General features: G+C 45.1%; 1 protein-coding gene across 4 annotated transcripts; it reads left to right on the top strand.

Moving 5' to 3' along the window:
- The first annotated feature begins 14,096 nt into the window (after nucleotides 1-14,096).
- On the top strand, nucleotides 14,097-61,481 carry ISA1 (isoamylase 1). Of its 4 annotated transcripts, none has more exons than XR_015186691.1 (19): nucleotides 14,097-14,574; nucleotides 45,471-45,653; nucleotides 45,739-45,828; nucleotides 46,737-46,892; nucleotides 47,032-47,123; nucleotides 47,206-47,347; nucleotides 49,943-50,050; nucleotides 50,701-50,786; nucleotides 58,132-58,203; nucleotides 58,312-58,444; nucleotides 58,551-58,637; nucleotides 58,858-58,950; nucleotides 59,027-59,185; nucleotides 59,335-59,418; nucleotides 59,768-59,848; nucleotides 59,949-60,031; nucleotides 60,224-60,340; nucleotides 60,509-60,548; nucleotides 60,640-60,755. XR_015186691.1 is itself a non-coding variant. In XM_086502247.1 (19 exons), the coding sequence occupies exons 1-19, from the start codon at nucleotides 14,265-14,267 to the stop codon at nucleotides 61,103-61,105; spliced, it is 2,244 nt and encodes a 747-aa protein (XP_086358373.1). In that variant the 5' UTR covers nucleotides 14,114-14,264; the 3' UTR covers nucleotides 61,106-61,481. The 4 variants fall into 4 exon arrangements, 2 of the variants coding, with proteins under 2 accessions (XP_086358372.1, XP_086358373.1); XM_086502247.1 differs by lacking the exons at nucleotides 60,224-60,340; nucleotides 60,509-60,548 and adding an exon at nucleotides 60,845-61,481 and having other exon boundaries at nucleotides 14,114-14,428; nucleotides 14,523-14,574; nucleotides 60,640-60,757; XR_015186690.1 differs by having other exon boundaries at nucleotides 60,224-60,548; nucleotides 60,640-60,757.
- The last annotated feature ends 10,608 nt before the right edge of the window (nucleotides 61,482-72,089 follow it).

The raw sequence follows: 72,089 nt of genomic DNA, 5'->3' as shown, positions 1-72,089 counted from the left end.
AGCTCGTAACTTGGTTTTAGCTCAAATTTCTTTCATTCACTTCCGCAACATGATGCTTGACGTTCTCGAAGAGCTTAAAGAAGATGAATCTGGAACTTTTCTGACATCCTATGGCAACTACAAAGGATTGAAGACTCTTCTTAGTCTGCTTAAACCTAATACGGAAGAAGAATCTAACCCATCCCTAAAAGGACCTATTTCTTTAACTAACACTCCTAATTCGCTTACTTCTTTTTTGACTCCCTCTATTACTTATAGTTCTAACTTTGGCAGAGGTAAAACTAAAAGTTATTCCAATAGAGGTAGAGCCAAAAATATTCATGTAAAAAATATTCTTGATATGTGATTGTAATGTTTTCAGGTTACTACCAATATGGAGGGCAAGAAGATCTTGAATAAAAAGAAGGAGGCTCAAAACCAAATTTCTTTGCATTGTCTTTTTGTTAACAAAATATTAGAATTATACCCACCTAAGTCCATTTTTATGGAAATATTTCATCAACACTTTGTTAATACTTCTCTACTTAATTCAGTTTTGTTATGATTGAAATACACATATCCACTAAACAATTGGTTTTACAATACTGACTTTTTAAGAATAGACAACACCCCTACCTGTAATTGTGCCGATTATATAGAGTTTAGATCATAATTGATAAATTTGGCTCACATATCTGTACTTCAAACTTACACATTTGCAAGGATCATGAGATTTGCGCACTACTGAACAAAGGATTGAATCATATTCCCCTACCACCACTCAACCCTCACTTAGCTTTTGCTGCCCTTCTTAACTGCTTAACCGACTTGGTTAATAAACTCCAGCTAGAGTCAGAGATAACCCACACCCTTACTCAACTACTTATTCGTAACTTTTCAAACAAAGTAGGTAACCTGAACCCACAATGGCTTAGTACGGACACTACTTGGTTTACTCTTGATTGTTTATTGTGGGACTAGACAAGGTTGGTAACACAACGTCAATTATTTATAAACAACTAGTGCATTTAGCTACACTTGAAAGATTGAATGGTGATGAATTCTCCATCTCTGCCCTTAACCCAGTTGATATCGGGAATTTACTTACATCTCAACTTCAAGAAATTGGTTACAATATGGATAACAAAAAACTACCTGTACTTTTTCCCACTTACAAAGCACATAAACATAAGTTTAGATTGATCTCAGATGCCTCCAATAAAATCTATACATAAATTACGGACTGCCTGACCAAATGCCTCAATTTAATCCTAATTGAACTAGAACTCCACTACGCAACTAAACAAAAAACCACTCGCGAGTTTTTGGGGATCAGTTACAATCCATTCTGGATTATTAAGAATAGTACCGAACTATTTCTATATCTCCCGGAACATATTGCTCATGTCTATACGGCAAACATTACACAATACTACAAAAACATTCCCAATTTTGGACCTTGCGGTTTACTCTTCGTCTTAGAAGAGCTAATTGATCTTGCCTTTAGAAATAGAGCAAAAAACCATTATTTTGATATCTCCCTCATCAAAGAACCAAAATGGGTTTAAAAATGTACGCACACTACCCCTCTTCATTTTAACCAAATTAGTTTGATAGTTCACCTTCATTGGCTACTCAACAATGGTTTTATCCAACTTGGAACAAACTATTTTAAACAACAAAAAGGGATTCCTATGAGATTCTTCTGTTCACCAGTACTTTGTAATCTTTATTTAGCTCACTTTAAATACAAATTGTATATCAAAAAATTACATAACTCTAAGACAAAAAAAAACTCACACAATTTATACATATTACAAGATATATGGACGATATTCTCATTTTAAACAATTTTTTAAAAAAAGAGTAGCTTATTAACATCTACCACTTAGATGTGCTTAAAATAGAAGATACTTGTGACACCAATATATCATTAGAGGGAGAACCCTTTACAACTAGTACAACTTATCTTATAATAAAAATCGCGTTACTTGAACCATTTACAGGGGACTTTACAAGAAGATATAGTTGTTGGGTCTCCAAGCCCTTTTTCTATGCCTCATAATGCTGCATATACACTTTATTCTTCTTTTAGAAGTTTGCATGGCAAGATTACTTTTATATTGTAAGGCTTTACAATCAATAAAAAATAACATGCTTTTTCTTTCTTACTATGTCGAATCTCTCTCTTTCTCTCGTTACCTTCTCCTTGCCTTGCACTTGCACGCCATGGCTCCTCATAGGAGGCATCCTCCATAGACGTTGCACCCAACACTGGTATCAAAGCCTGGGAAGGTGTAGCTTAACTGCATCTCAACACGCTGTTAAAAATTGGTAGAGGGTATAGTCGCCTGCGTGCATCTCAAGACGCTGCCGGTTTGGTAGGCACTGCAGGCGTGGACTGCATCTTAAAACGCCATCAAGGCAGTGCAGTTTTTGGCCACGGTGGTGTAGACGAGCATTTCAAAATGCTGCAAAAATTGGATGTCAATGGAGTTGTTTACTGCAGCATTTCAAAACATTATCCTCCCCTTGGTCTTGACAGAGACCTCGCATAGTAAAGCATCTCAAAAGGCGAGCAATGGAGAAACATTTATTTGGCAGTTTTTGTAGCATCTCAGAAAGTTGCCAATCCTCACCTATGCAGAGCTTCTCAAAGAGCTCACTAGAAAGAAAAAGCATATTAAAAGTTACTTATTTAGGCAGTTTTGACAGTTTTGGGAAGGAGCGGTTTTATGGCCTTACAATTTTTGCTAGCATTTCAAAAAACTAATGCAAATTGACAGATCTGCAAGATTGTCTTGCACACCTACAAAGGTGGTTGATAAACCTCCAAAGAAGTGGTATAATCCTGATAATAAGAATATTGATTGATGCTCACTTCGATCAAGTGGTCAACACACTGGCTTTGGATGGTGATGCTAAATAAAGCAAATGAGGACTCCTTCAATGGTTTGCTTCAAGCCCTTGGTACATCAACAAAAAGTACAAAAATTGTTTTTCCTTGTCAGATACATAGATTTGTTATGTTTTGTCCTTTGTCAACACAATCATGTTTTTCAATCAAAGCCTCTTTTACCTTATCTGTTGTCAATCATTCCATGATACACATGTGTACATGTTAGACACTACCACGCATACAAAAGTGGTAAGACCTCCCAAAAATACAAGTTTTTGTTCAAGTCCTATTTTGTTTTACTTTTCATGAGGTTATCGGGTACACCTTAAACCCAAGGTTTGGCAGTGAACCAAAAACTCCCTTTCACGGTAGCCTAACAGAAGCACCATGTTATGGATACACCAAAATCCTTGGTTGTGAGAGAACCTAAAACTCACGGTTGTCGAGTACACCAAAAACTCAAGGTATCATGAGAGTGATGTAGTTCAGGCTTGAGGGGGATTGGGGGGGGGGTGTTGGGTCTCCAAGCCCTTTTTTTGGTACCTGTGGGAAACGCCTTGTAAGGCCAGCAAATACACTTCTTTTAAAAGTTTGCATGGCAAGATTACTTTTATTTTGTAAGGCTTTACAAGCAATAACAATAGTGTGCTTTTTCTTTCTTACTGTGTCGAATCTCTCTCTTTCTCTCGTTACCTTCTCCTTGCCTTGCACCTGCACACCATGGCTCCTCACCAGAGGCATCCTCCACAGCCGTTGCACCCAATAATAGATGGAAAAGAGATAAATTTCAATTTACTACTATTGAATTCATCAAAGAAAAAAGTAATCGCCCATATAAAAAACGTTGTAGAGGGAGAATGGGGGGACACGCCCGGCACAAACAAAAGGGCCTGTCTATAGCTCAGGGCACACACAGCACCCCAATCCACTTAGTGAGCACCTTCGACTCACAGAATTCACACTATCGCACACGCGATCAAACACAACTTGACGCACCGCAGCGCACACGCACTCAAATAGACCATCAATCAACCCTCACTCACAAAACGGCTGCAATCATCGCCTACCCTTGCACACATACCACTCTCTCTCTCTCTCTCTCTCTCTCTCTCTCTCTCTCTCTCTCTCTCTCTCTCTCTCTCTCTCTCTCTTTGCACACACACTCATCGGGGGGGCGCACACTCATCGGGGGACCGCACATCCTCCAATGCGGTCAAGTGAGCACAGACCCGGTCCCTCGGAAAATCTTCAACTGGCCATATCTTGCTATCTAGAGCTCCCATTCGCATTCCGAGAAGATAGGCATGCTCCACCACTCGAGCACTACACGCGTATACATTGACATCAGCCCAGGCCACCTGTTCCCAGCTGCCCTGTCCGTCGGGGATCTGCTACACAGCCTTCCTTTAAACTGCAATATCTTGCACACCGGGGCTCCGTTTGACGAGCCGTCTGGACTGGCTTCTAGAGCACACTGATCACTACATTATAGGACGTAAAACCCACATCTCGGGCACAGTAGGCCACCAACCTGCTTGGCTCTTTGCAGCACACCTTTGGCCTAAAAAACCACTTGGAGCATACACCTCCGCTATCCTTTAGCTGCCTAGGGCTTTGGTACCTGCCCTAGCCTTTTGCAATGCACTCACATGATGTCTCTGCCTGGCATTGACCACCTCCTAGCTTGGACCAACTTTGGCTGCACCATCATTGCCCACCCCCTCGTTGAACATTTATGTTCAACCACACATGGCCTTATTGCACTAAAAAAGTGCACACCACAAACAAACTCTCTGTACAATACAAAAACACCCACCATATGTACAAAAACTGGTCTCTGCTACCCGCTGTCTTTGGTCATGCGGGTTGCCCAACCCCCTGCTTTACCTGCAATCACCCTCCTGGGTCGAACACTTTGCATTGGTCTCTTCCATCCACTTGAAATAACTTTGCATAGTGCCACACCAAGGCACACACCCAACTGCATAACCAAATTTCCACCCACATGCTTCTACCACTCCAAGCATTCCTTAGCAAACTGGCCACTCACAACAAAGCACCTTCAAGAACACCAAATAGAGCACCTTCGTGCTCACCATCCTGCTCAATCAATACTTGCGACATACCTGACACATCTAACCCGCCCTCCCATCCATGTAAAGCTAGATCTTCATCTAGCAAATCCTGTACCTTCTCAACAGCACACTGCACAGCTACTTTGATCACCATTCCTTTCAACCACCACTCACAGACCTCTTTACAAAGCTTGGACACCACCTCAGAATCCGCATCACCTGTCCTAGAGGGCATTGACTGCATAGGAAGCACCTCTAACTTTGACTCCGCTTTGCCCTTCTCACCTGCCATGAACTCAATTCCAGCATCGTCGAGCTCCTCTTCATCAACTGGCCCTTCAAGGTCAATAAGCACTGCTTGCTTGTCGGGTTCAACCACCTGCTCTTCTACTGCTGCATCATCAATCTCTGCCAAGGAAGAGAGAAACTCGTTCTCTATCACATCCTCCTCATTCTCTTCCATAGGTACAACTGCTTCACACCTTTTAGCACAACTTTGCACCTGCTGTACCACTATGGCGTACTCTACTGCTATCTTCATCAACATAGCCATTAGCATGGCACTGCACACCAGCTTTACCTGTTCTTCACCACCTATAGGGCTAGACTGCTCCACTCGGTCTTCACTAAGCACCTCCGCTTGCACTTCATGCTGCTCCTCGCACATATTCATTGCCTCTCCACTCACATGTAAGAGGTCGAACTCATCATACCTGGATTGAGATGACTCGGTCTCCCAACTCGTATCTGCGTCCATAGAGCTACTGTTACTCGACCCCGTCTCCACTTCGGTTTCAAGCTTAGGAACTTCCTCTAGCTTCACCGTTTCAACCTCGTCTGCAAACCGTACTCCTTGCTCTTTACTGCACTTCAATGGAGCTTCAACAGCTTCACTCAAATTTGGCAGCACTTCCTTTGCCCACTATGGAACCACCTACACTTCCTCCATAATTTGAACCGCTCTAGCCGGCATCTTCGGCATAGGAACCATTCTGTCTCTCTGTAGCCAAAGAACTCTTGGTTCTTCTCGCACTAGCACTTCTTTTTGCACCACCTTTGGCTCGGCTTACCACCTCACATTGCTTTGGCATCACTGCACTTGGCCAACACCGCCTAGCCTCGCGCTTCTTCAAAATCTTCTTGGTTCGCCCTCTCGCTAGAGCTACCGCCTCTTCATACGACATTGGACCATCTATTTCCACCTTATCTCGCACCTCCTCATGCAGGCAATCCATGAACTTACACAATTTTTAAAAACTGGCATTTTCTGCAGCAGTTACCTTGATTAACTTTCCCCAAAGGGCTTCGAACTCCCACGGAATGCTTGAAAATCTCCCTCCAAGCTTTGCTTCAAACCATCCAGCTTCCGCTTTACTTCATTCAGCTGCGCATCCGCTACGAATCTGCTTCGAAAAGCCGCCTCCAGGGCTTCGCAATCTGCTTTTTCTTCTTCACCAAGGCTATCGAACCATAGCTTTGCCTTACCATGAACCAGAAGCGGGAACACCTGTACCGCACCATCCTCTCTTGATAAACCGCTTTCCAACACGAACAAACCGTAGTCTTGAAGCCAAGTTTCCGCATCTTCAACCCCAGTGAAAATGGGAAATCCCGCCCAAGCCATCACTAGCAGCACCTGCTCTTCAAAGGCCGCACCTTTGGCACCACAAAAATCACCGCTTCGACATCAACTAGGAGCACCAACATACTCCTCCGTGGGGGCACCAGAAGATGGAGAGGGGGAATGGGGGGACATGCCCGCCACAAACAAAAGGTCCTCTCTATAGCTCAGGGCACACACAGCACCCCAATCCACTTAGTGAGCACCTTCGACTCACAGAATTCACACTATCGCACATGCAAGCAAACACAACTTGACGCACCACAGCGCACACACACTCAAATAGACCATCAATCAACCCTCACCCACAAAACGACTGCAATCATTGCCTACCCTTGCACACATACCTCTCTCTCTCTCTCTCTCTCTCTCTCTCTCTCTCTCTCTCTCTCTCTCTCTCTCTCTCTCTCTCTCTCTCTCTCTCTCTTTGCACACACACTCATCGGGGGGGCGCACACGCCATCACACACCCAGCATCACATGCAATAGAACAGACCAGGAGAAAGGGGGGGGAAAGGAAGTAGCACGACAAGAGACGCCCATTTTCAATGGGGAAACTCACTCCCTGCTCAAAAAAACACTCTAGCCGCACTCGGCTTCACAAAATACATAGGGGGAGGCGCCCTCTCGACCCTCTGCAGACAAAAAACACCCTTGGCTCTTTTCCCTGTGGCTCCCAAGCCTCACGAGGCAACCAAAAGCCCCCAAAAATGATAAAAAAGACTCCTTTATAGAGGGGGAGCACCCATTTTTAGCATGTTTGGCCTATTTCCGACACATGGCGGGCTCTTTTAGACACTTTTGCATGATTATTTATCTCATTCTCTCACTCTGACTCGCTTTCCCTGCTGCTTGTGGGAGTTTTTCCTTACACGAGGGAGGGGGGGGGGGGGGGGGGGGGGGGGGGTGGCAATAGCGATGTCGCTATTGCTCCCCTTCCTCTCCTTCTCAAAATTTCGGGGCCTCACGGGCCGTGGGAACCACCGCTGTCGAGAAAGCGCCACGTCATCACTGCCACCACCGGACTCCGCCGCCACTCCTGGCGTGCACCATCGCGTCGCCGCTCCTCGCCGCCAAAAACTGCCTCAATTTCCGCCACGCAGCGCCCTGGCGCCCACGCCATAGCCCACGCTCCAAGAGCTCTCCACACCTTGTGATACACCATATGGTCTTCACGCCTTGCCCTTTATACCCCGCCGATCCGGCCTCCGCCATCGCATGTGGGCTCATACCTCTGCCAGGTGGCGGCCACCGGTGTCAAGGGCATAAGCTCCACAAAAAATCTCCAAACACATTTATATAAAAAAACCTCTTTCCTGGCCTTCTTCTCCCAAGCTCCCTTTCACTGCTCCAAAGTCCTACTCCGAGCTGCAAAGCTTGGCCAAATCTTCAGTGTATCGGGTCCGTACCACATAAACGTGCCCTCCCTCTGACTTCTCTAATTCCGCCGTCCGAGGCCGCCAAAAAACCAAAAACGTATTTGCATGCACTCAACCGCCCAATGCTCCCTTTTTTGTCCATATTGCAACTCGATGCTCAGGCCTCGAAATCACGAGCCGCGACTTCCTGCTGACTCCACACAGCACAACTTATCACCGAGAACCTTGGCGAGGCCGCAAAACTGCCAAATGGCACATCCTCCAATGCGGTCAAGTGAGCACAGACCCGGTCCCCCGAAAAATCTTCAACTGGCCATATCTTGCTATCTAGAGCTCCGATTCACATTCCGAGAAGACAGGCATGCTCCACCACTCGAGCACTACACGCGTATACACTGACATCAGCCCAGGCCACCTGTTCCCAGCTGCCCTGTCCGTCGAGGATCTGCTACATAGCCTTCCTTTAAACTGCAATATTTTGCACACCGGGGCTTTGTTTGACGAGCCGTCTGGACTGGCTTCTAGAGCACACTGATCACTACATTATAGGACATAAAACCCACATCTCAGGCTCAGTAGGCCACCAACCTGCTTGGCTCTTTGCAGCACACCTTTGGCCTAAAAAACCACTTGGAGCATACACCTCCGCTATCCTTTGGCTGCCTAGGGCTTTGGTACCTGCCCTAGCCTTTTGCACTGCACTCACATGCTGTCTCTGCCTGGCATTGACCACCTCCTTGCTTGGACCAACTTTGGCTGCACCAACGTGATAAATACTTGCTTAGGAATTCTATACCTTATTATGTACTCTTCTAGTGATTCCTTCATTGCATTTGAAGAAATTTCTAAACTAGTAAACAAATATATGCACAATGGGTTTCTAAAGCATAAAATACTGAATACCATTATTCAATCTCTTAATAAAAATGAATGGCCTGGAACTAAGGCCAATATAAATAGTATCATCAATTTGATGAGGTAGTAGGCCGCACAGTATGGGTCTACTGCCTCATAGAGTGAGTGTGCCTGGGTTTGGGCGAGAACACACACACACACACACACACACACACACACACACACACACACACACACACACACACACATATTAGTCCTTGAGGAAATATTTGGCTCCTACTACCATACATTGCTTTAAAGTTTTAGCCTAAGAGCTAAAAATACGACATTTCCTAGTAAGTCACATACATACACACGAGGAAGGTCATTGGAGCCTCAGAATTGTCGAAGCTGTGCAAAACGGACCTTGTTCTCTCTCTCTCTCTCTCTCTCTCTCTCTCTCTCTCTCTCTCTCTCTCTCATAGCTTACTCACAAAATCATCTGCTACATAGAGCACACTACATAGCAAAAATCCGCTATAGTTACTATAATGCATAGCCCTTTACTTACTTTTTTCGTGCGACAGTAGACTACAACAAAAATATTGTTTTACATTAAAAGCCTAGATTTTTTTACTAGAAACCAGAAGACTTCCACTATGCTCCTACCTTTCGCTAGGTGCTAAACCTGCTTGGTACGTACACTAGCCAATGTCCCATACAGACGATCGAGTAAGATTAAGGCATATGAACAATACTCTCTATGGAGGGAGATTTCGTCTCATTTTTAAGAAAATTGTCTATTAAACTCCAGCTACGCACTAAGGAGCCAGTTTGGCGTCTTTGCATCCAACACATGTGCTCTAAGAAGAGATGCTCTGATGAAGGTAGAGATACCAGAAAGAAACGCACTTTGGCAAATCCATACAGGCCAATACACACATTTTTTTATACGCTTTTTTCTCATACCTACGTTCGCCATTTCTCTCTCTCTCTCTCTCTCTCTCTCTCTCTCTCTCTAAAAACACACACTTGTTGCATACTATTTAAAGCGCTCCCTGCGCTTCTAAATCATGCACACTTTCGCCCATACCATCAAACCTCCCCTTAGCTGCTTACATTGTCTGCAGATATTGATCACTGATAAGTGATTTCAATGATTGGGACCTTCCCTCTTTCGCTCGTCAATTTCTTTTGCAGCTAGTCACACTCAATTTCCCTTGCCTCAATTTGCTCATTTGATAAATGGCAATCCATATAACTATTTGCGTACAATTCACAAGTGATTGTCTCTCCATTCATTAGCAATAAGTTCAAACTACCTCGGTCATACTACTACACACAATCTAGAAAGCCGATACATAAAAAACACAGGCCAAAATTATCATAAGAACACAAGTTCTTAGTGCGAGTCGTCTTCAAGACTCACGGTATGACTTCACTCATGGCAAACAAACAAACCACAACTAAAATCATCGGTGCATCCTCGTCTCAGGTGGAAGGTTTCTATAATTTGTTTTTTCCTTCCTTATAAAACTCGTATTTTCCTTTAAGGTTTCTTCACATTAAATTTTTTTTTAGATACCTTTTTTGACATAGAAAACCAATGTCTACACTCAGTACGATCTCTAACATGCATAAATTTAGCATTTTTAGAGATTTTTTGCAAGTAATTAGCAAAAGTGACTTTCAATTTAGAATTTTTGTTATTACTTGAAAATAATGAGTGAAGTCAACTTTGAATAGATTGTGGACTATTGTAGTTGTAACAATTTTTCGGTTATTCATAAGCTAATCAAGCTGGCGTATAACTGTATAAAGCTATGATTAAAGAGTTAGAATTAATGCTTCTAGTCCCATTGTATGGTTCAATAGTTTGTGAAATCAAACTATTGTTAGAAAAAACACACACACACACACACACACACACACACACACACGTGTTGATAGTGGCCTATTTACAATCCCAAAAGGCAATTCACACAAGGTAATGTGCTCCTACCATATCTTGTAGTGGATTTCCCACGAGCCTCCTCTCTTTGCCAACTCTCTCTCTCTCTCTCTCTCTCTCTCTCTCTCTCTCTCCATGGCAACATACTTGAGCTACATCTAGAGCTAGTTCATAGATGTTCCAATTTTGTCGTAAGCAGACAAGTCCCTGTCTCTTTGTAGAAACATACTATATGTTTGAGTTTTTGTTGGTGTCTCTATCATGTGCATGCACGTACGTACATACATTCACTACAAGAATTGGTGAAGGGAGAGGAAGGGCAGTAGCGGAGGTGCCTAACATTCAATAATTCTGCAAGCACTTTAAGAAAGAGTGTAGAAGTGTCTCTTTATGGTTGTTTTCTTACACAAGCGGATGTGCTCCTACCATTTTTTGTAGTGGACTGCCCACAGAAGACGTCACTTTGCCAACTCCCCCCCCGCCCACGACATACTTGAGCTACATCTAAAGCTAGTTCATGGATGGCCTAGTTTTGTCGTAAGCAAGCAAGCCCCCGTCTCTTTGTAGAAACATACTAGATGTTTTGAGTTTTTTTAGTGTCTCTATCGTGTGCGTGCATGCACGTACATACATTCACTATAGTAGCCAGTGAACTAAGAGAGGAAGGGCAGTAGGGGAGGTGCCTAACATTCAACAATTTTGCAATCACTTTAAGAAAGAGTATAGGAGTGTCTCTTTATGGTCATTTTTAGAAAATACATACATAAACCTTGCACAAATTTCTAAAAAATATCAATATTAGTCTCAAAAAAAGCCCCTTGAAAAGACAAAGGCCAAATATATCTACAAAAATAAGGCTTTCATTATATAAGAAACTCTCCATTTCATTTTCTACAATGTTACCCTTCACTTTTTCATTTTAATTAGCTTTTTAAAAGAAGCCTTAGAGGAGAGTCGAATTGGGCATACTTTCAGGCATACTTTCAATGTTTTCAGTGTGACGATTGAGACTTACCTTAAATGTTATTCCGGTTTTAAAATATTAAATGGATCTTTTTATTTCACCTTTAGTTTCACATGGAGACATGTCTTTACTTTTTTTGCATTCTATTGTTTTAAAATGCTAAAGTGAAGCTTCATCTTGCATAATTCTAGTAAATACTATACACACACACACACACACACACACATAGTCATACACACATATATATTAATGACTTCTCTTTCTATCACCTGTCATTTCACAACCTCACATGGTTTGACTTTTCTTGCATTCTATATTAATTCCAGTCACTGTTCGGAATATCTAATTTCTTAAGCGACTAACAATGTTTGGTAAAGTCATTTTTCCTAAGCAGCCAAGTCTCATGCATGTAAAGATGCAAACCAGAACTACTAGTAGAAATTTTCAAATTTGGAAGATTTTGAACCATTTTCTTATATATTTGACCGTTTCCCCCCCTTTACCATTGCTTGTAACCGACTAATCTCAATTTTCAGCCCGGCTCAAGGCTTAGCTGAGGCACACCTTTCTCGAACATTGGCAGCCAAGTTTCCTGCTTGCAAAGACGCAAACCATAAGTACTAACAAATTTTTCGAAATTTGCAAGATTTTTGAACTATTTTCTCACATATTTCATCGGTTTTTCTTCCCTTTACCATGGTTTGCAATTGGCTAGTCTCAATTTTCAACTGGCTCAAGGCTAAGCTGAGGCAATCCTTTTTTGAACATTCATTCCAGTTAAACTCAACCCAATGATTGTATCACTTTCTTATTGTTTTAGAAAGCCACCGTGACCCTTTCACTTGTTTTTTTAAAAAAAACAAAACCCCCATTTGAGCTTGATTTGTATTAATTCAAAATAATACATGTAAACCCTGGCATATCCTTTGCAGAAGGCAACCAACATTTACAAAAGAGACAGCTCAATGGGCACAAAGCCCTCTAAGGTGTTTGAGACCATTAACCCGAAACGTAACCTTAATCCAAGTTCCAAAATTTCCATTTGCTGTGCTATGTTTGCGTCAAGGACATATCTTCTTCTTCTCGGCAAGCCGCTTCCTCCGCTTGACAGAAGCCATCCACAAGTGTCCAACACTAACTCTGCATGCAACACTCTGTTCTTTCTTTGGACCAGTTGTAAATTCCTAGAAACCAAGATGGCTTTTAGAACTATAGCTCTAACAATACAAATTTCCGTCCTCAGAGCTCCATCATCCAAGCACCTGGAGCCGAGCATTATGTCTCGTCTCTAAAGAAAGGGGTGCCTAGCTGGAAAAACACCCATCTGCATACGCTTTTGGTGAAGCTCTTCATTGTCGAGAGTATCCCCAAATGAGGTGGGATATGGTCTCAGTGTGCTCGTGGCATCTGATGCAGGTTCCATCTCCAAGACCCCTCCCCTGAGCCTTGTCCTCGGTCGGTAGAAAACCAAAAAGCATTTTCCACAAGAAAACTTTTTGCTCATCGTCGTAGTCAGAGTGCCATATGTTCTCCAACACTTGGCTCCATTTGATCATGCTCCATGTTTTGGACCAAGTTTTGTTGAGATGCCCAACCCACTACTCAGAGAAAGCTGGCTTCTCATAAACACTCTTTGTCGAGGGAGAAAGAAACGACTTTCCCCCTGACCACTTCCACGCATTCCATTCGACTGCCGTAGAACAGGGTGGGAGGTAGGTATGGGAAAGGAGATCCAGGAGTCTACCAACTAGGACCTCTTCCTGAAGGGGCAGGCTATTGACAACTTTCAATTGTTATAGAGACTGCCATCCTCCATCACGATGATTCCACAGAGAGGCCAGGGTGCCAAAACCTTTGTTGTGGATGAGTATTGCAATCTCGGTCCAATGCAGAGAAAAGCCTTGCAAAATGGGACCCTAAGGAGACCAATGTAGAGCAGAGTTTTTCTAGTATATTGTCTCCTCACCCCATATGAGTGTGGAGGCGGCTTTGCAACATTTGCTTATGAATTTACTAGTGAAAGCCTCCAATGTAAAATGTACTCCTTTGGGGGGCGAAAGTTTGTTTTGCAAAGTAAGATTCAACCACTTGCCTCCTCTAGACGTCAAAGTTGCATTCATCACCATTTTCCTAGCCATACATGCCTTTTAAATCTTCACACTTCACTTTTACATTTTAGATTAGTTTTGTAAGGGTTTCTTTGAAATCAACCAATGTGTGACAAGTGGATAGTCTCTCCTTCCTTAAAGATTTAAGCTTCATTATATATAGTATAAATATAAATTATATATAGTAAAGTATAAAATTTGGCAAAATCATTTACATTTTGACACAAAATAATATCAATTGTATCCTTTTTCTCACTGTTGGAAACAATGACTCATTATTACCTACGTGGAGCTGCAGTGCCAAATTCCAATGAGCTGCTCTCGTGTTCGTACCAAAAAGTTCATGAGCGTTCGCACGGGTGCCGCGCTCTGTGCAAGGAGAAGCGAGCTGCTGTGGGGAAGCCATGGAGTTGAGCCTTTTGCCCACCATTGACGCAAGGGGCAGCTGCCCGAGATGGTCAAGATCAACCCGTTTTGGCCATCAGCAGATGCATATATCTCGCCTCTGTGTTCAACAGAGGATGAGGAGCAGAGATGGTGCTGTTACTTTCCAGCATGTAGCCTCATCGCCAAGGGCCGTGGCACCAGAGAAGGCTACAATAGCAGGAGAGGTCACAGGTCATGACCTATTCGGAGCACCTTCCAGAGGTTCGCCACTTCCATTTGGTGCCACCCTTATCGATAATGGTGTAAATTTTTCCATCCATTCCAGTGCTGCAACCTCCGTGACCCTCTGCTTCTTCACTCTTTCCGACCTCCAGCAGGTACGCTTCATGGATGATAGACGAACATTTTTGTGGCCCAAATGAAAGCTCTTGAATGCAACATGTGTACAAGCGCGAAGTTGTGAAGGAGACCCCGCAGACTATTAACGAAGAAAGACTTTGCATGTAAACATTCTACAAGTCGGGACCTATATGATGGGAATACCGAGTATCATTGACTTGTTGTTGTTGTGATCATTAGTAAAAGCCGATACCGTCAGGGAATGCAAAACATCTTTTAGTGAATCTAATTCACAATTTTTGTGTTTGTATGATTTTATGGAGAATAAATTGAGTGAGGAACCTGGAAGTTCCACACTCAAATTCCAAGCACCAAGTGCAATGTAATTATACTGCGCCTTACTAATGGCAGACTCAAAGTAGCTCGTAATGATGAGCAGAAAGAGGCTTTGCTCATCTATCATTTACGGGCTCATCAAATTCCACATTGATTTGTAAAAACCAGGCGCATATTTGCAGCATGTTCATCATACTAAGAGCTCATGGCCAGGTCAGAGTGGTCATTTGGTTGCACGTATGCACCTACCTACTTCAGAGAAAGGTCTCCTCTCTTTCAACCAGAAAAGGACCATTCTTGCCAGATCACAGGAAAGAAGGCATGACAAGCTGAGAAAGAAGCATAGAAGAAGAGTTCCAAAATTTTACGCAGAGATGCAGCAGCTTCTCTTTTTGCCTGGAACACAGAGAAAAACTGAAAATTGTATGTTCTCTGAAAAGACCTCAAGAAAAGATTCTCCAAGAGCGGAATGCTCAAGCTCACCAAGAAAAGGTGGTTACCTCAAATCCTTCTTCACCTCTTCCAAAAGGCCAGGAATTTTTTTTTCTATCCTCTCCATCTTACTGTCAATATCCAAGAAGCACAAGTCTCACCATAGGTATCATTCCGTTAGGCGTGGCCGATAACAATAGAATTTAGATATCAAACTGTCCAAACACCCCTTCTTGGTGGTCGAGTTCTCTAATTTTTTGCTTGGTGAATGTTCCTTGACCTTGTTACCAAGATAGAAAGAAAGAAAGGATAATAACGTTGTCTAGAGGCTGAGATTGGCCTATGAGGTAGCTCATTGTACACGAGTGTGCCCTTTGCTATCAGGAAAAATGATAGAAGGGTACAAAGTAATAGTGCTATAAGGTAAGCTGGAAAGTGGAAGTAATACATGAGTGTGTGAACGATGGAGCAAAGGATCTTTAAGCTCAAGGGTAAGAAGCTATATGCCAAGGGAGTACAACCATGTTTGGGTCCCAACCAACCCTCGTAAGGGCCCCTGCTATGTTACCAAAGTGGCATTCGCTTTTGAATTGCGCAAACAAAGTGTACCTTGATGTTCATGCAACGATGATGATACATCATACCTTTGATGCACGTACTATTCAATGACGACTTGGCATTAGCTGTCCAATTTTGTTGAGACTCAGTTGCTCAAAAGGATTTCTCCAAGTCACTCCTTGAGTGAGGCATCTCATGGAGCCACTAAGAGATGTGTCACGTGCACATCTAACCCTATGTGCATGTGGACAAGCTACTTCAGGTCCAGGGTTCAGGTGAGCTTAGAAAGTGTTTTGGCACTTTTGTGAGCCTGTGAGCAAGTCGTGCATGTCCAGGCACTTAGAGTGGTTGCATATCCTCTGGTTGCACACAGCATGATCATCAGCATTACAGTCAGTACCCATCATGAGCATTTTACAGTGCACAGAACCCATTTTCCCTATTTTATCCATTTGTCACTTATTATTAATAAGTGACTTTGTTGGGAAGCTGGGTAGGGCAACTTTACTAAGCAGGTATAAATAAAAACCTAGCGCTAGCACTTTCTAGCAGAAGAGGCAGCAGAAGTTCACCAACTTACAATGCACCTTCTCAGCAAGACTGGCAGGTGACCTAGCGTTTCCAGCCAACAACAGATCAAAACCAGCGTTTTGGCAGCAGATTATCTTATCGTTTTTCATCAGCAGTACTAGATCAGCCCTGGCATTTTGCAGATCCCAGATCCAGCCTGGCGTTTTTGCACCTTGCTGATAGAATCAGCGTTTTGTAGATTCCTGACGACAGATCAGCCCCTAGCATCAGCGTTTTCAGTTTTCAACACTTAGACGTTGCAAGATCAGCCCCTAGCCTCGCAGACCTCACCTACCCGCAACAGATCCTCACCGCACGGTCAGATCAACCAGCATTATTAGTTTCAACCTGCTGTCCGTAGATTTCCGCATCTGCGTTTTCAGCGCATCGCCATCGCCGTCCTCACCGACAGTGTCAGAATTCAACAATTAGCAGATTTGCAGATTTCAGCCTCTAGCGTTTCAGATTTCAGCTCGTCTCGCCGTCGTCATCATTGTCGTCGACATCGTCAGCAATTCCATTGCATCTAGACCATTGTACTAGATTTGTGTAATCAATAGCATAGACCTCTCTCGCCATAGAGAGGGGGGCCCTTGGAGGAGGGTTTGACAACCGTCTGGTGTCGTATTCTTCTCTCTCTCTCTCTCTCTCTCTCTCTCAGCACCTTCATTCACAGTGTCATTCACTTTGTTTGTGATCATTTGCACTCTCTCACTAAAGGAACGGAAGGCTCTCCCTTCCGTAAGTAAAAGGAACCCTTGAGCACAGTTCGAAGCACTCATCTTGAGCAAAGTTCAACATTCACTTCGGCTACACCTTACATTGGTATCAAAGCTTTGGCAGTGTTCTGTATCACTCAAGGAAAGAACCACATAATTTTTTTTGCTCGTTGTGGATGCACGTAACCCAAGTCCACTTGGGCGTGTCGATTCCTAATCGTGTTTTTGAAGAGTGACAACTAACCCAAGAAAGAAGGGCTTGTCCTGCCTCCCCTTTTCACTCATTGAGAGTGGACCGTGCACTTAGCGGCCGGCCAATCGACGTGAGGTGGGAAAAAGCAACTTTGGTGTGAGTGCAAGGCCGCCAAGGGGTGCGTTCGCAGGGAAGAGTCGAGCTCGGGTAAGAGAAAAGCCTTCTCTAACATAGAGTGCAAGCTAAAGGAAGAACTCAAGAACCTCAAGAACCACAAGAACCTAAGTTCCTCGTGAACTTAAGTACCCAAGATCTCAATGTATGGTCATCACCAGAAGCGGAATGGATATTTTGCGTGGAGGTGGCGAAGAAGAATTTTTCCCACTAGGAGGTTTTTCCGACCCTCCCCCTTTCCGATCTACGCCAAGGGTTGCACCAAATCCTATGGAGGCTTTGGTCAAGACGATGATGGACATGATGCTACAAGAGGCGCAACGCGCCACCTTGGATTGCAAGCGTGATCAAGCGTGCTTGGCGGCCTAGGAAAGAAAGGAAACCTTGGATTGTGAGCGTGATCAATCGGGCTTGGCGGTCGAGGAAAGAAAGGCAATCTTGGATCGTGAGTGCGAAGAAAGAAAGGCAAAATTGGATCGCGAGCGCGAAGTAAGACGGTTAGCCTTGGAGCGTGAGTGCGAGCAAGCGCGCTTGGCGGCCGAAGACAGAAGGGTAGCCTTGGAGCGTGAGCAAGCGCGCTTGGCGGTCGAAGAAAGACGAGCGGCCTTGGAGTTAGAGCGTGAGGCGCAGAGAGACGAACGCATGCAAGAGTTGGTCCTACAGGTACTCACGTCGAAGCCCGAGCCGATCAAAGATGTTGGTAGTTTATCAAGTAGCACAAGCAGAGATTCGGACTCCAACAACTCCACTGAGAAGTTGACATTCAATAAGTATGACGGTAAGATGGATGCTACTTTAATGCTTACTTTGCGACAACTAAGAAGACGCAAAAGGAATTATAGGAGGATACATAACGGTAGAAGAACAAGTCATTTATGCTAAGGAAGGTAAATGTTATCAATGTCACGTCAAGGGTCACATCAAGGCGGCTTGTCCCAAGACAGTCCCACCTAAAGAACCCAAAGCACCAACAATTACCACAAGTACTTTAATGAACCAATCTGAGTCTCCACATGTTTCTGACACACATTGATGAGTCTCTCTTTAAATGTTATGGTCAGCGTTTTGTCATATTGTTTGATTCAGGCAGTATGCATAATGTGATTGGTGCCTCTTGTAGAGAGAGCCCGCCTAGAGGTTAGCCAGACAACTCCTCTCGAGGTGTCGGGCTTTGCTCCTGGTATAGACTCTCTCATCACGCAAGAGTGCCTTGATGTGTTATTCAGTGTTCCACAAGTTGCCTTCCGTAGAAAATTTGTCGTGTCTCCTCTCTCAAGATGTGATATGATTTTGCGCATTAGATGGTTTTGTGAGCATAACCCTCTCATTGATTGGGCGGACAATACTCTCACTCTAAATGCCAAAAGTGACTCTCCCATGATCATTCGTGGTGAGGAGAGTCTGCATTCTTTGCCTCTCATTTCTCATGTGCAGGCAAAGCGTGAATTACGAAGAGAAGCACAAGCGGCATTCATCTATGCCTCTCCAGTCACCCAGAGCATTCAGGCTCCAGACAGGCATTCAACGTTATTTACCACGTTTAAGCATCTCTTTTTGCAGGATGATCTTCCACCCCGTCTCCCTCCCGAGCGGTCGGAGGACCATCGCATCGTACCCACGGAGGGGACACAGCTAGTCAGTAAGGCTCCTTACCGTTTGAACAAGACTCAGGAAGAAGAGTTAGAGCGGCAACTTACGGAGGTCGTGGCCAGAGGATTCATACGTCCTAGTGTAAGTCCTTTTGCTACTCCTATTTTGTTTGTCCACAAGAAGGATGGTTTGTCTCGTTTGTGTGTTGATTATAAGACATTGAACAAGATGACCGTCAAGAACAAGTTTCCGATGCCTCGCATTGAGTATATCCTCGATAGGCTCAATGGAGCAAAGGTTTTCAGTAAGGTCGATCTCAAAAGTGGATACCATCAGGTAAGAATATTCAAAGGCGACATCTACAAGACCGCTTTTTGCACAGAGCGAGGGCAATGGGAGTATGTGGTCATGCCTTTTTGATTGGCAGGTGCCGTGGGTACATTTAACCGTCTCATGGTAGGTTGTTTTGGCGATATGGTTGGTATATGTGTGTTCATCTTTCTTGATGATATTCTCATTATCTTTCTTGATGATATTCTCATTTTTTCTGTATCGTGGGAACAACATGAAAAGGATGTAGAGAGGATATTAACCCGTTTGGATGAGTATCAGCTGTACATTGCAGCTAAGAAATTTGAGTTTTTTCTCACTGAAGTTACTTATCTGGGTTATATCATTTCTGCAGAAGACGTCAAGCTAGATCTTGTGAAGGTGGAACAAGTACGTAATTGGTATTTTTCCAAAACTGCATATGATGTGCGTCCTTTTTTTGGTTCATGTCAAGCATATAGTTCGCACATAGAGAATTTTGTATGCATTGCCGCACCGGTAAAGAATCACGGACAGCGCGTGGATTTGCTCGAGGCAGCCATTGAGGCTTTCGTAGCTCTCAAGGTTGCGGTGACAAAAGTGCCGTGTCTTATCCTTGCCTCTTGGGATGACCCCTTTGAGGTATGGACGGATGCGAGCAATTGCGCTATAGGCGCTGTGCTTCAACAACATGGCCGTCCAGTTGCATTCCTTAGTTGGAAGCTTAGAAGTGCAGTAGTGCAGAAAAGAACTATTAACTTTTTGATAAAGAACTTTTGTCTGTCATTCACTCTCTTAAGCATTGGATGCATTTTCTATATGGTAGAGAGTTTATAGTTCGCTCAGATCACCAAGCTCTCAAGTGGCTCCAATCTATGCCTAGTGCACATTGGAGTGATCGCCAAGTAGGTGGTTACAATTTTTTGAGCAGTTTGGAGGTTTGATTGAGTGTGCGCCTAGAAAATCTAACCCTGTTGCAGATGTGTTAAGTCACAAAGGACAGATCCTGGCTCTTGAGTCAAGATCCACAGTTTCTCTTCCGGGTGTGTCTTTCGACAACATGAAGAACCAGTACGCAGATTCCGAGTTTGGTAAGCAATGGTTGTAGGCTCTTGCTTCCCAAGGGCCTAGCAACTATCTCATTCGTGATGGTTTATTGTATTTTCGTCACCGTCTATGTGTGTTGCCTTCTCTTAGGACAATCGTATTGCACGATGCACATGACTCTCACGGGTGGGCACATGGGAATGAACACCACTTTGGAGAAAATAGAAAGATTCTTTTATTGGCCTAAAATGCAAAAGGATGTGTTTCGTTATGTCACACAGTGCACTATTTGTCAAAATGTAAAAGCTCCTCGGGGTAAGCAACAAGGCCTCTTGCTTCCGCTGCCTATTCCCGATGGACCTTTTCAGGATATTTCCATGGATTTTGTGACTAACCTTCCACCTAGTTTGCGTTTAAGGAACACTCAATGTTTGACAATTGTTGATTGTTTCAACAAGTTTTGCATGTTGATTCCTTGTAAGGCCATAGTCACCGCACAAGATGCAGCATGGTTGTTTTCCTTAGCTTGAGAAGCCAACATTAGATACCTATGATGGTCTGATCTAGTTATCCACACACTTTCTTGGATCATTTTAGGACTATTGGCAACAATGGCAAGTCACTGACAAGGCTGTGAAACAGACAAACACGCTGAATTGAAACAATAAGTACTGGAACTTAAAGAGAACAAAAAAATTGGAGACGAGACACAGTGGGATAGAGTTCCCCACTCAGATGCTGTGGCCCCTTAGGTGGGTGCCCCTTTTGGTACTTCTTTATTCATTGATCTTGGACATATATAATTGTTGGGAGTCGCTTTGTAGAATTGTAGCCAAGCACTAGGAAAGTCAATGCTTTCATGGGTGCCGTGACGATTGGAGGAAGGTGAATCGTCAGCCGAATGAGAGAGAGAGAGAGAGAGAGAGAGAGAGAGAGAGAGAGAGAGAGAGAGATTCTAGCCTAGAGCCTAATGTGGAGAAATAATGAGTGCCCGCGTAAACACACTCTCTATGTGTTCGTCCTCTAGCACACGACCAGAGCATAGGTGCATGTGATCTCAATACTCTAGAAGCGTTGGTAAGTGCCCGTGAAGACCTCTCACCTAGTTTTTTAGGTGTTTACAACTCAATTTTTTTGTTATTTTTGGTTCTTTTTTCTAACCAAGCCACGGAATACGGCGTGTGATAGCTCAAAACGAGCGTCTTGGCTAGAGGGATGTGCTGTGCTTTATAGTCCCCGATTCGGTTACGTAAAGCCCTCGGAATCCTAAAAACAGTCTAGAATTAGTAAGTCCAAAGAGTGAGTGTGAATGGGATGGTGGACAACTTGAGGAACTTGTCCCACATGCCCTCTCTTCACTTGAGGTCCTAGTCTTTATAAATATAGTAGTGTGTATACTATATCATAAGAGTGAGGATTGAGGCCTGGGCTCAGGCTCAGGCTTGGGCTCGGGGAATAATCCCGATTTCGATCCTTTCTTTTAAAATAATTTTTTTTTAATTTTCTTTTTGTTTTTGAATTTTCTTTTTGATCTCAGATATTCGGAGCTTTTTTTTAATACTTTAATTTTAATTTAAAAAAAAAAACAACTTTTTGAAAAAACAACTTTTTGAAAAAACAACTTTTTAGTGGATAATGCTGCGCATAGGCGTCGAGCTCACGGGCGCACACAACTACCCCTGGCAGCTCTGTCTAACCTGCTTACAGCTAACAGTGCTAATTAACGCTAATTAACACTACACAAACACTAACACAACAAACTACACACTGTCTACACTTCCTAACATAGCGAACTGCTCACTCACAGACTACTCAATCTACTCACTGTCTACTGCACATTACAGATTTACACTAACTAACATATCTGCTAACACCTGCACATTACAGAACTTAGCAAATCTAACAAAAACATGTACACTGCAGCACTCATATCAGAGCTTACAAATCAAACTAAAACCTGCACATTACAGCCATTTAACAGATCCTAATCCCAACTAAAAAAACACCATAACAGATGAAAGAATAGCTTCAAGAGGTAGCACTGAGTGCTCCTCAAGCTTAGTGCAAGGCAATCCCCGGCAGCGGCGCCAAAAATGTGCCCTTTGCCGTACGTGTTGGAGGTTAGGAACTTGCCAAAACACTGTGTGCGAGCCACGAATGGCTGCAAGTACACAACTAAACATTCCTAGCAAGCTCAAAGGGGCAATGGTGTGTCACTCACCGCTCAATGCTTCCGTCGTGAAGGATCCTATGGCGTGAAGGAGCCGCGCCGTCGCCGCGCTCAACCGCCTCGCCACCGTCGATGTTGCCGCAATGCTCGATCACACACATTCTCTCTCTCTCTCTCTCTCTCTCTCTCTCTCTCTCAAGGATACACATGAGCACACGAAGGAGGAGAAGACAGAGGTAGAGCAAGAGCACTTCTTAGTTCGCACCTCAAAGAATAAGGATTTTAGGTTAAAATAGACCACAGTGACCGGTTGTTGCAAAAATACTGTAAAATAAGATAAGTGGTGCTCCTCTCATCGGCGATCACCTACATACCTATTGGACTGACAAGCCCGGTCCATGACTCAATCAAATAAATAATAAGGCGTCCGTCGAAGGTGATAGGGTGTTCGTGAGGGATAACAGTACGCCAGAAGACTTCATGTTTGATATATGCGTGGTAACTAGGTCGGTGGGATTGCAAATCGTCCAATGCTACATTTCTGAAAGCATCTATATCATTGACTCCCATCATAGAATATAAGCATGTATTATTGACATGCAAGCGAGGTCGCTTGCAGTATTTCAAGGGCGACTTATGTCACCAAGAGGTGTATTTTTCTCTTGCCTTCTCTAAGTATTTATTACATATTTTTATTTATTTTAGTTTTGCTTGTTTTCCCCGGAACCCTTGAAAAGGTGCAAGTGAACATTGCATGGCTAGTGTGAAATGGGTGCAACCAAATGGGTTTCTCATGGATTCTAGGTTAGTCAGTTGGTGACTGATTGGACCAGTTAGCATTGTATTCTGATAAGTATGGAAGCACGTGGCACCTAAATAGAATTTGGGCCGCTCGGCAAGTCATTGACAACTTTATAAGTTGGAAGGGGTTAGGAAACTGAACCATAAGGGACATAGTGGACACATGTCAATAGAGTTACTTGCTGGTCAACACACACCTCCAGAAGGTCTCTTCCAAGCTGGAGGCGCCCAAATATGAGAGTGGAGGCTGATTTTTATTTTGTGAGTGAATTTAGGTTCTGCAGCTTTAATGGAAAGCTTATCTTCTCCCTTGTCTCATGTAGAGCGATGATTCTGCTCTCGTGCATCTCTCTCCCCCTTATACATATGGTAATGCCCCACTAGTTGGGCTCCTTAGATGACTGTGTATAATCTTGTGGGTTTTATGCGCGTTTGCCAAGGCAAGAGCCTTCTGAATAGGAACCCGATTAGCTAATTGCTAATCCCCCACATGTACACATAGTTCCATTGCAACAAATTGCGAAATAGGAGAGTTTTCTTGAGTGAAAACTCGTCCAAATCAAAAGGGGAAGTGCCCCATTGCCTGCGGGACCACTTGAAATACTCATAGAAGTGAAAACTCGTCCAAATCAAAAGGGTCCCCTTGCATGCGGGAGCACTTGAAATTCTCATAGACTTGTTTTCTCTGCTCAAACCGATCCAAAATAGGGAATTATAGCTTGCTATGTTTATTTGTAGGCTTAGGGTTTCGCACCTAAGTCACAAAGTGATGACGTGGCGTGCCCAACTCGAAAGAACTGGCCAAGGGGACACGAGGAACTGAACCCCAAAAGAAGTGGCCGAGAGGCCTAAAGGGTCAGGATTTAAAAACTTATACCCCCTGACAACTTAAAGAACTCATGAGCACCGATCGAGGGGCCTAAAACCTAGAATATCAAAATCTTGAACTCTGGGCTGATTTTCGTAAATTGCGCTAATAGTGATGATGTGGTAGGCTATTTGGACTTGGGCGTTTTGCACTGGCAGATTTCAGCAGAGAGGGTGCGTAAGCTTTTGAGAGTAGAGCTTTGGGTGCAATGCTTTTGAATTGAAGCTATTTAAGGCTCTACTTTTGGGAATCCCTTGTAAGTTTATAACGACCCTTGGGGCCACTCTTTCGTAGAGCATCTGGATGCAAACTCTCAGAGAGAGTTGGACCCTCGGGAGTTGTACTTTGCGAAGCATAATAATAAAGAAATACCGAAAGGGGCACCAATCTTTGGGGCCAGCACGTCTTGGCTCCGAACTCCGCCGTGCTGTTTCAACCTCTCTCTCTCTCTCTCTCTCTCTCATGAGATATGAGCGCATGAGATGGGCAACGAGCAACGAGTGAGATGGGCAACGAGCAGCTTGTGAACAAGGCAGCGTGTATGTACTCTCTCTCTCTCTCTAGAAATGCGTTGTCAGACCATGTAGGGGCTACTGTGCACGCAGGAAAGCAGATGCGCAGGGTTGTGGAGACGCAGGGGGAGCAGGTCGATCTCTCTTACACACACTATGCCACACACACCCTCTCTCTCTCTCTACTGCACATCTTGTATCATCCTTTGTATCAACTCTCACCCATTATATTCCCACACGCACACCCACATTGTGTTGGATTAGCCCCTAGTCCCCCCCCCCCCCCCCCCCCCCCCCCCCCCAATATCCTACACAATTCCAGCTAGCTGCTTAGTTCACATCTAGCAGTTGAGATTTTAGTTTTTTTACTTTACTTCATTTTTTTTTGTACCCAGACATGGTATTAGATCCACCAAGATTGTATCATTTTGGTCTCATAGGTGATTTTGGCCTTTTGAAGACGTTTAATATAACATTTCATTTCATTTTTCATTTTTCATTTCTCTCCCGCTGAAGACTCTTCTATCGCGAGCAGCCGTGTCTTCTATCGTTAAAGAAGTCTATTATCGCTATAGAAGTCTTCTATCGTTAAGAAGTTTTCTATCGCTAGAGAGCGTTCACGCTAAAAAGTCTTCTATTGTTGAAGAGTCCTCTATCGCGAGTAGCCTTGTCTTCTATCATGAACTTCTATCGCAGTAGCAAGAGTCCTCTCTCTCTCTCTCTCTCTCTCTCTCGTTCTCTCTCATTTGCATTCAACCTTTGATCAACGCCTGCAGTTGGCTGTGTATCTTGTTCCCTTGTTCCCTTGATGAGGGCCGACATTGGTATACGAGAAGTAGTAACACAACAGTAGCAAGGATTCTTGCAGGTTTCATCGAGCAAGGGTTTGGTCCGTGCTGGTCGGCGGGGGGGATGGACCAATCAGCCGACCTCGGAGATGACGATATCTATGAAACCTGGCCTAAATCAAAAGCAACATTTAGGCAGAGGTTTCGAGAGAGCACACTATTGCCAAGTTCTATGAGAGTAGAGAAACTTTCTAGAGTCAAAGATGACTTAATTTTTGAGAAGGTTTAGGTGATGATTAAGGCGGAGCTGAGCCTTTTGAGGGATGACATCGAAAAAGAGATGTATGCAAATGCGAAGACTTACAAAAAAGCTACGTATGCAGATACGAGGAAAGAATTGGACAAGAAGATGCTTAGTAAGCGAGACGAGATGTACACATCATTGAAGGCCGCAATACAGACAATTGCGAGGGAAAAAGTGAATGTAATGGAATGTATGATGTAAAAAAGATTACAGGATGCACTTGCTGCGTTTGAATCCTAGAAATAAAAAATGGAAGAACGCATGAATGAAAAGGATGCGTTGATGGAAGCACTTAAGGGAGACCTCGCAGATTGCAAAAATACCCCCGCAAAAGAGGGAGAAAATCACCCCTCAATGATAAAAGGAGCTCGAAAGCATTATGAAAACTCTTTGGGAAGAGGAAGAGCAGAAGGTGCGAACTTCTTCTTCATGGGCGGAACACCTATTCAAAACACAAGAGAATGTTGATAAAGCCTGAAAAGTGGTTTGAGGACGCAAAGAAAGGGAAAGATAAGATGCCTAAAACCACATCGACATCCACTATCATCAACATGACAATTGAGGAGGGGAAAAAAAGAGAGACTAGAGCCCTTCACGTGCGTGTTACAGGTTTGAAAGACACTAAAAAAGTAGAAGAAGAGGTGCAAGAGTTCTTGAAGTGCATGGGTATTTTTGAACCCACACACACTGAACCCACACACACAAGTGCTTGGAGAGTTGGCAAGAAGGGAGGTGATGAGAAAGGAAGGCCCAAGGAAAGAGCACTCATTATACGTTTCCTTAAGCTGGAAGCTAGGAAGGAATTCTTGAAGAAGAGACCAACACTCAAGCAAACTGGGATATTTTTGGGTGATGACCTCACTCTCACAAAGGTAGCACACATGCAAGAGCTGATGCCAGAGATCAAGACGGCGAGGGAGAAGGGGAAAATTGCTTTCTATAGGGGAGGGAAAGTAGTGGTGTTAGACAAATGCACCGCATGACGGTGTGTGAGACCTGTGGGACCAACCTTAAAATGGCAGCAAGATGTAGGCGCATTTGAGGATAGCTTTTGGGAAGAGACATTATTTTTTACTTGGAAACGCATCAGACTCCTGGCGGCACATTACCTAGAGTGACAGGATACCATTGCGAGACTACATGCAGGTAGGATGTGAGATCAACGCATAGAGGACGAGGGTCAGGAGGTGTGGCAGTCCTATTCAGGGAGGAGCTTCAACCCTCATGTAAGGTGCAGCGGAATGAAAGTTGAACTTTGCTCAAGATGAGTGCGCCGAATTGTGCTCAAGGTTCCTTTTGTTCTTATGGAAGGGAGAGCCTTCCGTTCTTAATGAGAGAGTGCAATGGACACAAACAAAGTGAATGGACACTGTGCGTGAAAGTATGTGAGACTGAGAGATAGAGAAGAGAATACGACACCAGAGACGTTGTAAAACCCTCCTCCGAAGGCCCCACTCTCTATGGCGAGAGCGGTCTACTTATGATTGCACAAATCTCTACAATGCTTGGACTTGCCGATGATGTCGACGACGATGAGGACGACGACGAGACGAGCTGAAATCTGAGAATGCTAAGGGTTGAAATCTGCAAATCTTTATCTACTGAATTCTGACTCTGTGTCGGTGACGATGTTGATGGCGACGACGACGTGCTGAAAACGCAGATGCTGAAATCTGCGTTTTCCGGGCTGAAACTGCGAACTTCGATGAATCCCACCGTGCGGCGAGGAACTGCTGCGGGAAGGTGAGATCTGCGAGGTTCGGAACTTGTTTTGCGAGTGCTAAAGGCTGAAAACTGAAAACGCTGGTCCTATGGCTGATTCTGTCGCGATGATCTGCAAAAACACTGAGGTTGATCTGCAAACCAAAAACACTAGGGCTGAAAACTGACCTTGCGAGGAAATCTTCTAATGCTAGGAAGTCTACTGTGTTGCTGTGGGAATCTGCTAACACTAGGGCTGATCTGCTGTCTACTGTCACCGGGAATCTGCAAGTGCAAAAACGTTGGCTGATCTGGTGCAAAAACGCTAGGCCTTCTGTTGAGAGAAAACGCCAGAGTTGTCGCGAGGGTCGGTCTTGCTGAGAAGTTGCCTGTTGAGCAAGGTGCTCCTGCTGCCTCTTCTGCCAGAAAGTGCTAGCTCTGGTTTGCTTATATACAAACTTAGCAAAATTGCCCTACCTACTTTCCAACAAAAGTCACTTAAAAATAATAAGTGAAAAATGTCAAAAATAGGGAAAATAGGCCCATGCATTGTAAAAATGCTACTGATGGGATCTGATGGTAATGCTGTGTGCAACAAGAGGATATGCATCTAATCTAAGTGTCTGGACATGCACGGTCTGCGAACAGACTCACAAAAGTGCCAGATCACTTCCTATTCTAGACTGACTTGATTGAATTGAACCCTTGTCATGCTGTAGCTTGTCCACGGACACATAGGGTTGGATGTGTCACGTGACATCCCCTCCTTTTCAAAGTGAGGTACGGGTACCGAACTGTATGGCGTCGAGGGAGATCACCAATAGCATCCGAAATCCTTGACGGGACTCTTCGCTGGCCACTCTGATGTGTGGATCGTGCGGTACTTGAACTTCATAAAGGTCTGCAATGCTTGCTTCTTGGGCCGCGCCGAAAGCGAGACAAAGTCTTCTTCAATGCTTCAACTTCGTCTAGAGTCCTGCTTCCTCCGTCTTCAAGAATCTCCACGGCTGAAAATTCCTGAAACCACTTCCAACACAAAAACATGAACATACCCATTCCATGTAAAGTGAGTGGAAAAAATCTTGTCTTCCTAAAAGACTGTGCATGCAATGTAGATGAACCAATAGACGGAGTGCCAAACCGTTCACCACACACACGCAAACAATGAAATCGAATCTTTCTCTTTTGATCTAAAGCAATCAACTGTGGCAATTCACAACGGAAATGCCCATGCTTAGTGCTCATACTTTCATGTGCTCTTTCTACAATTGTGTCGTGCCAAGGAAGAGACATGGAATGTGACTTCCTTACATACATACTTTTCAGCTTTTCATGAAAATCCGCATACATTTGTGCTCATTCATGAGTGAAACGTGCTCAACGTACAATATGTCATGCCTAGGAAAAGGGATCACATAAAGACGCTGACGAAAATACAAGAAACGATCACGAATGAAACACTTGAACAATGCGTGCTGACTAGTCATTCGAACACATAGTACTTCCTGTGAGGGTTCTTTGGACCTAGGCTTGAGAGCCAAGATCGGTTCTTCTTGAGGGGGTTCTTTGGACCTAGGCTCGAGAGCCGAGATCGGTTCTTCGTGTTTGATCGAATCTTCTTGTGGGGGTTCTGTGGACCTTGACTTGAGAGCCAAGATCCATTCTTCGTGATTGATCGAAGCTGCAACGAGGTTAGCTTCGCTAGAAAAAGCATCAACTAAACCATCATCCTGGTGAACAATCACATCATCGTCATGTAAATCATCATGCTTGTGAGAAATCACATCTTGATCATCATGCTTGTCATGATCATGCAATTTATCATGCTTATCATTGTCATCCAAATCATCATGCTTATCATTATCATTCAAATCATCATGCTTATCATCATGCAAATCCTGTGTGTCATGCTTTGGAGAAGAAGAGACTGAGAGAGTCTCCTTTTCCCGAATCTCTTGCATCTGTGCCTCCACTTGAGAAAAGAGTCGCAACAACTCTTGCATGTGTCGCGCTTGCTCATGCTCACACTCTATGGCTGCCTTTCTTTCTGCTTTTCTTTCTGCGTGTCTGCGATCCATTTCTGCCATTCTTTCTACTCTTCTTATTTCGCGTTCTAACTTCCTGTCCATAAATATCTACTCCAACTCCTCCATAGGAGTTAGTGCAATCCTTGGCGTAGATGGGGAAAGGGGAGGGTCGGAAAAACCTCCTGGTGGGGAAAATTCTTCTTCGCCTCTCTCAAGCTCACCACTTCCAAGCGAAGTATCCATTCCGCTTCGAGTGATGACCATCCACTGAAGTCTTGGGTTCTTGTGGGTTCTTGTGTCTTGGGTTCTTAAGTTCACGAGGAACTTGGGTTCTTGGGGGTCTTGGTGTTCTTGAGGTCTTGAGGGTCTTGAGTTCTTGAGGTTCTTGGGGTCTTCTTTTGCTTGCAATCCGTGTTAGAGAAGGATCTTCTCTTCACCCGAGTTCTACTCTTTTCCGCGGGCGCACCCCTTGGCGGCCTTGCGCTCACACCAAGGTTTCTTTTTCCCACCTCACGTTGATTGGCCGGCCGCTAAGTGCACGGTCCGCTCCCGATGAGTGAAAAGAGGCACAAGGGGAGGCTGGACAAGCCCTTCTTTCTTGGGTTTCCTGTCACTCTTCAAAAACACGATTAGGAATCGACACGCCCAAGTGAACTTGGGTTCGTGCGACCTCAACAAGCAAAAAAATTTTCTGTGGTTCTTGTGGTTCTTTCCTTGAGTTATATAGAACACTGCCAAAGCTCTGATACCAATGTAAGGTGCAGCGGAATGAATGTTGAACTTTGCTCAAGATGAGTGCTCCGAACTGTGCTCAAGGTTCCTTTTGTTCTTATGAAAGGGAGAGCCTTCTGTTCTTAATGAGAGAGTGCAATGGACACAAACAAAGTGAATGGACACTGTGCGTGAAAGTATGTGAGACTGAGAGATAGAGAAGAGAATACGACACCAAAGACGTTGTAAAACCCTCCTCCGAAGGCCCCACTCTCTATGGCGAGAGCGGTCTACTTATGATTGTACAAATCTCTACAATGCTTGGACTTGCCGACGATGTCGACGATGACGATGAGAACGACGACGAGACGAGCTGAAATCTGAGAATGCTAAGGGCTGAAATCTGCAAATCTTTATCTGCTGAATTCTGACTCTGTGTCGGTGACGATGTCGATGGCGACGATACGACGACGACGCGCTGAAAACGCAGATGCTGAAATCTGCGTTTTCCGGGCTGAAACTGCGAACTTCGATGGATCCCACCGTGCGGCGAGGAACTGCTACGGGAAGGTGAGATATGCAAGGTTCGGAACTTGTTCTGTGAGTGCTAAAGGCTGAAAACTGAAAACGCTGGTCCTATGGCTGATTTTGTCGCGATGATCTGCAAAAATGCTGAGGTTGATCTGCAAACCAAAAACACTAGGGCTGAAAACTGACCTTGCGGGAAAATTTGCTAACGCTAGGAAGTCTACTGTGTTGTTGTGGGAATCTGCTAACACTAGGGCTGATCTGTTGTCTACTGTCACCGGGAATCTGCAAGTGCAAAAACGCTGGCTGATTTGGTGCAAAAACGCTAGGCCTTCTGTTGAGAGAAAACGCCAGAGTTGTCGCGGGGGTTGGTCTTGCTGAGAAGTTGCCTGTTGAGCAAGGTGCTCCTACTGCCTCTTCTGCCAGGAAGTGCTAGCTCTGGTTTGCTTATATACAAACTTAGCTAAATTGCCCTACCTACTTTCCAACAAAAGTCGCTTAAAAATAATAAGTGAAAAATGTCAAAAATAGGAAAAATAGGCCTATGCACTGTAAAAATGCTACTGATGGGATCTGATGGTCATGCTGTGTGCAACAAGAGGATATCATCTAATCTAAGTGTTTGGACATGCACGGTCTCCGGAACAGACTCACAAAAGTGCCAGATCACTTCATATTCTAGACTGACTTGACTGAACTGAACCCTTGTCATGCTCTAGCTTGTCCACGGACACATAGGGTTGGATGTGTCACGTGACACCTCATTCGTATTGTCCGAAGGGATGAGCAAGCAAGATATATGTGGGTTAGAGTGAGAACGGAGACAGGGAGGCCACTCTACATTGCAATATGCTATTTTGCCCCCAACACATCTCACTATGCATCACCCAAGGGACAATCACCCTACATGATCTTGGATGAGGACATATGGGAGTTCTCTAGAGATGGAGATGTCATTCTTCTCGGAGAGTTTAATGCCAGGGCGGACCAATCTCTGATAGCTTTCTACGATACCTCAGAGGAAATGTTGAGAGAGTTGGATGTATGTGATATGGGATTGGCCAGTTGTTCACAAAAATAAAGAGCATATTGGATATGGGGGATACCTTAGAGGAAATTTTGAGAGAATTGGATGTATGTGATATGGGATTGGCCAGGTGTTTGCAGGATAAAGAGCATACTGGATATGGGGGATATGTGACAAATTTGGGGACTGCACATGGATTGGCCATCTTGAATGGCCTCCAGAGATTCCCAACGTCGAGTGGATTCACTTGTTTTACTCATAGACATGGGGCTAGCACAATTGATTATGTTTTGGCCCAGTCCAGTTTCATACCCTCTATCCAGGACTTTATGATCGGGCCAAGGCCTATAAGGGTAGCAATAGATCATACCCTCCTCATGTTTACCGTCTCAATCTAGTTCAGCACAGCTTGGCTGACACAAACATCTATGCCTACACGATACACTTTTACTTCGGAGATTGATTCTGTCTACATACATGGTATCTACAAACGCTTATGTACAGAGGATCCAAGGAGACCTCTAGGGGAGCTCACATCTATATTGATAGAGACAATACAGGATGCAGAAGCAGAGGCATACCCACACACTAAGCGTGCGCAGCGATGACGTTTTGGGAGCATACCCCAGAATAGCTGGTATGATGAGGAGTGCAGAGAGACTAAAGCCCGACTTCAGAGAGAGGTACTTCTAGGAGTCATTACTCATAGGGAGTCATGGATTGCTTCTCGCGTTTTGGTACTACGGAAGAAGAGGGCGTTTCTAGCTCAACTAGAACAGGATTTATATAAGTTGTTTTTGAGCTAGGATTCAGGCAAGGCATGGAGACTCTTCCATGAGCACTCTTCCCCACGAGTCATCACTTCTATAGAGGTACGGGGTCAGTATGCATCATCCCTCTACATAGTCTAGGGGTAGCCACCTCTTCCAGATCCTCCGGAGCCATGCCAACTTACATGTGCTTTCTTTACCGCCGAGATGGTAAAGAAAGCCATTGACAGAATGAAGACTAGGTGAGAGCATATGATCACGATGGCCTAGTAGCAAAGCATTTTATACATGCCAAAGATCTGCTTGCAAAGCTTCTAGCAGTGATGTTCAACCGGCCATGTATGAGGGCCTACCTGATACTTGTAGTTTGTCCACTATCGTACCTATCTTCAAGTCAGGGGACCCTATGGAGCTTGGGAATTACCGCACTATCATGATTGGACACACATTGGCACGGTTGTACGCTTCCATCCTTGAGCAGCAGTTGAGTAGATGGGCAGAGAGAGAAGGTGTACGGGCAGCAGAACATGCGGGTTTCAGAAGAGGTTCTCTACTCGGTCATATTCTCACACTCAGAGCCATTATTGAGGAGGGGAGATCACGTGTGAGACGGCTGTATTGTTGCTTTGTGGATTTCCGCAAAGCCTTTGATACGGTGCCCAGAGCTAGATCGATGCGTAGACTGCAGGAGATGGGGGTACCCAAAGAGTTGGTTTGGGGGATTATGGCTCTATACAAGTCAATAGTGGAGCATGTACGCACTTTAGAGGGGATTTCTGATTTGGTTCACTCCACTATTGGGGTGAAACAGGGCTGTCCGCTATCTCCTACACTATTTGGCATGTATGTGGATGAGGTTGTTGACTACATTGAGAGGGATGGTGATAGAGGAGCATAGTTGGCAGGGACATGGATCCCATTATTGCTATATGCTGATGATATTGTGTTGATTTCTGACACTCTGGAGGGGATGCATCATGCAGCGTCATTTAGATGCTTTGTACACATTTGCCCACGATAGTGGATTGTCTGTTAACCTGGGGAAAACCAAGGTTATGGTGTTTAACACCACACGACAATGGGTCAGGAGGTCAGCACCCACTTTTACAGATGACCAGGAGACGGTAGAGTATACAAATGCATGCACCTACCTTGGGGTAGTCTTCAGTGAACCGGTGTTTTCATTGAGGAGAGCAGCAGAGACTAGATTGACGAGAGCTTATGCAGCCTTGGGAGATTGGAGAAGATGTGTTCGTATCAGTTTCCTTCATGCATAATTTATGGGACCTCCCCAGAGACAGATATGCTCGGCTAGCCCTTGAGCCATCCCGACAACAGGTAGCGCTACAGGGGACACAACATACTGGTATGGGCAGATGACATCATGGTTTCAGTCACATGGCTTTAGCATGGATAGATTGCCCCCATTCCAGTACTCCTTGGATGCACCCTCCCTTTCTCTCACATAGATAGAGATCACTAGACTTATACGTCAGTATTTGATTCAACTAGATATCAGAAGCACATGGATACAATCGGTATGAGAGTTGGGCACGAAGATGGCTTTCTATAGAGAGCATCTTCTCCAACTAATAGAGGATGGATATGTGATTAGACCCACCTATATGGACACTCATTTATCCTATGGGATACGATGTGCTATTGGTTAGATGGGCACATCATCGCAGCAGCGAGAGATTGAGAGTGACAGATTTAAGAGAGTACCAACAGAAGCGAGGATATGCAAGCTGTGTCATATAGAGCTAGAGACAGAGTTACATCACATTTGTCATTGCCGGTATACTATGAGATACGAGACCGCTTTCACTGTCTATTCAGAGAAGGCTTTGGACCGTTGGCTAGAGTCGTGAGATATCAGGATCAGAGATGCCTCAAGTTGTTTTTGCTAGAGCTGCGTAGACACAGGGAAAGTCTCTTGAGGAGACCAAGCACTGGGAGACATTCACAGAGGGGGATCACTGACTTGTCTAGAGCAGGGACTGAACAGCCAGATGAGCATGCTTTGGAGTAGTCTTCAGAGCCCACTTATACGAGAGGTATACTAGTGGACAGGGCCATTGAGCTCGAGAGAGCTGGACGCCCATGTCTAACGAGGGTGACCATGACAGCGACGGAGGCTCATCAGAGGATCAGGACTATTCTAGCACGATATGGGAGACGCCGAGCGGCGAGTACGACTATCTACAGAGGCGGACATTGACGAAGCTCTTCAGCGACGGATGCAATACTTTCTTGGACAACGCCCAATGCCGGATATCTTTGGGCATTGATGATGATGCTGATGATTGGAGTCCAACGATTTTAGTCTTTTAGTTTTTCTAGTTTAGTCTTTCACTTTACTTCATTTTATGTTTGTACCCGGACATTGGACTAGATCCACAAGGATTGTATCAATTTGGTCTCATAGGTCATTTTGGCCTTTTGAAGACGTTTAATATAACATTTGATTTGATTTCATTTCTCTCTTTCGTCAAGTTTAGTGATTTTGCAGTTTTTGTCCGTCTGTTGCTATTGGTTTCTCGCTTGGAGTGTCCAAGCTTGTAACACCTAAACTGCAAGATAACACTAGGGAAGCCTTGGGGTGGTTATACAAGAGTTTGGGCACCTGTTAGTAGTGACCAAAACAGAGAATTACAACATGCTGAAATTTACTTACAACTCACCCGGAAGCTTCTTAAATGACCTACAATTTCTGCCCTTGACAGGTTTGGACAGTGTTACATGCTTGGACATTCCAAGTGAGAAATCAATAGCAACATACGAACAGAAATTGCAAAATCACTGAACTTGGCTAGAGAGAGAGAGAGAGAGAGAGAGAGAGAGAGAGAGAGAGAGAGAGAGAGAGAGAGAGAGAGAGAGAGAACCTGCAGCCAGCCGCGAGCATCACTACATGCGCTCTTGCTGCTGCCGCGTAACCCCATCCCTGCAGCCTGCACCCACGGCGTCTCCTGGCTGCAGCCCGTCACCTCGCGTTCCTCCTCGCGCTCTGCTGCCTGCTGCCCCACGCGTCTCAGCCTCAGAGAACCCTAATCCCTGAAAACCCTAATTTCTCGAAACCCTAATCCCTGAAAACCCTAATTTCCTGAAATCCTAATTCCCTGAAGAACCCTAATTCTCCGAAACCCTAACAATCCGCCAACCCCACCTGTTTCAAACCTTCACCGTGTGCATCGTTCTACTACTTGCAAGGGAAGGAGAGAAAGAGAGAGAGCGTGAAAGAGTTCAAGCTTCACTTTGGGTCTTACTTTTCCCGTTTGCCAGTCTCGCCCATTCTTCATGGCGGCTTTGCCGGTCTTGAGTGCCACACATGGCGCTCCATCACCACTTGCCTGTCGTGTGGATTGTACTGGTGACCTGTTGACACGCATTGACTCCAAAATTCAACACTTGGCACAGCATGCCTTGGTTGGCCGGATGATTGGATAGTCTCCACCTCGCTCTTCTATACGTGATTGGTGTCAGACTGCACTGGGCACCACTCAGGGACGGGTCTCGGAACTTACATTACTTGGCAGAGGCATATTCATGGTACGTCTTTCAGATCCCACCACTGCCTCAGCTCTCCTGGCTCGCTCTCCGATACTCTCTGATCGCAGAATGATATACTTGATGAGGTGGTATCCAGAGTTCACTACTGAGGAGTTTGACAGCCGGCATCTTATTCCCAGATTCCCTTTGATGCTTTCCTTCCCGGATATGCCTCTCCATTTTATTGATGAGCATCCCCTTCAGATGATTGCTGCTCATTTTGGCACAGTAGTTCCAGGATCCTGCATCTTCTCATCCGGTCCACCTCGCATTCAGGTCCTTGTGTTTGGAGATACTTCATTACCAGATACAGTTACTGTGGCCGTGCGTGATCGAGACTACTCTTGCCGAATGGTAGTCACTGGCCGCCCAGGACAGTGTTTACGTTGTCACGAGATGGGACACTTGGCACGCGATTGTCCCACTCAGCCACGCCATCGGCGACAACAACAGCCAACTCGTGGCACCCACACTCAGCCACGTGGTCAGCATCCACAGTCGGTTCCTACTACTACTACTACTCGAGCACCTCAGCAGCCTAAGGGCGCTCCCAGAGCTTCAACCCCCCATGTTCCTCCCTCTGCTTCAGTTCCTACTGAGACTGCATGGCAGACAGTAGGTCGTAACCATTCCTTCCGTCCTCGTCATCAACCCACCCCGCAAGCAACCCCCAATGTTAACTCTCCTGCTCCCTCTCAAGTTTCCGCCACTCCCTTACCCCCACCTTCTCCTCGCCATTCTTCTTCTTCAGCCTAGGATCACTTACCTCTGCTACCAGCTCCTCCTTCACTTGCCATTCCCCTGCGTGCTCCTTCCCCTATTCCCGAGGACCCTATTCCCATGTAGATGGATCATTCACCGTTGCTACCTCTCCCTTTTCCTCCTCTCCCTCTCGCCCTTACTCCCCCCCCCTCCACCTTCTGGTCCACCCCCTCCCTCAGCCGCTCATACTTACGTCCCACGCAGTTTTCTCAGCTCTTGCCCTCTTTCATGGGGCACCCATCGAGCTGAAATGTGCGGTGACTCAGAAGGACCATTGCGGGTGCAACTCTACCTTATGCACCACAAGCCAGGTTGTGTTCCCTCTTTAATAGGCAGTCGCTCTCAGCCTACCCATTCCTTTTTCCTTCCGTTCCATGCAGCTCAGGAATGGTCCGAGGATCAGGTTCTGCATTTTGTGCATGCACAAACTATGGCTCAGCTTAATTTATGGTTGTCTACTTCCGCTCCAGATGTATTGTCTCCACACTTCCCTTCCTGTATTGGTGCAATGGAATGGAGTGATGTTTATGCTTGCTATTCATTGCCTATGATCATTCATGTATCCTCAGATGTGGTGCTTCCTATGTCTATGCGCATTTGGGGTGTCAAAGCTGCAGCATCGGTCATGCAATGTAAACAAGCTGAGGTCCGCAGTTGGTGCAATGAGACGCCATATTTTAGAGAGGGCTTGCGGGTTGCTTTCCTCCTGCCAGAAGCTCATCCTTTGGATGGCCCAGCTGCCTCCAAGAAGATGCGCAGTTAGTCAGATGCTTTACCACTTCCTCCATGCAGACTATGGATTTACATGTAGTTTCTTGGAATACTAATGGTTTACAGACTTCTCGGGTAAGAGGTTCACGTAAGCTTTTACTTCGCAGAGATTTACATGCTCATGTAGTAGGCACTGTGGATATATTACTAGTACAGGAGCATAAGATTGCCACTCCCTTTGGTAATCTCATGCCCTCGGGCGCTCACACTTTTTGGGAGCCTGCTCTAGGCATTCATGGACAGAGTTGCGGTGTATGCATTTCAGTGGGGCCACGATACTTGACATCAGTTCAGCAGCATGGCACACTTGTCGCTGGCAGAGCAGTTTATGTTTCTATCCGGATTCGGGACTCTACCATTGGCTTTATGTCAGTATATGCACCCACTACTCCTCGGGAGAGAGCTACTTTTTGGTCCTCCTTGGTTGCTACTCTACCTACTGTGGACTCTTGGGTTGTTGGAGGCGACTTCAACAACATCGAGAGCGACTCTGATTGGCGATCACTCACTCCTCCAGTTCTATCATCCATTTCTCCAGATGAGCAGCCAGCTTGGGATCGATTTCTTCTAGCTATTCAAGGTGTTGACGCCTGGCACATACCCTCTTTTGGTCACCACCCTGCTACACTTCATTACTCGTGGGGGTTTTAGAGACAGCAGGGAAGACTATTAGAGCGACTTGATTGTTTTTACATTGGCCCTTGGGCAGCAGCTCTAGGTGGATTTACTACTATTTGGCGAGGGACCAGCCTCTCAGATCATTTTCCCATCTCATTGTTTATCTCTTTCACTAGATCCGCTGCACAGAGACGAGGCTGCCGCATCCTTGACAGTGTTCTAACCACTGAAGTTTTGCAGCAGCAGATTCGTGACTTGTGGTCCACGGGTGATTCTTATTGTGGTCCCCCTGGAGAGTTCCTTGCCCATTGCATTACTCAGTCTAGTATTTACTGCCGTGATCAGACTGCTAGTATTCATCGTCAGTTGAGAGTACGTGAGTCTGACCTCCACATTCCTCTTGGTTCCACACAGCGCTTGCTTGAGGAGTGGCCTCAGGATGCTTATCTCGCTGCTAGACAAACAGAGCTCACACAGGAAATTCGTCGTGTACAGGAGGCTAGGTCTGAGTTCACTCATCATGCTTCAGTATCTCATTGGACAGCTAAAGCTGATCGAATGAATAAGGACTTCTTCACTGCGGATAAAGAGCGCCCTCCTGGCACCACCCTCAGGACTTTGTGCGATGCTCAAGGAACACTTCATATGCATCTTGATGTTATTCTTGATATGTCTGCAGATTATTTTGAGGCATTGTTCACTGCTGATGTATGCACTACTGAGGTTTTACTTGCCCGTGAGCAGATCTGACATCACACCCGACGTCGTTGTACAGACACTATGGCAGAGATCTTGTTGGCCCCATTCACACTTGCAGAGCTTCATGCTGCTATCGAGAGTCTAGATCCATCTTCCTGTCCAGGCGAGGATGGCCTCACTAGAGCTTTCTTTTTGACCTATTGGGATGTATTGCATATACCACTGCTTCGTGGTTGTCAGGATATCTTTGCATCAGGCTATATGCATCCGGATCTTTGTTCAGGTCTCATATCTCTTATTCCGAAAGGGGGTGACACCACTCAGCTTCGCCAGTGGAGACCTATTACCCTACTCCCTTCGGTCTATAAGATATTAGCGTTACTGATCGGCCATCGCTTGCGACCGTTCTTACCAGATATTATTCACACTTCTCAGACGGGCTTTGTCATGGATCGATGCATACTGGATAATACCTTCACTTTTTATGAGGCAGTAGAGTGGGCAAGATCATCTTCTGAACCTCTCGCTTTCTTCATCCTTGACTTCGAGAAAGCATACGATCGTGTTGAGTGGGAGTTTCTCGAAGGATCATTAGCCAGGATGGGTTTCCCTTCGAGATGGATCTCAGGCATTTCCGCTCTCTTCAGGACTGCCAGCAGTGCTATTACTATTGGTGGTCGTGTCAGTCGCAGTTTTGAGCTCTCTCGATCTGTCCGTTAGGGATGCCCTTTGGCAGCATATCTGTATCTGTTTGTGGGAGAGACTATGTCCGACTTTCTTCATGCTCAGAGTCATGCATTTCGTGGCTTGACCATGCCAATACCTTTAGCTCCGGACCTTATCGATCAGGAGTTTGCTGATGACACTATGTTGATGTTGCGCTATTTGCTAGCAGCTCTTGATGCCATGCGGGGAGCCCTGGAGGTTTTTTGCATTGCCAGTGGTGCACGCATTAACTGGCATAAATCCTATGGGTTATCGGTTGGTAGTGATGACATACCTACTTGGGGGGTAACTGATGGTTTCACATGGCTACAGCCAGGTCAGACATGCAGATATTTGGGCTTTCAGGTTGGATTTGACGTTTCCTCACAGCAGCAGTTTGCACCCGTATTGCAGTCTATTTGCAGGAAGCTTTGTCATTGGTCTTCACGTCATCTGTCGTTGGCTGGCCGTGCATTGGTCGCCAACCATGTCATTCTGGCTACAGTATGGTATACGGCCTCCTGTTGGATGCTACATTCTGGAGTGATAGCTCAGCTCCGCAGACTCGTGCGGAACTTTTTATGGAGTGGCACAGATGGGACTACTAATACTCGTGCTCGAGTTCGCTGGTCCACGATTATTCGTCCTAGATCAGAGGGTGGCCTTGGCATTATTGAACCAGAATTACAGAGCCGTCCCCTTCTTACCAAGCTTATTGGGGGGGTTCTTTTTCCCGGGCAAGAACCTTGGAAGATGCTTCTTCAGGCTGCTCTTTCCACAGCGACTCCGCGCCACGGCACTAGAGATGGCCATACTTGGCAAACAGGGTATCGTTTTCTCTTTACGGATGCCCCCTTGTGTACCAGCACTCTCTCACCCTTCATCCGATCGCTCCTTCAGATTTGGGTATCCATGCGACGAGCTATCAAACGCTCACCTCCCTCATGCCGTGAGGAGATTGAGCGCCAGCCTCTCATTTGGAATGATGCAGTTCTTGATTCTTCGGTTAATCCACCCCGTCAGCTTGGAGAGAGGACTCACATTGATTGGGCTGCTTGGGACACTGGCCCTGCTGCCTCCATGGGACTATTTCATGAGACACGTATGCTGGATGCAGATTTTGTGGCAGAACATTATGACATTGGTCGCGGGGTAACAGACAGACTGCTTGAGATTGGCTCTGCCATTCCTTCACTCTGGGACGCAGTCATGCGAGGCACAGTTCAGATGCCTCCACATTGTGGCTGGGAAGGCCTCTTTACTGAGAGCACTCTCTTATTAGTTCATTTCGACACCATGCTGTTCACAGTTGATACTGACTACTCTTCAGGGATGCATGCTAGGCTGACATATGCTACTACCTCTTCGCGCCTCTATGGGGCTATTTCATGAGACACGTATGCTGGATGCAGATTTTGTGGCAGAACATTATGACATTGGTCGCGGGGTAACAGACAGACTGCTTGAGATTGGCTTTGCCATTCCTTCACTCTGGGACGCAGTCATGCGAGGCACAGTTTAGATGCCTCCACATTGTGGCTGGGAAGGCCTCTTTACGCAGAGCACTCTCTTATTAGTTCGTTTCGACACCATGCTGTTCACAGTTGATACTGACTACTCTTCGGGGATGCATGCTAGGCTGACATATGCTACTACCTCTCCGCGCCTTGTCTACCCCGGCGCTCGATGGGAGGCCATACGAGTAGTTGGCTCCAGCGGGAAGCGTCGTGTTGACCCCCGTTTCGCTTCCGCTGATGCTGCACTTTGGAGGCTTTGGGTGTGGGAGGGTCGTGCCCTATCTCAGCTCTATTGGGACCCAAGAGAGTGGCATTGGCCTCACTCTAACCCCACCGGCGCACATGTATCATTCTTTGAGTACACAGTCAAAATTGGAAGATTCGCATTGATGAGACAGCACCCAGAGAAGCCCACTCGTATGCGTTTCTGGTTACATTCAGGTCTCTCCCATGCCTATCTACAGCAGTTTTGGTCAGCCATCTGGGATTTACATGTGGCTCGTCGTATTTCCTTTTTTCGTGTGGATGACTGCACATGCCGGACTTCCAGTTGGGATTTGGTTAGCTTCTATGGGTCATGATCCGTTATGTACTCGCTGTTCTTTGCTCCTACCAGAGTCACCTGCACACTGCCTTTGGTCATGCTCGTCTTCTCATGCAGTATGGCTAGCAGTTTGCTTTTTACTTAGCAAAGCTGGTGTTCAGCATGGATTTCTCACTTGGGGATCTGTCTCCTGGTTGATGCCGATGCCCGGACCGCATCTTTTCTACGAGGGCTCAGACACAGATCCAGCTCTTATGCTTACCATGACTGGTTACCGGCGAGGGACTTTGGCTATGTTACCACAGATTGCTTGGCAAGGGGATCCTCAGACACGTGATGAAATCTTCTCAGTCATCACTAGCATTGCACTCTGGAATGTTTGGAGAGCTCGTTGTCTTCATATTCTCAGTGCGGCTCCCCAGCTCCTTCCAGATACCCTCACTGCCATTTGGCTAGACATCATTCACACCCTCATTTGGCAGTGGGATTCTTCCTCAGGAACATCTAGAGCAGCCGAGGCTCGTCGATTTGACTTCCTTCGGCGTTGGGCCCGATCTCCACTCTTCTTCACACTTACAGGTGGACAGATTACATGGCATTATGCACCTCCTCAGTGGTTTCTCCTCCACTCATCATACAGACCACCATGAGATTGTTCTAGTCGAGTTGTCACTATTGTGGCTCTCAACCTTACATTCAGCTTGTACACCCCACGTGATAGGCTATTTTGGCATCTGCTGGGGATTATCTTGTACTTAGTAATATACAGCCGTGATTTTTCCAAAAAAAAGAAAAAAAAAAGAAGAGAGAGAGAGAGAGAGAGAGAGAGAGAGAGAGAGAGAGAGAGAGAGAGAGAGAGAGAGAGAGAGAGAGAGAGAGAGAGAGAGAGAGAGAGAGACACGGCATGATGGAGTTCCGAGCCAAGACACACTGGCTTCAAAAGAATGGCGCCCCTTCCGGTATTTCATTATCATTATGCTCGCAAAGTACAACTCCCGAGGGTCCAACTCTCTCCGAGACTCTGCGTCCAGATGCTCTCTGAAGAGTGATCCCAAGGCACTTATAAAGAAAACAGGGGATCCCCAAAAGCAGAGCCCCAAAAGCACTTGATCCAAAAGCACTGCACCCCAAAAACATTTTCCAGCAAAAGCTCACGTAAAGCTACCAAAATATGCAAGTAGCGCAAAACGCGGAAATCTATATAGCCTGCCACATCAACACCTGCAGTGCAAAATCGAGAAATCCATCCAACGTGTCATGTGTCATGTCAACGCGATGTACGGACAACTGAGCCAAAGATCAAGCTTTTGAATTTTCGGGTTTTAGGCCCCTCTGTCGTTGCTCCATAAGTTGGGTAAGTTGGTGGTTTAGGTTTTAAAAATCCTAACCTCCTTTTTAGGCCCCTCGGCCCCAACTTCTTTAAGGTTCTTCTAGATTCATTCTCTTGGCCATTCGGCCATTTCTCTTCCAATTGTGCATGCCACGCCATCACATGGTGACATTCCTCCCTCTTGAAAAAATTGTAATGGCCCTCGATTACACCTGCAAAACAGCCAAAGAACATAAACTTTCTTTAGATCAGACATTGACTCTGTGTAGTTGTGCACAAGACTCCACCAACCCAATACTTTTACAAAGACATCAATCACTGATTGATCACATTTCTGTCGAGGGTCTCAAATACAAACCTTGATCATTGTAACCATTTAGCAATCACATCCAGACCACGCTGATCTTTTCACGGATGTGTTGATCTACTAAATCTTGTTACTAGCAGTTCACAAAATCACACACTTAGTTCCCAATGAACACCGTGTTTCAATCATTCAATCTAGCCATCTCATTCCGTCCAGAACTCTTGATGCACCTAGATCATTGTGTAGCCATCTCATCCTTGCGGAACTCTTGATGCACTCACAACAATATCTAGTCATCTTATCCAAATAGACATCTTGATGCACAAGAATCTCATTCAATTCACATTTAGTCCTCATTCACTTAACCATCGCATCCATATCTCTCTGATCTCTACAAATGTCTAGATGCACTAAGTTCAAATCATTCATAAGACAAAATGTTGCAGACATGTCATCTTTCTCTACATGTCTCTAACAATACACACATGGAAGATGACATGTTTCAGTTCAATCAAGGAAATTGCCAATTCAGTGTACATATATTCATAAAGTCATTCGGCAAAATATTGTCAGCCCGTTAGTATCCCTAAAATCTCAGAGAGAAATCTTTATTTAGTCTAGGCAATCTGTGACAAAGGAGTGGAGTGGCTCCCCTCCTGTGCAGTCCGCACCGCACCAGGTTCAACCTGTTCCAAAGTCCTCCTATTGTTGCATTTCACCAAAAACAGCAAATTCTTTAGGTCAATCCCATACTAAGGACCTCAAAGAATTTTCTAGACCACCAGCCTATTTTTCCTACAAACAGTAATAAGTTTCTCATCTGAATTTATGGTTGTTGAAGCCCCATAAGTTTTATTCTAGACATAGAATTTGGTGCAAAAATATCATATTTTCCTCATTCTGATGACATATCATCGATTCTTTTATGGATACACTTATTATTTCCACTAAGCAGAGCTGCCTACAACTTATCCATGATGTGGAGTCATAGTTACCGGGGAACGCGTTCCGTAGGCCCTGGAATGCCGGAACGCCGTTCCCTACCCCTCTGCCAAGCCGGAACGTCCCGGAACGTTTTGCCGTTCCGGGTGACCACTTGATACCGGAACGGCCTTGGAACGGCCCGGAACGGCCAACTCTCAAAAATGGGGAGAAATAGGTAGTTTTTTGCAAATTTGTAGAGAACATTAGGTGTTTTTTCAAGTGTGCAAGGACTCAAAAATTAAAATGCACCCCCTCACACCCATTCCCTTCTCAAGCATTATTTAGGTGTTTTTTATGCCTCCCGTTCCGTGCCGTTCCCGTTCCGGACCCCTGGCTGTTCCCCCGTTCCGCGAGGGTCCCCGTCGCCGTTCCCGTTTTGCGTTCCGGGTAACTCTGTGTGGAGTGCTAAGGGGGCCTTTTCTCAGCAAAGAATACCTTCACATGCCAGAGTCCTCCACACCAACTGGTAGGACAATGCAAAGCATGGGTTGACAGCACCCCTTGGTGGGAGAAGATGGATTCTCTCGTGCAATGCACCATAGTTCACACCTATTGCACATTGTCAATGCCATGCACTGGCAAAGTCTTATGAGGCAATGGGTTGGATGATTAAGAAACTCGAGAAGTTTGTGCGATTTTGTTAATATGTTGGATGATTAAGAAACTCAAGAAGTTTGTGTGATTTTTTTGATATGACTCATTATTTTTGTCTGTTAGGTGTAATTTGTGCTTACAATGTAGTCCTCTCTATGTGGCTATGTTAATTTTTTAAACAGCTGTTTTTGCTCTTTTTTGCATCAAACCTATTCCCTGTTCCGTGTTAATGTTACTATACATATTGATCCTTTTCAAAAGCTAGATGTTTTCTCCTTTTAGTCAGCTTACTACTTATGCCGTTTTTGAGCTCTTTTGATGGTGATTTGGGTTTAATTCATTTCTTCATTTGTGCCTTGCTCAAGACACAATCAAGTACATCCCATACACTAATCACTAATGGAGCTCATTACTCGCAGGGTCAGGTCACCAAAGAGGTATCACTGCATCCCAAGCTGAATAGAACTGGTGATGTTTGGCATATATATCTTCCAAATATTGCTAAGGGATTGCTTTACGGTTATAGAATAGATGGACCCTTTACTCCAGAAAATGGTCATCGCTTCAATCCTGCATGTGTCTTGATTGATCCATATGCAAAGGTTTAAAACAAGCTGTTCAGTTTTAGAAAGCTTTTATCTTTTGTACTCAGCTATCTGATACATAATTATTTTGTATTCATGGAAGGCCATTGTTAGTAGGGAAGAGTATGGTGTTCCTGGTGCCTATGGAAACTGCTGGCCCCAAATGGGGGGCATGGTTCCTTTTGATGCAGAGGTATTGTACTATTTGAATAGGTGGTTGTTGAATTGCACCATTGGCTTTCAGTACTTGCATTTGCACAGATTAATTGAAACGGCTCAAGCATTCACCTTGAATCAAAACTCGCATTTCTTGTTTAGGATAGGCTTGGTCGAAATGGTATTGCAATGCACCTTTCACATTTTTTTCCCTCATGCTCTTAGTTTCAATATTGGAAAATTTCTTTGCCGTTAATTGTAGTATACTTATGCGTAATTAAGGATGCCTGTGCAAATGGTTTTTGAAAGCAGTTTATGGTAGGGCTTAGATTTTAGATGTTTTACAGAAGCTTATTTGCATAAGCTCCACCTAGTTATCACGGAGCAATAGCTTAGTCGGTAAGGTCGGCTCGAGGCTAAATAGCTTAAATAGATATTTTTCTTATCATATGCACTTTTGACCAGTTTTTTGAAACATCATACCTTTTAACTCCACCAATTGTAGATCTAGGAGGAATGTGACAATGTCTGAAAGCAATTTCAGTGGAGTGCGATCTAGAAGGTCTTTGATGATTGTATTTTACGCTTCATTTATAATTAAATACATTTATTGTAAGAGCTTATAGGAATTATAGCTTTGGAGGTATTGATAGTATCAGAAAAATGAACTGCTGGGTTTTACTACAGTATCCACCTAGGACCTCATGCATTGCTTTATCTCGAGACATATTGGCTAGCAAGTATGTTTAGTAACCCAAGTCCTATTGTGGGGAATTAAAAGCTAGGACTGGGTGTTGCAAAAGAATATAACCTCTGCTTGGGCAATTGACCTCTTAAAGAGTTCCTGGTCATTTACAAAAAATAAATAAATCATTTGTTTCCCTCAAAGAGTAGAATAGCAGCTGCTGATATTTTTATCCTTACATTTTTCTGGCTCGAGCACAGCCTTTTGATTGGGAAGGAGATGTGCGTCCACGCCTTCAGCAAAAAGATCTTATTGTCTATGAGATGCACGTAAGGGGTTTTACGCGTCACAAATCGAGCAATGTGAAGCACCCAGGGACTTATGATGGACTAGTAGAGAAGCTCAACCATCTGAAGGTTAGAGGGTCTGTTAGTAACGAGACTTCTTCAGTAGTTTTTCTTATTGCATCAGAGGGTGCATTTTGATCACCTTACTAACAGTGTTTTTGAAGTTCTGAACCACCAGTTTGTGCTAATCTTGGGTTTCCTCTTGCAGGAGCTGGGCATTAATGCTATAGAGTTGATGCCATGCAATGAATTCAACGAGCTTGAGTATTATGCGTACAATTCAGTAATGGGTGACTACAAGTATACTGACCCGTTCTTTTATGCTTACTTTATGCGAGCTTCTCAAGTTGATTCTATCATTCCTTCAAACAAATATTGGCAGGATGAACTTCTGGGGGTACTCCACTTTGAATTTCTTCTCACCCATGATAAGATATGCAAAATCTGGAAACCAGGGTTGCGGTTTGGATGCCATCACTGAGTTCAAGACACTTGTAAGGGATGCTCACAAATGTGGAATTGAGGTATTAGGCCTAACTTTCCATCTTTTTTGCCTTGCCTTGGTAAGTGAAAACAGGGTTGACTCTTCTTTGGGAACAAAATGTCGCTTCAGTTATAGTGTCGGTTATAGCTCAAGACGAAGACGGGGTTAAAGCTTAAATTCTGTGCGAGCCATGTTGAACAGGAATTTTTCCTGTCTGATTTCTTTGCGGTCAAGGTCTGACCAACGACACTCCTTCAACTTTCAGAATAAACTGATGTTAAACAATCAAGCCACTCGAGTAAGTGAGGGAGCACAAGAGGTAGTCGGAAGAGAGCCTCGAAGGAACTGGCAGGTAACCCATGCCCAAAAGATGCATGAGAGAAGCATTGGAGACTCTAAATTTGCAGCAGACTCTTTGTAGCTAAGAAGTCTGTACAAGGTGCTCAGTGCGTGATATGGGTGAACTCCGAGCAGTATGCTTATGTCACACACAGATAACGACAGTATATTGAACTAGAAAGAAATGTATTATTACAGCTAGATCGTATAAAAATAGAAACCGATCTCAGCAGACAGAGTGCACACAATGTGCTACAAAACCCTAGCTCAATACACTGCAATGGACCAAGTACGAAGGAACTGGCTAGCAGCACACTCAGCTCCAGTCCATGATCAGTCACCCCGATACAAAGGTAGTGCCGAGGCTAGATAGTGCAGGGTAGATGCCACAAATGGGAGTGCATAACAATATCGATAGACTATGACGAATAGACTTTATCACTCAGGGAGAACCAAACGAAGAAGAAAAAGAATGAAAGAAAGAAAGATCTTTTTACGTCTATTAGAGGCCGAAGCTAGCCTATGAGACAAATCAGATGTACATGGTTGTATGCCATTCATCTATCAGGAAAGGACAAAGGGTTCCAGAACTACACAACTACATAAAGTAGTCGTCTAGTGGTGGAGATCATATGTCACATGGTGCAATGGTAATGCATCTGGCTGAGCTTTATGGTACGTGAGAGGGACATGGAGCTTTATCTGGAGGGGTGTAAATGTAGCTATATGCTCAGGGCAGTACTATCATGAAGATGCATTAGACTATCTAGTTCCATTCAATGCTAAATTGGGGGTGTATATTGTTATACATGAGTGGCTCTGGGGTGAGGGCAGCCCGAATAAATGCTGCTGGGTCTACCATTATCTGGGCTCGTCTCTCTTGGACAGCCTGGTAGTGTCCAGACTAGATCTCTTGGATCTGTTTGTGATGGAGTCTGGGGGACTCTGTATCTTGGAGCTCGTGGTCGTCTCCTGGCTATGATCCTCTCAGCCTGCTCTAGGGTGACCTCTGGGATTGTTGTTAGTACCTCTCTGTGTCTGTGTATCTCTATTAGGAACTGGTCAAACTGACGTTGATCTTTGGACTCCATGATCTGTTGTAAGGTAGGCTGGCTTGTGGCAGATCCTTTCGGCTCCAAGGATATGATCATACCGTTGCAGCATACATCAGAGCTGGGGTGACCAATGTGTTGAAGAGCCACCCCATAGTGTGGGGTTCCTGAAAATGTGCCTAGTGGCATCTTTGCTCAAGCATGGCCAAAGATGCATGTCCTCTAGTAAGTCTATCCGTAGCCGCTTTGCCATGGTGAAACGCCTTGGTGGGCTGACAAAGGTGACTCCCAGGTACACATAAGACTCCACCACCTCTTCTTGTTTGCCTGTTGCCATTGCAGGTCGCCCGACGGCTTTGGAAGTGTGGAAGATCATGATCTTGGTCTTCCCAAGGTTCACTGTCAGCCCTCTATGGATATAGAACTCATTAAGAGCCTCAAGGTGGCACTGGAAACCCTCGTGTGACTCACAGATCAAAACAATGTCGTTAGCATAAAGCATGAGATGTACTGGAGTATCTGCGAGGTCTGCATCCTCTCCACTAGCTCATAAGATTTAGTCAGAGGTATCATCAATATACAAGCCAAAGAGAGTCGGGGAGAGTCGGCATCCTCGTTTCACACCAATGGTGCTAGCAATAGAGTTTGATTAACCTCTGGAGCAGTGTACTCTTCTTGTCATCTGCTCCTATAGGGTATATATGGTCCCAATCATCTGTATGGGTTGTGACAAGTCAATGACGTGGCATCACTAAGTTCCAACCAATGGAACAGATCCCGACGGAGGGGCCGAAAACCCTAGAAGAAGAAGAAGAAGATCTACCAACTTACGGAAGACCGGCCGAGAGGCCTAAGAGACAAGTGGGTTAGGATAAAAATCCTAACCCAACCAACTTACACAACCTTGGCCGAGGGGCCTAAACCATAAATAAAGCAGATGCTTTTGGTATTTAGTGCTTTTCGACTTGAGAGGGCTGTGCTTTTGGCATCTCTTGTACTATTTATAAGTGTCCTGAGGGCTACTCTTCAGAGAGCATCTGGACAAGAGTCTAAGAGTGCCCTAGTTTTTTCCAATCACTAAGCCTTACTCATCTGACAAGTTTTCTTGTGAATCTTTGTCATTCTCACCTTTTAAAGGTGTCACTTTTGAAAGTTCTCTTTTTCCATCATCTTGTGAAACTGATGTCAGTTGTCGTGAGTTTTAAGAGTTGAAGCTCAATTTGATGATTCTAGTTGCCTTGCAGGTGTTTATGGATGTTGTCTTCAATCACACTGCAGAAGGAAATGAAATGGGGCCTACAATATCTTTTAGAGGTGTTGATAATGCAGTATTTTATATGCTTGCACCAAAGGTGAGAATAATGCTGAGAAAGTATGCTTTGTGATACCTGAAGTTGTCTTGTCAAGATAGCCAAACCTTGAGACTAGAAATTGCAAGAAGACTCAAATTTTATAGCTAGATGACATCAGTTAATTTGGTTTCTTTCCTTTCACTGTGCATACAATTTACAGTTGAATAGGGCCAAATGGGCATCAGAGGGGAAATTAAATGGTCAAGCCAAAAAACTGGAACGACTGTTTAGTTTTCGTCCTTTTTTTTAAAGGCAGAATTACTGGGAATGCTACTCGACCCCATATTCAAGCTAGAGTGAGTTTTGTAGAGACTTATCCCTGTGCTGCCTCATATTATACAGCCTACTTTGATTTAATTTGCATTGTTTTGATTGTTCTGTAAAACTTAATGAGGTCTTTACAATTGAAGTAACTAGCTCCATCTTTACTGAAGACTTGGGTGTAAAATGTATGGGCATGAATTTAGAAAGATAGAGAGAAAGAAAGATTATGGCGTCTTATGGAGGCCAAAGTTGACCTGTAGGACAGATCAGATACATCTTTGTTACAATCCACTCTGCGTACCCATGTCATAAAGGCATAAAAAGCAAAATCTAAATAACAATGCTTTTGAGAGAGGGAATCAACTAAAATGTGATTTTTTTCTCAGGGTGAGTTTTACAATTATTCTGGCTGTGGCAATACCTTTAATTGCAATCATCCGATTGTTCGCCGCTTCATAGTCCAGTGTCTCAGGTGATGTAAGTGGTATGGAGCATTAATCTGTTTTGAATGACGATGAGCTACTTCTTAAGTAATAGTACCTACAAAATTTAGCTAGTTAGGTGGGGTTGTTGTGCATGTAGAATAAGGACTTATTGAAAATTTTATGTTAGAAGTTCAGGGTCCAAATCAAGTGTTGTAAACTTGGAGCACAAATTTATAGATTTTCCTTGCAAACTGGCATTTTCATAACATTTTCGTTTTCAGATCTGGAGAATTGATTGGAGGCACACTTTAGAAACCTCTGAACTTTATAAGCACCTTAGAGACATATTTTTTGATGTAGGAGGAGCTTTCAGCCCTAGGGTGCAGTGTGCAGGGAAACTTACACGTTACATCCTCCGTAAATAAGGTGTCATCTGCCACATGATCTGCCCTTGCTAGACATGCCAATTTTCATATTCTGAGTACATCTCCCAACACCTCGAGCTTCCATGACCATCCTGTGGAGACCTGTGTCAATTGGCTGCTTTAGTACCACATATCATGTGGTCTGCAGACTTTTGTTTTCTTGTACTGTTTGTCCTCATGCCACCTAGCTGACATAAAAATGCGTCGTGTCCATCTGCCATATCGTGGTGCCATATCACCAAGTCACATGGCAGCCACTAATGGTGCTAGCAATACTATCTGGTGGTCCTCCAAGGCAGGGTAGCCTACCAGTGACTCTCTGATACAAAGCATATATTCCCCATATCGTCTCTGTGAGGACCCCACAGGTGCGAGTTGTTGGAATTGTCTCTCCTGAGGATAGTTCAAAGGCTTTGTGGAAGATCACAAAGCAACTGTAAATGCGCTTCCCTTTGCCACTGGCCTGCTATATAAGGCACCTGAATGTAAAAATGTGATCTACTGTAAAGAAGTTGCATCTAAAGCTGAGGTCCTCAAACTCTGCCTACATGCTTGACCGAGACTCTGAAACTGCCCCATAGATCTTGGTCAACATATGGCCAATCATGAAATCATGTGGTTGCCAGGGTCCATGTGGTCCCTTGCTTTGTAAAGCACTATAGCATGCACAATTCAAGAGTGAGGAAAACCCTTAGCTAGAACCCTGTTGAAGATATGAACAATGAAAGGTGACAGGGTCCTTGCTCCGGAAATAAATGAGAGTCTCATCTCTTTGCAGGTCTAGCGCTCTCTGATCTGCTCTAATGCACGCTGTGGGCAGATTCGTCTGTAAAACTCTTTGCACTCATCATCATACCCCCCGTTCTTGGGCATAGTCCCAGGTGGTTCAATACCTCCTGCGTGAATGTGGTAGAATGGCTGGGGTATGAAGTATGGAGGAGAGCTGGCCGTGGAGGGCGTCCAAAGGAGCTGAGTGGTCCAAATGGTAGATGCCCTCTTAAGCATGATGAGCACATACACGTAGGGCTGCAACACACAATAGCTGAGAGGCATGCAGGTAACCAGCAACAGTGCTTAGGGCTGAGTAAGGCGCAGTTGTTGCTGCAGATGCCGAGCAGTGCGTAGCTGTTGTAACAAGTTCTGAGCAGCATGCAAGTGATGCAGCAGATGTGGAGCAGTGCACAGGGCTGAAAACGTCAAACAAGGCTGGGAAATCTGCATGTGCCAGTCTCGAGGCAGTGCTTTGGCTGACACAACCAGGTGCGTAGCCTTCAGTAAGGTGGCAAAGTAGATCGCAGAGCAGTTGAGTAGGTCTCTCTCTCTCTCTCTCTCTCTCTCTCTCTCTCTCTCTCTCTCTCTCTCTCAGGAAGTGAAACAAATAGGCAAGAAAGATGGCGGCGCACTACATGGTCACAAGCAAGAGGATGACAGCCATTGAAAGAGAGTTGAAAGAATGCAAAGCTCACATAGATGAGTGGAAGAAAGAGAAGAATTCACTTCTTGAATGGAAAAAGAGGGAGGAACAGGGGAGGGAACTAGAGCGCAAGGAGTTCCGGGCTGAAATTCAAGCTCTAAAAGGTAGCATCTCAGCCCTTCGGAAGGAACTCACAAAACTAAAGAGAGAGGACGCCTTGAAGATGGAGAAATTCAGCCATCAATGATAGATGAGCTGAATAGTATACGAGCACAAGTCAAAGAAATAAAGGAGGAAGGAGAAAAGAAGACCTCATGGGTGGAGGTTCTCTCCAAAACCCAAAAGGTGGAAGAGGTTGAAAAGTGGATTGAAGTTGTCAAGAAGGGGAAGGGCAAGGACATTCCGACTACACCTGACATCATCGACAAGACACTTGAAGAGGAACAATGAAGAAGGGTACGCGCTCTACACGTGAGAGTGACCGGCCTAAAAGATTCAAATAAGGTGGACCAAGAGGCGAAGAGCCTCATGTCAATGATGGGGGTGGAGAAGCCCTCGCACACACAAGCTTGGAGAGTGGGCAAGAAAATGAAGGTAATGGGGAGAGTTCAAAAGAACGGGCTCTCATTTTGCGCTTTGCCTCCATGGAAGAAAAGAAAGACTTTTTAAAGAAGAGGCCAACCCTCAAGAAAACAGGTATCTTTTTAGGAGACGACCTTACTCTCTCACAGCTTGCACATATGAGAGAGGTCATGCCAAAGATTATAGCAGCAAGGGAGAAGGGAAAGTTAGCCTTCTACAGAAGTGGACGAGTAGTGATTACAGAGCACCGCTCTACATGACGGTGCGAGACCTATGGGACCACTCTCAGGATGGAAGTTTGGAAATGTAATGGTTCGTATAGACTTGATCTGGGGGCCTTTGAGGACAGCTTCAGAGACAGAGACATTGTTTTCTACTCAGAGACTCATCAGGCTCCAGGATAGTTGATGCCGCATATATCAGGATACAGATGGGAGACAACTTGCTTGACATGCACTAGATCTGAGCATGGGACTAGAGGATGAGGAGGTGTAGCAGTTCTTTTCAGAGAGGAGCTCCAACCACTACTGCACATAGTTCGGAGAGATGATCAAGCCAGATACTTGTGGGTGAGGATAAGGGCAAAGACTAGAGAGAGAGAGAGAGAGAGAGAGAGAGAGAGAGAGAGAGAGAGAGAGAGAGAGAGAGAGAGAGAGAGAGAGAGAGAGAGAGAGAGAGAGAGAGAGAGAGAAATGAAATGAAATGAAATGATATATTAACGTCTTCAAAAGGCCAAAATGACCTATGAGACCATCAGATACAAAGTGGTGAATCTAATACAACGTCTGAAGTACAAGTACAAAAAGTACTGAAAGTAAAAATGAAAACTGAAAATGAGTGTGAAATGTGAAATGTGAAAATGTAGAATAGGCCCTCAATGACAATCTGGGTGTCGTGCTAGAATGCCTCTAATCCTCTGTTGGAGTCTCCGTCGATGGAGTGTGCTCCTGTGTCTCGGTCGTGGTCGTCTCGATCTCCCGAGAGCTCAGTCGTCCTGTCAATGAGGGTGCCTCTCGTATGAATGCGGGTACAACCCTGTGCTGGTGGTTGGTCTCTTGGCTCCCTCGATCCAAAGAAGTCTGTGATCTGTCTTTGCGACTGTCGTGCTCCATGTCTCCTCAACAGACTATCTCTTTGTCGGTGTAGCTCAAGTAGATATAAGCCAAGGCATCTCTGATCTTGATATCTCATGACTCTATCTAGGGGTCCAATTTCCAAAACCCTCCCTGAATAAGCAATGGAAGCGCCCTTGTATCTCATAATACACAGTGCAGTGGCATATGTAGTGTAGCTCTGTCTCTGGCTCTCTACCGCATAGTTGACATATCCTAGACTCCGGCGGTATCCCTCTGAATCTACCCGTCTCAGTCTCCTGCTGGTGTGAGGATGTGCGAATCTGACCAATAGCACATCGCAGACCATGAGACAAATGAGTGTCCATGTAGCTCGGACGAGTCAAAAACCCATCTCCCGAAAGTTGGAGAAGGTGCTCTTTGTAAAAAGCCATCTTCGTGCCCAACTCCTGCATCGGCTCTACCCATGTCCTCCTGGTGTCCAACTGTATTAGATCCTGCCGAATGAGTCTAGTGATCTCCGTCCGTGTGACTGGCAAGGAGGGTGCATCTAGGGAATACTGAAAAGGAGGCAATCTATCCATGCTGAGACCATGCCTCTGAAACCATGAAGTCATCTGCGCATACCAACATGATGCATCTCCTTGCATCGCTAACTGTCTAGAAGACTCAAGAGCCAATCTAGTATATTTGCCTCTATCTAGAGAGAGAGAGAGAGTTCAACAACACAAATAACAATCTAGCTCACAAATTCTAGAGGTGTTTATGCACTCCCTTCAGTCTTATTGGTGTTGTGCCTTGTAGGTCTCCCACACGAGAGCAACACGCAGTCGTAGGACAACATCTATCTCACGATGATAACATTGCCACACACCAAGCACAATTGCCATATTCGATTGACCAAGCACAGACTAGCGACCCATAAGCCGTAGAGCATCGATGGAAAATGGCCATCTCACGATAACATTGCGACAAACCAAGCACAATTGCCATATTTGATCGACTAGGCATAGACTAGCGACCCATAAGCCACAGAGCATCGATGGAATGGAAAGAGAGTGTCGACGTAGATCATGAAAAAAATCCAAGAGAGAGAGAGAGCAGGACACATGAGACGTTGAGTCGCGGGGTTCCACCACAAGAGAGCACTCGCCCCAGTGTCCAAACTTTGGTGCCCCTTTTGGTATTTATTTATATTGCTTCGACTTAGTACAACGGCTGTGGCTCTGCTCTGCATCTGCCTGTGATAGAATGCAAGAGAAAGAGCCCATAGTTGATATATGAAGGCCCTAGGCCCATCCAAAAGCAGTACATATGAAAAGCATGGAATCTGAAAGCAGTTGGTCTCTAAAAAGCCACCAGCACAAAATCAGGGCGTCCGTACACCTGCCATGTCAACAGTCAGTCAGCGCAAGTTACGGGCGTCCGTACAATGCCACATCAGCATGCAAGCGCGGTTTGCGGATCGTCAGTACAGTCCTGCCACGTTATCAATTGACTGCGCAAGTCTTTTTGAGTGTGTATGTGTGGGTCTTGCTTTAATATCTTGGGCTCCATCGGACCGGGTCCCATAAATCGGAAGGACTTTTGAGAATTGGGAAGTCTTTTAATGTTTGGCCCACTCAGCAAGACTTTGCAAGTTGGTGAGAACTTAATCTTCTTTTGCTTCTTCTAGGGTTTAGGCCTCTCGGCTGGGATATGCAGGTTGGCTAGGATCTTTAGTGACTTGAGACGTCAGCAGTTTGTCACACCCTCTGGGCTCTTATAAACTTACAAGGGATGCCCCAAAGGCAGAGCCAAAATCATCTGATCCAAAAGCACTTTCACCCAAAAAGATCTACCCAAAAGCCTTGTGAAAATATTGCCATCTGTACTGCCCTACCACGTCGGCAAGCTGCCAATGCAAATGGGGAACTTCCGTACAACAGTTCCACGTCAGCAGGCAACGCTTTTCACGGAGTTCACCTGCAGCCCTTACGCTTTTGATTAGTAGGGTTTAGGCCCCTAGGCCACACTTTTTGGGCTCAGTTCCTCTCGTCCTCTCGGCCAGTTCTCTCCAGTTTAGGCCCCTTGGCCACTTTCCACGTCATCACTTTGTGACATGGTGTCCTCAGGCAGGGCTGCCCCTCCTGAGCTAGTCGGCTCGTGGCAAAAGCACTGCCCTGGAGCTGCTGAGGAGTGTCCTGTTCCTTCAGCCGATGGTGGGGTATGAGACGGGCCAGAAAACAGGGCTGAGGAGATAGTGGGGGAGATGGGAGGTGCGGGAGGGGAGGGTGGGAAGAGAGAGGTGGAGGAGGAGCGATGGAGTCGGCAAGCGGGGGGGAGGGGGAGCTGGTGGCGGCGAGGCTGAGGTGGAAGAAGACTCCTCAGGTACATCCTGCTAGAGAGAGTCAAAACGGTTCCCTGTAGAAACCCAATGCTCAGGCACGACAGATAGAGACCCAGGGTGCATAGGCTTGCACCTCTTCAGAGATGGGTGGTCAGTCAGCTGATGGTTGGCAGCAAGTATACATGGCCGTTGTCGGCAGGGACGCACTCGCTATACAGGCCCCCTTGGTGGCCGACCGACATTTGGGGGAGAAAGTGTGGCATGGGTTGGGTTCTCTTGCAAGGACAGGACTTCGCGAGATGGGCCCTACCTTCGGGGGAGAGTGCGTGTTCTGAACCAAAACGCGACTGTAGGTATAATTGTTGCCTTGGCAACAACTGAAGCTGCCGTGCGCGGGGTCTCCTAGATTTTCCTAATCTCAGAACCAATCCTGCATGAAAGCGGGAGGTACTCTCTTTCTGGCCGGGGAAGTAGACCGAAATGGGTAAATCTGCTCCCTCGACAAGTACATCAGAAGCTGGGTTGAAACCACGACGCCACTGTCGAAAATGAGCCCTGACTTCTCGGATGGCAAGCGGGCTCATCGAAATGCCCTTGGAAGCCATCTCGGGAGTCTCAAACTTGATGTGGTAGTACCCATGCCCGAGGAGTCGTACATCGATGATCTCCACGAGAAGGCGGGCCTGGAGGAGATCGTGCACCTCGCCTCTGCTGGGCTGGGTGCCGATAATCTTGCAAATGGCAGAGGTGGCCTGAAGGCGCTCCACCTTTGCTCCAAGTCTCGCTTGCTTCGTCGGCGATAGAGCAAGTTGGATGGTGGGCTTTGCAGGGTCGAGCGAGGGGGCTTTGTCAGAGTCCCTTTGGGGCGGAGCAGGAGCCTCCATCTTGTCTGTTGCTGTGGAAGAGAAAGAAGAGTCGTCGATGGCAAAGGGGCGAGTCGAAGACGAATCAGCCTGGAAGGTCAACAGAGAGAGGGAAAGGGGGGAGGCGTGTAATGGCACACAACAGCAGCGAGCTCTCTGTCATGACAACCTCAGTTTTATTCAGAATGACTAAAGCATTGTAAGAGGGAATATCTGATAGGCCACCTAGAATGGATTATATCGATGCCTCACATCGGATGGGTGACTCAGAGCATCTAGGGGAAGTATCCGACCATACGGATTAGGCATTTCTAGTGCGTCACTGGATGGGTGACATAGAGCACCGCTAAAGACATTGCTTCGTAAAGTTCGGTAAGGAAGTGACCAAGTATGACCATTTCTGGTGCATCACAAGGTAGATAACAAGAGCATTGGTATGGTAATGTTTCATGGTCTAAGGGGATTCCGGACCAAGTGAGTGATATGCGCCAAGGACCAGGCACGTGTATGAAGATGAGTTCTCAGAAAACTTTCCAGGGACATGAATTTATTATTTTAGCACATTCCTTTCTTTTCATTAGTATTGGCAAGCCTTGAAACTGCTAGTAAGAAGTGTAATTTTGCAAGTATAAAGAAGGCAATTTTTTGACATGACAAAAGCAAACTAAAGAAATTTGTCTACTTTGTGGTCATATGTAATTATCAGGTATTGGGTGATAGAGATGCATATTGATGGTTTTCGCTTTGACTTGGCATCAATTCTCACTCGATCCAGCAGGTTCACTCTCAAGAAGGTTTTTGAAGAGTGTTAATACTTCAAATAATAGTGTTGGTATTTCGGAGCCTTTTCCTATAACTCCTGTTTGCTTGTCTTGCTTGTAACCAGTCTTTGGGACAAAGCAAATGTTTTTGGACTGGGTGAAGGCTTAGATCAAGACTTTATCACAACTGGGACACCATTAAGTGAACCACCATTGATAGATCTGATTAGCAATGACCCAGTGCTTTGTGATGTCAAGGTTTTCTGCCTCTCCTTCTGGTTTGCCTATTCAAGATCCATGTTGCAATGTATACATCGGGACATATTGTCTTCAGGTCTACTCTTATTAGCTGAAATCTTGGCAGTTGATAGCTGAGCCTTGGGATTGTGGGGGGCTTTATCAAGTTGGAAAATTCCCACATTGGGGTTTGTGGTCAGAGTGGAATGGGCAGGTACGCTTGGCAGCATATTATTGTAGTTTTCATTATTGGGGGAAGAATTATTGACAAATGGTAAAGCAGAATCTGCTGCTCTCATACAATCTGACCTACATTGTATTTCTTGCAAACCTTGAATACGACACGTGGTGCCTGCTTTTTTTATAAACTTCATCAACGTGTTTAGCGCTGCTTTTTTCTTGAAGGGATGGGTACATCTATTTTTCTCTTGCAGTTTCGAGATACTGTGCGTCAATTCATAAAAGGAACGGATGGAGTTGCTGGGGCTTTTGCAAACTGCCTTTGTGGATCACCTCAATTGTATCGAGTATGCATCGTTTTAAAAAATTCCCCCAAAATCCTATTTGAAGCATATTGAGGATGTTGCCAATCTGTACATGTAGGATGGTGGCAGGAAACCGTGGCATAGTGTGAATTTTGTAACGGCGCATGATGGGTTTTCCCTAGCAGATGTTGTTTCTTACAATACAAAGCATAATACTGCGAATGGGGAGGGAAACAAAGATGGAGAAACACACAATAATAGCTGGAATTGTGGAGAGGTATATTGAGCAAGATATGTCTTGTTGAACGTCAAAATTGCATCAGCTTTTAAACATATCTGACCCAGTTTTGTACAGGAAATACACTCCTTATTTTGGCATCTTCAACACAAATTTTCCTCGCTAAGCAGACATGTCGTGTTTAACAGGAAGGGGAGTTAGTTAGTCGCCGTGTGCTGGACTTGAGACAAAGACAGATGCGAAACCTATTGCTTGCTCTCTGCGTCTCTCAAGTAATCTTCTAAGAGGCTTAAAGACCGTCTTTTCAATAGCTTTTTTTGTAGAGATACTTATTTAACAGGTCAAAAAACAAACCAACAGTCCAAAAAATAGTCCCATGGTGCAGTCCAGTTTGAAATGTGGTGACTCGTTCATCTTTACAGCATGCTACCAACCTCTTAGCCTTTGTTTTCATCATATATCTACACTTGAATGCATAGCTTAGCCTCGTTATTGGCTGGACTTGATGATTGTTGTCTTTTATCAGATTGTTCTTTTCAATTGATGGTTGCTCATCAAGTAGCCTTCACTGTGGATGGTATGAGAGTTTTTTTTTGGCTGAGCCAATGTGTTAATGTTTAGGGGGTTCCTATGATGACAATGGGTGATGAATATGCTCATACAAAGGGAGGAAACAACAATACATATTGTCATGACAACTATGTAAGATTTCTGCCTTGTTGTGTTGATAGGCTCACTCAACCTTGACACTTTCGGCAATTTGGTATCTCGTTGTTTTGAATTCGTAAAATCTGTGCTACAGATAAACTATTTCAGATGGGATAAGAAAGAGGCAGATACGACTGGGTTCTACCGCTTTACAAGACTATTGTTAAACTTTCGGAGGTGCGAACTATAATGTCAAAATTTATTGCTGGTGCTGGCTGTGTTACAATTTTTGGCTTGTTAAAACATGCCTTTGAATATAATTTTCTAGTTTGTAAATGGGTCCCTTCATTGAAGAGCCTCATGACTTCCTTTTTCAACTTTCGTTTTTAAGAAGACTTATTTTAGTTTGTGAATGGTCCCTTCATTTAGGGCCAAGGACTTCCTTTTCAAATATTTGGCCTAAGTAAGACCTCAGTAAAAGCAATGAACAGCTGGAGCAATTCTGGACCATTGGATAAAGCTTGTTGATTAGTGCCACATGGCAAGGCAAACTTTTTCTCTTCTTATTTTTTGTAAGAAAGGCATTGACTAAGCTTTGTCTATTGTACATGTATATAGGCCACTATGTGAGAGAGTTGCCATTTGTTTACCTATTTATGTAAAGAGGGTTATTGAGAATTGGGTCACTCACACTCTTATCTCATCCTCCTGTAGGCCATTGTGATTTTTTACCTTGTTATTTTAAAATGCCAAAGTGAGTCTTCACCTTCCTTAATGTTATTTTTCTGACTTTGCTCCTTCACTTTCCTTGATGTTTATTTTTCTGACTTCGCTCTTTCATGTAGGGATTGCAAGAGTCTTGGGTTGTCGGAATTCCCAACAGGGGACAGACTGCAATGGCATGGGAATTCCCCACACACTCCAGACTGGTCTAAAAAGAGCCGCTTTGTAGCATTCACATTAGTGAGTAATCTTCTTGAGTAGTTTGTTTGCTGCAATGACATTGATATTCAAAATTCTGATGTCAGACAATCTTTGCTCTTAACACAGGTTGATTCTAGTTACAAGGAGCTTTATATTGCTTTCAATGCTGGTCATTTGGCCAAAATAGTGGCATTGCCTAAAAGACAGGGTTTCAAATGGCAGCCTTTGGTAGACACTAGCAAGTGTTGTCCTTATGATTTCCTATCAGAAGACCTGCCAGACAAGGATATAGCAATTGCTCAGTATGCCCACTTTTTGAAAAGCAATATCTATCCAATGTCAGACTACTCTTCAATAATTCTTTGTCTTGTGCCAGAGGAAAGTTGAGAGCAAGGGCATTCTATATGTGCTCGTAATGGGAGCTTTGTGATTTCTTTTGTAATCTTTAAGAGGTGGCATCACAACCCAGTTTATTCACCTTCTTCTTCCATGTGCTGTGGTGCGTTAAAGTTGAGCCTTGCATGAAGAATGTGCCAGCTTAGGGTCTGGTCAGATATTAATTATCATAGTTTTTCCATACAGAAAACACATACGCGTATGAAAGCATGACTGAGATCCACAAGAAATTTCATATATTGAACACCATATGAGGGCAAAAGGTGACAGTTATTATATATCGGTTGCAATTCTGACGTTTGATAGCCATCGCTTTAACAGCTTTCATATGCCATTGGCTATTGATTCTGGTACAAATTTTTCTTCATTGTTTAGATGATGTAGGGTAAGTATGTTTGATCATATCATACACCAAATAGCGTACGAGTCTGAAAGTATGGTAAATTTACTGCACCAGTATAAAAGCTATTATAACCATGCAGATGAAAACATTTCTGGTTTAAACTTTTTCAATTTGTTCATACCTCAAACTTTATTTTTATGCATCTTGCTAAAGAGGTCTTTAATTTTGAAAACCTACTTTCAACCAAAAAAAAAAAGAATAAAATATGGAGCGAATGTTGCAGCACTCCATGCAATTACTTTGCACTACGTGCAACCTTTTGTAGTAGGCTTCATTAGTAGACTCTATTGTCAAGGTTGGGTTTTGGGGGGCAGCAGCCCTCCATCCCCTCTGTTCTAGCCAGGAATCAAACCATCGGTTGATGGATGGTCGCCAATTCAACACTTGGAACGTCCAAGTGTCCTGCCACTGTCATGTTTGCTCTGCAGGACTATGCAAGTCAGCACCTGGAATGTTGCCTCTTGCTGACAACTCAGCACCCGGAATGCTGCTGACAAAGTTTGATTGTTACTTACTTGATTAACCTAGCAGCATGCCATGTGGCACCAAGAAAAAGAGTGCAGCCCAATTAAAAGTCAGTATGTGCAAAGGGACTATTTATGTTCCCCAATTTGAATAAATTGCATGCAATCTATTCTCCACTCTTGCTCATGTTTTGGATGCGACCTCTGCGTAGAGCTACTATTGCTCCAAGTACTCTCTCTGTGTGTGTGTGTGTGTATTGAGGGGCAGTGTTAGAAAAAAACCGGGTACAATGTATTTAAACCGACTAAAATCATAAAATCTCGGTTAGATTTTAAGCTTTCCTTGAAGAAAACCGACAAATTCACACAAGTTTTAGTGTAAATACCGGCAAAAGCTTCAAATTGACCTAAAAACCAATGGAATTTCAAGTTTGCCCTTATTTTCTTCAGTTAAATGTATTTTTCTAGCCCTGTTGAGGGGTTAAGAAGCAAAAAACACAAAGTAGATAGTGTGAATGACTACATGTCAGTGGCTCTCAAGAGTTTGGATGCTTGGGTTCCTTCGTACCTTGAATTAATACATAAAATTTGTGATCCAATTCTGAATTCCATTGGTTGTGTAACCTTGATGTTGAGTGATCAACCTAATGTGTATGGAAGAGAGAATTTTAGAATTTTTCATGAATACTATCTCTATGGACTACTCGTTAATAGATTAGAACACATGGTACTTGAGATTATGCAACAAGAAGGCATTCAAAGGCTATGAACGAGAATGTAGTGATCATGTTGTTATTGTATGTGTGATGTAGTGCTTTGGCCCATACTTTAAAAGATGCACAAAAGCTTATGATTGTCTTAGGCTGTATAGTAGGCTACAGTGTCACTTTCACAGGACACAATTAGTACAGTTGGTCTAGGTTGGTTCACACTGGACGGATCCTCTGGCTTGGGGAGTGACACATGGCAGGGTATCGACGGTGGTCTAGTGGACCTCGTGGCCAGGTCACCACATGGCTAACATTTATGAGCCGTTGGTGTCTCTTTATGGTGGTACATATGAGTAGTAGCGGTTGGTCATTGTTATGATCTTCTTCACCTCTGGTCCAGCGACTGAGTGGTGGAGAGTGAGTCTATACACGAGCATGTCTTCACCATCCTTGCACATCTGAGCCTCGACACCCCATTGTACCTGTGAGTCTTGGGCTGGAGCTGAGTGTGCTGCCACGCCAGAGTCTGTATTAGTTCTTTGAGAGAGTCGAGTCATTTGTTGTGGTCTGCTCCTGTTGTGTCTCTGTCTCTGTGAGCTCTGCTTTTGTCTAGTGTTCCTTCGATTTCAGTCTGTTGAGTGAGATTGTCTTGCACATTGCACTGGGGTCCACCCACTGTAGAGAGCACGATACGTTATCCGCGCTACAGATGCTCTCATTTTCGCGATCACGGTGGGACCTCAAATGAAGTCTCACTCTCTGTTGAGATACAAATAGTGAAGCTAGTTGGTTGTACCGAGCTTCGTCCCTTTGCTTGCATTGTGTTGCTTGTCTGCTGGTCTGGTCCTCTCTCGCCCTGGTCCAACCAGTCCTTGTCGTCCTCGTCTCTGGTCTAGGTCCAGTCCTCCTCGCCCTGGTCCACCAGTCCTCATCTTGGGCCTAGTCCTCAGGTCTAGTCCTCCTCACCCTGGTCCAGTCCTCCTCGTCTTGGTCCAGCTAGGTAGTCTAGTCACTGGTGGTCCTAGACCAGGTGGTCTAGTCGCTATCCTCGCTTATCCTAGTCTAGACCTGTGTGTTCAGCCCACAGTTAAGGGTCAAAGTTTGGTTGGATTGGTGGTCACTACATGACACATACAAGGCGGTTAGTTGAGCGTCAAAGCGCACTACTAAGCCCTCTGAAGTACTATCACAAAAGACGACCTTTGGCACCTTGTAGAAGTCCATCAACCTCATCACCTATACCTCCACATACGACATCACCCATTCCTTCATCCGGTTCCGCATCTTCCCGATCACCTTCTCCAGTAAAGCTCTCTCCTATTCTGCGACAACAGGCGATTGAGCAACAGGCTCAGCAAGGGACCATGGAGGCGGTGGCTAGTGTTTTGGCGAAGGTAAACATCAAGTTCCCTACCTTCAAAGGACTCTCTTCAGAAGATGCGGACGACCATGCAAGAAGGTTTGTACCTCTCTGTAGGGGTTGTGGTCTGAACAGAGAAGATGCTTATTTGGTACTATTTCCATCCACCTTGGATGGCTTAGCAGATAAATGTTACATCCAGTTTGCAGAGAACCATTTTGCAACTTGGGCAGCCTTAAGACAACATTACTGTGCAGCTCTCAGGCAAGGTGACCACCAGGAGAAGGTGTTGGATGAATTGGCCAACATGGTGCTCCAGCCAGAGGAGACTTTTGCAGAGCTTATGCCTAAAACTAAGTTGCTGGTGGCCAAGCTTCCACAGGAACCCGATGAATTCATGGTTAAGAAGTGGGTGGAAAAGGCGCTCCCCAAAACTTCTCAACAAAAACTCCGAGAGAGTCTCCGATCGGACGCAACTCTGGAAGAGTTCATTGCAGCTGCTACTAGGATAGAGGGGGCTAGGAAGCTGTTCAGCAACTCCCCTCACATAGAGACTCCCTCTGTGTTTTCGGAAAGTAGTCATGCTGATCGATTGACTTCTTTGCGCAGAGAACTTGAAGCCCTAAAGTTACAGAGAGCTCTTCAAGAGGAGAAATCAATCTCCCTCAGACAGAAGAAGCCCCCACATCACGACGCTTTGGATCAAATAAAGAGAGAGCTAGAAGAGCTTAGGTCTCAACAGGAGACTAAGGCTATGGTATGGTGCAGCTCATGCCACTCTCTAGGACACCCTCCATAGGACTGTCCCCTTCAGGTTCTGCCACTTATGCGAAAAGTCGGGGCATGAAGACAAGGATTGCTATTACCTCAAGGGGTTGCTACTAACTCAAGGGGTTACTACCTCAAGTCTTGGTCCTACTTTTCAACAAGGACCAGCACCTGCATCCAACATGGTCTCTCCATGTGGGCATCCACACCACATGCCACCTTTATTGTCAGCCCCTCCAATGCAAGGTATGCAGAGCACTTTTCCCTCTCAGAGCTTTTATCACACCCATGCTCCCTCCCCACCTCACAGCTTCTATGCCTCCACCTCCAACTCCATGGAGCAAGGACCACCTCGTCCTTCGACTCGTCCATTGAATCGGCCCATTTTGTGCTACAGATGCGGGGAATATGGTCATTACCAAATCAAATGTCCTCTACCCGAAGGGTCCCCTCCCTGCCGTCATTGCCTTGATATGAAGGATCACTACAGTAAGGATTGCCCTAAAATTCGTGCATCCACGGCTTTGAACCCAAGTCAAAGCCAGACTGAGTTTGCCTTTCCCAAGCTCAATTTGATAGCAGTTAGCACTGTTTCTCAGCCGCCCCCTTTTACCCACGTGGTTACACCTCAAAATAAGCCGCCACAGTTGGTTGAGGAGCCATTTGGCGTCCTCACCCGGGCCTAGAGAGACGCTCTCGGTCTTAGCATTCCAGCAAGTTCAACTCCCCCACACATTATCACACCAGTGAATACCCTGCCTTCAGCTGTTAACAAGCCATCCCCCAGTGCCATGAAGGAATCCAAATCTTTTCTCTCCGATCTTGATGAAGCTTTCTTGGAAGCAGTCTCCGATCACAAAAGATCAAGGTACCAGAGGAACAATAGGTAGAAAAAGAGAAGCTTATAGCAGAGATAGTCTTGAAGAACACTTTCCAACAAGTGTCCCTCTATGACATGCTGCGAGACTAGATGCAAATTTTAGAAGTGACACCCTTGCTGTTATTCAATCACTTTATCTTGGAGCAGGTCCTAGTGGCGGGCACCTCCCAGTACGACCATCAGAGTCCTATATGATATCCAATCCCGCTGCTCCACTCACTGATTATAGAAGCCCTCGTCTGACAGTGTCCGTTTTGGGGCGGCAGTTCTCAAGAGTGATAGTGGATGGCGGATCTGGCATCAACCTGATGCCCAAGTTCACTATGTTAGCTCTAGGTCTACAGCCTACTGGCCCTGCTCCCTTCACAGTTACATTGGCCGACCAACGGACAATCTACCCAGTGGGCATAATGGACAATGTGCCTTTGTAGATACAATACTTTACTTTTAACTTGGATTTTGTTGTGGTTCGTCTTCCCCAGGTTGAGGGCGGATTTCCTTTGCTCATTGGAAGACCATGGCTGCGACACACTAAAGCACTTCATGATTGGGGAAATGACGCAATGTGGATACAAACTTCTGGCTCCCCGATGCAACCCATCCTCTTAGAAGGAGGTATGGATCCAGTGGTGCAACAAGTTTCTTTGTCAATGGAAACCAACTCTGAACAAGAACAACCTACTACACCTGAAGGGTCCGACGAAGATCTGCTGGAGTGGTTGGAGGCTACCAAATCTATGCCTTGTTATGGAGTCTCTATTTACTCTTTTCCTGAAGGTACACCCTCTTCAAATGGTTCCACAGTAACTAAACCTAATATGCCATCTGAGCCTATGAAGAAGCATAGAAGTAGTAAGAAATCTCCTCTACAGGAGTTCACCCCCCCTCAAACATCAACCCCTTTGGTGTCTGCTCCTCCGACCAGAACAAAGCTCTCCTATGTGTCTAGCAAACTCCCTTCACAGAGCCCCACCTGCAAGATGAATTCCAAGATCATGATATCTGTCTTGCTCATGATAGTTGTGTGCTTCTTATTTGCCCCTAGTCCCCCTCACCCCCTCGCCCCCTATCCCTCGCCCTACCCTCCCCCTCGCCCCCTACCCCTACCCCTCGCCCTACCCTCGCCTCTCCCACTCGCCCTCGCCCCCTCACTAACCCTCGCCCTACCCTCACCCCCTCGCCCTTGCCCTAGTCCTAGTCCCTCACCCTCCCCTCGTCCTACCCTCCCCCTCACCCCCTCCCCCTCTCCCCCTTTCCCTACCCTCCCCCTTGCCCCCTACCCCTCGCCCTACCCTCACCCCCTCGCCCTCGCCTTAGTCCTAGTCCCTCGCCCCCTACCCCCCTCTCCCCCTCACCCCCTCGCCCTACCCTCCCCCTCGCCCTACCCTCCCCCTCGCCCTCGCCCTAGTCCCTCCCCCTCATCCCCTCGCCCTACCCTCCCCCTCTCCCCCTCACCCCCTCATCCCTCGTCCATCCCCCTCGCCCCCTACCCACTCGCCCTCGCTCCCCTACCCAGCCCCCCTCGCCCCTACCCAGCCCCAACCCCCGCCCCTACCCACCCCCTCACATTCCCTTGCCCCTACCTAGCCACCCCTCGCCCCTACCCACCCCCTCCCTGCCCTCGCCCCTATCTATTGCCAATTTGGCCCCCCACCCCCACTGTCTATCCTCTTCTCTCTCTCCTGCGAGGAAATGGAGACCTCCTGTAATTAAATAATCAAGCGGCTCTCTGGCCTTGTTTCCTTCATCATGAGAGATGGTCTGAGACACAAAGGGGCAGAGCAATTTTGTGTAATCCTATCACAACAGTAAGCTTAAGAGCCTTTTTGGCTGTTTCCTTGGGGCTTTCAAGAATTCACCTGGTTGCCATCACAATGCTGTTAATGCTTTTTGTTCTGCCATTAAGATGGAGCTTAACCTTACCTGAGTTATTACTCGAGCTTCTGATCATCCCTCTTTTCGACAATTTCATCTGCAAGTGCGGACCAGGTCATTTTTTTCTCACTATGGTTATGGAGGATAAAGATGCGTTGGATCCAAACTGAGCATATCTCTTTGCTGAGGAGCCTCAATTTGTTTTTCCGATTGGGATTCTTGGATTATGCAATCATATTGGGTTCTTACCTATTCAAAGGCTTAAGGCATTGCAAACAGGGCAGTGTTTTACTCCACTTTTGAGGCATGTAAGGTCATGGTTGGGCCTAGCACCTGCTTCAAGAAATGTACGGATGCAGTACCTAGTGGTTTCCTTTCACAGGTTTTTCAGTATTCCTCTCACCGAGACGATGAGTGGTCTTGTGGCGGGCAACCTATAGGCAGGCTACAGTGTCCCTTTCACAGGACACAATTAGTACAATTGGTCTAGGCTGGTTCACACTAGACGGACCCTCTGGCTTGGGGAGTGGCCTGGGGAGTGACACCTGGCAGGGTACCGATGGTGGTCTAGTGGACCTCGTGGCCAAGTCACCACATGGCTGACATTTATGAGCTGTTGGTGGCTCTTTATGGTGGTACATATGAGTAGTAGCGGTTGGTCATTGTTATGATCTTCTTCACCTCTGGTCCAGCGACGGAGTGGTGGAGAGTGAGTCTATACACATAGCACGTCTTCACCATCCCTGCACATCTGAGCCTCGACACCCCCATTGTACCTGTGAGTCCTGGGCTGGAGCTGAGTGTGTTGCCACGCCAGAGTCTGTATCAGTTCTTTGAGAGAGTCGAGTCATTTGTTGTGATCTGCTCCTCTTGTGTCTCTGTCTCTGTGAGCTCTGCTTTTGTCTATTGTTCCTTCGATTTCAGTTTGTTGAGTGAGATTGTCTCACACATTGCACTGAGGTCCACCCACTGCAGAGAGCACGACACGTTATCCGTGCTACATAGGCCAAGAAAAGAATCTCTCTCTCTTTGTGTATATATATATATATATATATATATATATATATGTGTGTGTGTGTGTGTGTGTGTGTGTGTGTTTATTTATTTATTTATTTATTTATTTATTTTATTTCTCATGTGTGCAACAACTCTACGTGTGGGTGGTCCTCTAGAGGGAACAACATTGGTGCAATTGCGGTAGGGCCACTGCAGTCATAGATGCACATGTGGAGCAAAGTGCAATGGTGCTACATGCAAACAAGCTGACGGACCCCCCCCCCCCCCCCCCCCCCCCCCCCCCCCCCCCCCCCCCCCCTCTTCTCTCTATCTTAGAATGCCTTGTAAGAGAAGGTTGGCATCTTATATGATATTCTTTCTTGAGAGTAAGAAACTAGAGTGCATCATTAGCTGCATTCACAATGAATTGAGATTGAACAAACTATTGGAAACTGAGAGAGAGAGAGAGAGAGAGAGAGAGAGAGAGAGAGAGAGAGAGAGAGAGAGAGAGATAATTTTCATGAAAGCGTGTTAGATTTTTCTACTTGAGGGTGTTTGGGATACCAATCGTCATGGTTCACAGGTGTACCTCTGCATAAATTGGATACCAATCGTAGTGCTTCATAGGGGTACCTCGAGAAAAACCACAAGGAGTGTTAGAGTTTTGTCAAGGTCAATGTTCATGATCATACAAGATGTCAATGGTATTAATTGTTTGTTGTTCCATTTTTATGTTTTAAAAAAAAGAAAACATGCGAGTCTCCTTGCACGGGGGAGTTTGCAGAGCCCTCCCCAATTTTTATAATACGAGGGAATGTGCCATTCTTATGGCAACGTGCAATTTTCAGTGTGTTCATTAACTACGCTCTCAGTGTCAAAAATCAGAAAATGATAATGCTTACTCACCGCACGATTGAATGTCTATCGCCAATGCACTTCCTTACATCGATGATGTTGGGCATCTCCTGCACTTAACCCACTGCAAGAGACGACATCTCAGGGAGGATATCGTTCAAGACGTTTTTGTGCTATTGTGAGGACACCACATTTTGTATACATATTGATCAAACCACCACCAAGCATGAAATCGTACTCCCAACAAACGTTGACTAGCGATCACATCGTGAATTCGGATACCCATGTGAGAGTCTTTCATAAGGCCACAAGCCTTCAAGGTGTAAGCTTAGGTGAATGTATTTGGAGAAAGAGGTTCCGTAAAAACAATTTTGAATTTGAAGACAACTCTTCCCTTCCCATCCACCAGTGACAGTCGCAAAGTGATTCCTTGCCGCATCCATTAAGTATCCTATAATCAACCCATTTTCCAAGAGATGACATTTCAAATTTACATTTCCATGAGCGCACCACCCATCGCGATATGGCTTTGCAAAAGCCCTTGACTTAGAACGTCATCATGAATCAACTTCGTAGCTTTGATTGTGACACAAGCTTTCAATGCGCAAACGTACGTCACTGCATTTGGCGAAACATCCTCACATTGCATCTACTCAAGACAATCTAGAGCAAATTGACCTTGTCTTTCAGAGGTTTACCTCGCGGAAAACCACAAGGAGGATTAGAGTTTTGTTAAGCTCGATGTCAATGTTATTAATTGTTTGCTGTCCCATTTTTATGTTTCAAGAAAAAGAAAACATGCAAGTCTCCTTGCATGGGGAAGTTTGCACAGTCCTCCCTAATTTTTATAATACGAGGGAACGTGCCATTCCCACGGCAGCGTGAAATTTTAAGCGTGTTCATTAGCTGCATTCTGAGTGTAAAAAATCAAGAAATGTTAATGATTACTCACTGTGCGATAGATTGACTATAGTCGAGGTACACAGGTTGCATTTAAGCTTTCGTATGACATCACTGCTCAAAACAAACATGATAGTGGAGACGGAGTGGACATTGCAAAGCCTGAAGCTGCGTTACCAAGCTTCGGTATGGAAGTGCCAAGAGGGCTCTTTTACAGTGGTAGAGGACCATTTTGAGTGCGGTAGGTGCATACTGGTTTTGAGCACGATAGTTGCATACTGGAGGCGGGGTGGACTTTCCCTTGTATTTGTTTAAAACACCCCAGAGCTTTATTGCCATAGCCATGTTTTGGACTCCTCATCATGCTCTTCATGTCTATGCTTGATTTGTGTTGCGAGAGGCCCTCGCTTTGCATTCACTGAAAATAATGGAGAGCTTTCTGCCCTACTCCTATTGTGCATATCTTGCAATCAATGCACTCCAAGAGACGGCATTCAAGACTGGAAGCTCCTCAGGCACGTTTTGTGCTTTTTGAAGTGCACCACATTTAGCATACGTATCGACCAAGGCATGGCCAAGCACGACAACTTTTTGCAACAGCCCTTGACTAACAATATCAGAGTGAATTTTTAAGCCCATATCAGAGTGAATTTTTAAGCCCATATCAGCATCTTGCATAGAGCCATATGCCTTCAAGATGTACGCCTAGGTGATTGCATCTGGACAGAGGCCCTCACTTTGCATCTGCTGAAAACAGCCGAGAGATTTCTTTCTCTGCCCCTGTTGTGCGTATCCAAAATCAATGCACTCCAATAGACGGCATTCGAGGCAGGAAGCTCCTCAGGTACGTTCTGTGATTTTTGAAGTGCACCACATTCATCATACGTATCGACCAAGGAATTGCCAAGCACAAAAATTTCTTGAAACAGCCCTTGACTAACAATATGAGAGTGAATTTTTTAGCCCATATCAACAACCCAAAACTCACGGCGCGGCCCATGTCGGGCATATCTTGCAGTCATAGCGTTCCAAGAGACAACATCAAGCACCACATTTGGCATACATATCAACCAAGGCATTGCCAAGCATGACAATTTTTTGAAACAACCCGTATTAAAGTGAATTTTCATGCCCATATTGACATCTTGCATACAGCTACATGCCTTGAAGATGCAAACGTGTGTGATTGCATCTGGAGAGAGGCCCCCGCTTGGCATCCGGTGAAAATAGCGGAGAGCTTTCTGGCCTTGCTCCTGTTGTGCGTATCTCGCAATCAATGCACTCCAAGAGACGGTATTCGGGAGAGGAAGCTCCTCAGACACATTTTGTTCTTTTTGAAGTGCACCACATTTAGCATACATATCAACCAAGGCATTGCCAATCACGACAATTTCTTGCAACAATCCTTAACTAACAATACCAGAGTGCATTTTTAAGCCCATATCAACATCTTGCGTAGAGATGCATGCCTTCAGGATGCCTGCATAGGTGATTGCATCTGCTGACCCACATGCCTTCAAAATGGTTGTGTAGGTGATTGGGCCCTCACTTTGCATCCGCTGAAAACAGTAGAGAGCTTTGTGTCCCTGCTCCTGTTGTGCATATCCCACAATCATTTAACGCCGTTCCGAATAGTAACTCCGTCCCTTGTCGGGCATATCCTACAATTATTGTGTTACAAAAGACGACATCCCGCACCACATTTGGCATACATATCGACCAAGGCATTGCCAAGCACACAATTTTTTGCAACAGCCCTTGACT

Source organism: Adiantum capillus-veneris, chromosome 26 (genome assembly GCF_014529385.1).
Source record: "Adiantum capillus-veneris isolate H3 chromosome 26, ASM1452938v2, whole genome shotgun sequence".
Lineage (NCBI taxonomy): Eukaryota > Viridiplantae > Streptophyta > Polypodiopsida > Polypodiales > Pteridaceae > Adiantum > Adiantum capillus-veneris.
This window is presented reverse-complemented; position numbering and strand designations above follow the sequence as displayed.

Coding starts and splice junctions, on each gene's coding strand:
- ISA1 (XM_086502246.1), top strand. CDS start 14,215: ATGGAGTTGAGCCTTTTGCCCACCATTGACGCAAGGGGCAGCTGCCCG. Junction 59,419..59,767: donor TTGCTCTCTGCGTCTCTCAA/GTAATCTTCTAA, acceptor GTTAATGTTTAG/GGGGTTCCTATGATGACAAT. Junction 60,758..60,844: donor GCTTTGTAGCATTCACATTA/GTGAGTAATCTT, acceptor CTCTTAACACAG/GTTGATTCTAGTTACAAGGA.